The sequence below is a fragment of the Camelus dromedarius genome, chromosome 8 (assembly GCF_036321535.1).
Source record: "Camelus dromedarius isolate mCamDro1 chromosome 8, mCamDro1.pat, whole genome shotgun sequence".
NCBI classification, from domain to species: domain Eukaryota; kingdom Metazoa; phylum Chordata; class Mammalia; order Artiodactyla; family Camelidae; genus Camelus; species Camelus dromedarius.
Window position 1 is genome coordinate 4,815,513 of NC_087443.1, and position 72,089 is coordinate 4,887,601.

Below are 72,089 nucleotides of genomic sequence, written 5' to 3' on the forward strand. Positions count from 1 at the left end.
TCACTGGGTGGTGATTTGTTTCCTGGGGCCCAGCCACCCTGTCCTGTGAGCAAGGCCAGTCCCAGAGCTCAGGGCTAGTTACCATTTCACAATGGAAGGACAGTTTCCAAAGAGCAGTGTGTCTGTGAGATGATTGACGGGGCCAGTGAACAGTCAGTGGGGAGGGAGATGGCATGGCAGAGGGCACCATGAACAGGCTGTTTAGGGGAGCTGGGTGGACATGATGGAGATACTTAGGCCAATCAGGAACCTGCTGTGGTTTGGGCAAGTGGGCAAGGGTGGAGGGGGGATGTGCCCAGAAAGGGGCGTGTCTCATATGCATTGAGCAAAGATGACAGTGAGATTCAAGGAAAAATGTCCCAGACACGAGAGACATGGGAAGTTAGGTGTGCAAAAAATGGACACGTAAGATTTAAAGGATTTTTAAATGTCACACTAAGCTTAAATTTTTTCATGAGTTTAGAAACATTCTCAATATCATTTGCAATTTTTCCATTACTTTGGGTTTTAAAGCAACTTTCACTTTGTAACTCATGAAATGGTGGTGACACCAGTGAAGATACGTGGGCAAGAGAAGGAACCGCGGTGGCTTGACAGGTGCAGACGGCAGCTCGCCAAGGTTGGGGCAGCCCCGGGCCCTGCAGCGCTCGCTCTTCTGGCTCCGGGGCAATGTTCGCTTCTCCCTGGCTTTGTGTCCCTGAATCCCTCCTTCCCTAGGCATCCCCTCTCTGAGAAGCCTCTCTGACATTTTGGGCAAGTGGATGGCCCATCCTCGGTGCCAGAGCTCAGCAGAAGCACCTCCAGAGAAGTGCCCACCTCACGCTATTGCAAGGTCTGCTTGTCCCCAGACACACCCAGGTCTGCACCCAATTTCTCTGCTTACTAGCGGGGTGGTCTTAGTGAGAATTCTTCTGGTTTTCAGCCCTGCACCTGCCGGTTCAGCCTGGTCACTGCGCTAGACTCATTCATTCATTCAACCCTTCCGGCATGAGCTCCTGCTATGGGCTGGGTCCTGGGCTAAGGGCTGAGCTCAGAACTACAAACAAAACAGGCAAAGTGCCTGCTCTCATGGGGTTTATGTCTCCTGCAGAGAGACAGTGAGTATGATGAGCGTATATCTCATCAGCTCCCAGGGGAGGGCCGACCCCGCCCTCCCCCGCCCCCCCCAAACCTTGGCAGTGCCTCCCTGCTGGGTCCTCCAGGAAGGGGCTTTTGGAAGCAAGGGGAGGGTTGTTTTCTAATCAGGGGGAAAATTCTCTAAGGCAACACACGACCATGACACTGATCTTTTTCCTGCTTAAATTCGGTGAATCTAGAAATCTCCTCACCCTCTAGAAGTGAGGAGAAGGTCCCCAGGTGTCTCCTTCTTGACGGGAGCTGAAAGGAAGAGCAGGGGCAGCAGGGGGCTGAGGAAGACTCCTGGACAAAGACGGTGGTGACTATCGTGTTTGTCTGATCCTGCACGTGACCCGCCCAATGTGCTGGAACAGGTCAGAGGGGAAAGGCAGAAACCGAAAAGGCCCCGAGGACAAGAGGCAAGAAATGAAGACGGGGCAGGGCAGGGAGATTTCCTACAGCCCATCTGGCTAAGAGTCCCACCGACGCCATTACGGGGGGATTAAAAGTACTATGTCTCTGTGTGCCATTTGCAGCTTTTGCAAGCATAATTTATGCATAAGGTAACAGTTGAATAAACGAGGTATATTTCAGAGTGTGATTCAGCTATTCCCAATAAGCCTCCCTTGTTTATATATTATACTAAATTAAATGCAAAACACACATCGAACCAAGGACTTGGGTCTGGGAATGTATCAAGAACTCAAAGGTCAATTACAGAAGACAAATGATCCAATTTTTTCTTTTAAGTGGGCAAAAGGTTTACCAAAGAAGGTACGCAGACGCCAAAATAGCACATGAAAAGACGCTCAGCTTCATTCTCATTCGGGAAATGCAAATCAAAGTCACAATGAGAGATTGCTGAACACCAATGAGAGTAGCTAACATTTCAAAAAGGAACCATACCAGAGTGCAGTCTGGTGCAGCCATTATGAAAAGTAGTAGGGAGATCCCTTAAAAAACTGAAAATAGACTTACCCTAGGATCCAGCAAACCCACTCCTGGGCATGTATCTGGAGGGAACTCTAATTTGAAAAGATACATGCATCCCAGTGTTCATAGCAGCATTTACCTTTAGTTCATAGCAGCACTATTTACAATAGCCAAGACATGGAAGCAACCTAAATGTCCATCAACAGATGACTGGATAAAGAAAATGTGATATGTGTGTGTGTGTGTGTGTGTGTGTGTGTGTGTGTGTGTGTAATGAAATACTACTCAGCCATAAAAAAGAATAAAATAACGCCATTGGCAGCAACATGGATGGACCTGGAGATCATCATGCTGAGTGAAGTAAGTCAGAGAGAAAGAAAAATACCGTATGATTCACTTATATGTGGAACCTAAAAAAAAATGACACAAATGGACTTATTTACACAACAGCAACAGACTCACAGACAGAGAAAACCAACTTATGGTTACCAGGGGGGAAAGAGGGTGGGGAGGGATAAATTGGGTTTGGGACTTGTAGATATTAACTGCTATATGTAGCACAGGGAACTATAATACCGTGTAATGACCTATAATGAAAAAGAATATAAAAAGGAATATACATGTATAAATCAATCACTGTGGTGCCCACAGCACGCTCCCCAGTATCCCTGAGTGCTCCTATCTGACATCTCACACTTGGATTTCCGTGAGCGACGCGGCTCCGACTCCCTGCCCACGCACTGAGCGAGCCGGCCTAGAGTCTTCAGCTGTCTCTTATGGATGTGTGTTCTAGTTCCATCATTGCAAAGATTTGCAGCTGACATGCAGGTTTATGAGCAGTGAGAAGTATGGGTTCAGGCAAAAGTGTGGAGGACAAGAGGCAGCAGGAATCGGACCCTTGTGGGACAGCTCCATTAATGTCCTGCGCTCACATGGTGACAAAGTGCAGAGAACAGACACCCAGAATGTTTACACCAGTGGAGGTTACTTCATAAAAGGGAACTGATGGACAGGAGGTCAACACCATCACTCTTCTGAACCTCAGTCCCTCCACCTGAAGACCGGGGCTAATATCTCACAGCATTGTCATAACGATCCAAAAGAAAATGGATATGGATATAAAATTTCTTTCTTTTAAAACATTTTAACCATTCTTTACAGACATGACAGATTTCCGAGTTTGACTGAAGGGGAGCGTGTTAGCTTGCTGGGGCTGCCGTAGCTCAGTACCGCAGACTGGGGCTTAAACAGGCCGTGGTCTCATGGTTCTGGAGGCTGGAAGTCCGAGGTCGAGGTGTCATCAGCAGCGTCAGTTCCCTCTGAGGGTCTGTCTCCTTGGCTTGCGGGCGTGTCTTCACATAGTCTTCCTTCTATGCTTATCTGTGCTCTCATCTCTCACCCGGAAGTTATGAAAGAGCTGCTTAAAACTAATTAACTTTAAAAAATTAATGACAAATTATATATTACTATGTTATCTTCCAGAGCCATAAAGCTCTTAGAACGTTGAATTCTGGGTTTACGTGAGTACAATTTTTGTACCTGCTGTATACTGCACTTCATTTTCTTTCGGCTTTCTTCATAGATCAGCTTAGCCTTAGCAGATTCCTCCAGGGAATCCTCTGGCCCAGCCTGAGCGGCCCCCATCCCCAGCACAGCCTGTGCAGAGTGTTTTCCACAGCGCAACACCTTCTTGTTTATTAATGTGCTCGTTGGATGCATGCTGCCCACCCTGAGCCAGAATGTACGCCTCGTGGGATCTCATTCCCCGTGAGGTTATTCCTAGCCCCGAGGACGGCATCAGGCACTCAGTCACTGTGCAGGGACTGAGAGAATGACAGCTCCCAGAGCTGCCTCCTGTCCCCTTTCCCAGGTCTGCCAACCTGAACGCCCTCCGAGGCAGTTCGCCACCGGACACACGGCCTCCAGCTCCAGCCCTCGGCCCTGCCGGCCTGGCCCCACTGAAGCTTTATGGCCACACTCTTCCTCTCTTTCTTCAAACCACTTAGTCCTGCACTCAGAGCTCGTCTCTGACACCTCGCCCACTAGCAAGCAGCTCCTTTTGTTTTTTGTTATAGAAACATACTCTGCTCGGGGATGGCAATCAGACCTTTGCCTGCCAGAATGTTTGGAACCTTTTGCGCCCTTGGGGGAGGAGCGGCAGCAACTTGCTCCAGCTGGTGCCGCACTTGGCTTTTGTGAAGACCATCGAGTGTGGTGCAGAGAGGCAGGGGGCAGGCAGAGGCCGCGAAAGCTTCAGGTCTGCGTGCCTGTTGGTGCCTTCAGGGCCGCACATGGAGCCTTGGGGGAAGGGAGAGGGGCTCAGGAACACGCTGTTTGGCTGGAAGGCCACGGATGCCTGATGGCGTAGGGTTTGCTGTCAGCTGCACCACTTGCTAGGTGTGCTGTCCTGGAAGAGCCGCCATTGGCCCAGCATGCTGGCCTGTATGTGAAGCTGTTTGGGGAGTGCGATGCTGCCTGCTCACCCCACACCTCCTCTGTCCCAGGCTCTTCCTCTGCACTGGGTTTACTTGCTCCCATTTGATCCTCACAATGACCTGGAAGCAGGCATTATTATTACCACTATACAGAGGAAGAAACAGCACTAGAGAAATGTCTGAGCACCTAAGGATGGAGATCCAGGACCAGAACCCAGATCTGTCCAACCCCAAAGCCCTCCTTCTACCTCCCCATCCTTCCCCCTGAGGGGTGGACATTTGTGACTCCCTTTCCTCTGAAGGGAGCCTCCCTGCAGCGGGTGTTCTCAGGAGCAATGAGGGCTCCAACGGGGCACACCCGCCCCAGGGGCCCCATCTTGGCCTTGGCAGAGAACTGCTGCCCGCAGCCTGGCCTCATTCAGCATGGTTTGTAGTCAAATGCCAAAGACTGAGGTCAAAGCCCCATTCAGGGCAAAGGTGAGTGATGGAGACCGGCCCTTAGCAAGTGTTCTCATCTCCCTGCTGCCCTGAAGGTGGTGCTGGCTGCAGGTTAACGCAATGAGTGACTTCACGGGCAGGACATCGCAGGGCTCAGTGGCCTGTGTTGGAAGAGAAGCTTCCAGTGAGTCAGTGACTCGGTCAATTGCTACTCAAAAATCAGTGCACAGAGCCCGTGTTGGACTAAATGCAACCTGCTAGGAGTCAAGAAAGGAACCTTTTTGGAGGAGGGACTGGCCTCCAGATGGACCAATGCCATTTGTTTTCAACTCCATTTGTCTGGTTGTTAGACTGTTTTAGGATAAAGGTGACAGTGAACTTCCTCCCTGACTAGTTTGGGTAGCGTTCACACCTGTCTGGGCGAGGCTCGCATGAGTCTGGGCGATGCTCGCATGTGTTTGGTGGACACCGATCCCTTACCTACCAGTAAGGACAAGGACATGGAAATTGTGCAGAGAATTCCAACTAACACGGGGAAGCCTAATTAGAATTAATGGCTTCAAATCCTTGGGTATTACTTACTGAGCACCTTCTGCCCGGTGCTAAGTGTTTCCTGAGCATCGCTTCATAGGCTTCTCCCGTAACCCTCGTGCAATCAGAACTCTCACTACCTCATTCTCCAAGAAGAGGAAGCCGAGGCCTGGTGATATGAAGGCATTTGCTGCCAGTGGCTGAGCCAGAATGCCAGCCCAGGGCAGACAGGCTCCAGGCCTCACGCGGTCAGTTGTCCTTTATTGAAGGGCGTGTTATTTCTGGTTGGAGTATTAGAGCTCTGTGTCTGTGGATGGTGTGGTGTGGTGTGGTGTGGCCGGCTGGTCTGTGGATCTGGCTGAGGACGCCTTCCATCCCTCCTCCTACCCGGAGGCGCTGGTGAGATGCTGAAACGAGGTCCAGAGACCCAAAGGATGGAATGGAAGAGCCAAGGTGAACGCTAAGGACTGTCCCATCAAGGTGGTCGTGGCGTAATAAACTCAGGGAAGAAAAAACACTGTGCTCAACACCATCAGGTGGGCTAGGACAATAGGTGCTGTGGGGACAGGGTGCCCGGTGGCTTCGTGTGCCTGGTGGGGAGGCAGAGATGGGAGGGTTGTGATTAGTGAGGTCCCGTGACATCCGCAGCCAGACAGTTGGGACAGAACCCCCAGGGAAGGGCTCAGGTCAGTGGCTGACAGCTTTCAGCTCACAGACAGGGTGTGGGAAGCAGGGTCAGAGCATCTGGACGATTTTCTTCAAAAGTGCTTGCTTTTGTTAATTGCTTCGGAGGCCTGGGCTCATTGGCACTTGTCCAAGAAGGGGAATTTACCGTGTCAGTGGTGCTGTTCCCAAGGACATGGGCACAGCTGCTTTTACGGGGGCCCCACAGCAGGAGCTAGGTTTTCAGAGAAGACCCTCTTGTCCCACTTTAGCAATTCCTGTTTTGGAGTATGGTGACAATCCATCATTTGACAACTTCAGGCTCTGCCCTAAATTCCCTGTGCCTTTCTGCAGTTCAGGTCAAGATGAAGGGAAACAGAACCTCTCTGATTTCCCAGCCGCAGTTCCCAAAGTTTGATTCTGTGCTTTTCAAGAAAGACCCCAGGACCCTGGGGAGGCAGAGCACTTGGAGCCTGTCACTTCGCGGAGCCCAGTGATTGCCCCTAGTGGGGACCCTGCCACCACCTCCCCCAGGACAGGACATCATTTCTAATGCTGGATTAATAAATAATGGTAAGGGGGACTTACCATGTTAATGTGTGGTCCTTAATTATTGCTGAAACTCTGAGGGATTCCAGGCCAAACAAACAGCAAAGCCCACATACTCGGAGTGAACACCTTCAAAACCACCACGATCACAATGATGACACATAGAAACGAGAGGTGCCTGAAATTCCTGGTTGCCAGTGGCTTGTCTAAGGCTCATGCCTGCAGTATGAGAGGGAACTTGAGGGCAGAGGTAGGGGCAACCTAGCTGTGATCTGGGAGAAAACCCTTCTCTTGTATTGTCTGCTCTAGTCCCTGCGTACAGGCCGGTCTCAACATCAGTGAGATTTCAAGCGCTTGTAAGAACAATCATTCCTTCAGGAAACCCAGTGATAGCTCATAGAAAATATTTGACCTTGTGTTGCCGAAGGCGAGCTCATGTGCCTGCCACACCATGAGACCTAACAAACTGAAACATCAGAGTTTGGAGCAGAGAAGAGCAGAGAAGGTTGGTTGCAGGGCCGAGCAAGGAGGACGGAGTGGCTCAGGCCCAAGAAAACGTGGAACACCCCGAATGCTTTCAGCAAAGCTTATTTAAAGGCCGGGGGAAGGGGGAGGGGAGTGCCATCGCAGGTTGCCTGATCAGCTTGTGCACAGCCTCTGATTGGTTGATGTGGAGGGAACAGGGTGTCAACACTATCACCCCCTGGGAGCCAGAAGGCCTGGGGGCCACATGCCCTTGATTTTCAAGTAGTTAATTTCTTCCCTTTGGTGGTGGTTTTTAGCATCTGAAAAACTCAGGAAATATACACAAGATACTATTACTGGGTGCTTAAGCAAGAGGCTGCCCAGAGGACATGGGGAAGGGTCTGACCCTGGAGGCCCCACAGGGTCCTGCTCAGTTATACTTACTCTTGCATTTTGATATTTTTAATTGTAATGGTACCAAGTAGAGTCAGATAGAGGTGATAAAGGTCAATACTGTATGTTAGCAAGTGTTCTGGCTCCCTGTGCCCCAGACTCCCCTCCCTTCTGAAGTTAGACCGTGTGACTTGCTCTGGCCCACAAGTGTATGGTGTGCATTGCTTCCAGATTGAAACTTATGAACAGCCAAGGTTTGCCGTATCCTCCTCCTTCCCTGGCAACTGCAGAAGCATGTGTTAAGGTGGGGCTTCTGTCATCTTTGGTTCCTGAGTTGTGGCAATGAACAAAGCCACTCCCAGCTCATGTTAGAGCAAGAGTTAGATCAAACTTCCCAGGGTTAAGCCACTCAGATTTGAGGGTGGTTTGTTCTAGGAGCTCATCCTGAACAATCCAACTTCTGAAACACCAGCTCTGGGTAAGTCAGATGCATGGGACCTTCCCCAGTCCTTGCTGATTTTGCTAATAGTGGGTTGGTGGCTTAAAAATATGTCCCCAGATTCTTTTACACTCATCCTTTCAAAAAGGAGAGCACAATTTTCCTCCCCAGAGTGTGTGCTGGACACTTAGTGACTTGCTTCTAGCAAATTAGAACAAGGCTAGTGCCAGGGTAAGACCACCGAGACTATGTGATAAAAGGCTTTGGGCTTCCTCCTTGTCCTCTCTCTGGTTCTGTTACCAAGTTCAAACTGGTTCTGCTCACTGCATGACAGGCCAATAAATCAGGAGACGAGGTGTTGGCGCAAGGAATGATAGCTTTATTCAGAAAGCCAGCAAACTGAGAAGATGGCAAACTAATGTCCTGGAGAACCATCTTACTCAAGTCAGAATTCAAGCTCCTTTTTTTTTTTTTTTTTTAAATTTTTAAAATTTATTTAATTTTTCAATGGGGGGACATGGGCAATAAGTTTACATATCTGTTTATTTAATGGAGGTACTGGGGATTGAACCCAGGACCTTGTGCATGCTAGGCATGCACTCTACCACTGAGCTATCCCCTTCAACCCCTCAAGCTCCTTTTATACTAAGGGGGTGGGGGGTGTGGTTGGTTGTTGCAAACTTCTTGGTGTAGGAAATCTTTGTTCTTGGAATCCTTTGTTTTTGCAACTGTCTAGGTGGGTCAGGTCATGCTGTCCCTGTAAAACCTCTGACAAAACAAACATTATTTTTTTATTCTACAACATGTTATCTTTATATGAATGGAAAAGTGTTAATATCCTTAAAGGTTAGAGCCTTAAGAATAGACTATTCTGTCTATTTCAGGCTATAGGTAACATTCTTTCACAAAAGGTGCAGAACCAACAAGGCAAAGCCCAAGAAACAGAGCACAGGTTAAAGCCAAAGGAACAAATCTAACAGGGAGTCTGATTTGTTCTTTTCTGTTACAGTTCATTTGCTCTGGAGAAAGCCACTGGCATATCATGAGGACAGCCAGGCAACCCCTGGAGAGCTCCCCTGCTGAGCCACTGAGGCCTCCTGCCAACATCCGTGTAGGGGAGCCATCTTGGAAATGGACCCCAGTCTGAGTGTCACATGACTGAAGGCCTCACCAACACCTTTACTCCAGCCTCAAGAGAGACTGTGAGCTAAGCCATTTCCCAGTTCCTGGCCCAAAGACACCGTGAGCTAATAAATGCGTGTTATTTAAGAACCAAGTATTGGGATAATTTGTCACATAGCAATGGGTAACTGATACAATGGGGAAGGGATTAGACTTAAAATTTTAAGAATTAAAATATTTACTTCTAGCAATACTTTAGACTTCTCTCCCCTGTAATCTCCAACGTCTGCCAAATAAACTTGAAAAAGAAGTTTAAAGAAGCAATGGACTTGCCATGCAATCCCAGCTTGGACACAAATCCCTTAATGTCCTTTCCCAATCCAACTGGTGCTCCTAAACCCCTCCTCGATAATAATTCCAGAATCGGCCTGACCACTTCAAAAACTAGGGCTGCCAGATAATCAGGAGATGGTCTCGAACCTTTCCCCTTTATCTCGACAGGAAGAAGTTTCTCAGAACAGGAAGAAGATTATCTTTGGGACCAAGAAAATACATGGATGATTGGTTAAGCTCCAGTGAAATGCAAAATAGTGTTTCAAGCTAACGGTGAGTCTCTAGTAAAGACAAACCAGCCCAGGATCAGAAGTGGGGAGGCCTGGATGTGCTACAAGCCCAGTTCTCAACTACAGCTGGAGACACAAGAGATACATGCAGTAAATGAAAAATGCAAGATGAAATTTAAGTGGTGAAGACTGTCACATTGACTCAGCCTATCAGCAGAAGGGCTACATTCTAAGCTTGAGCAAGATCACCCAAGACTGTGGTTTGATTCCCAAAGAGCTGGCTGCTTGGAAAACAGAGGCTGGGGTAGGACACAGAAGGCAGGGGTCCCACCTCCCTCTCAGAGCACTGTGGACTTTGGAGGAGGATGGACTAGTGACCCCTGGGGTTAATTCTCATCTAAGATTCCCCACTTCTGAGGCTCATCCAGGTCTTAGGGGTTTTCTGTGCTGTTACTTCTACCAACAACTGTTATTTACTGAGCCACTTACCATGGCCAGTATACTGACTGCTCCAAATGCATAATCTTATTTAATTTTCATGATAACTGAATAAAGGGAGACATTACTATCTCATCTTTCAAATGAGAAGCCAGAGCTCCAGAAGTTTCAGGAACCCACCTGGGTCGCAGGGCTTAGATGTGGCAGGGCCAGGGCTGAGCCCGCTCTCCAGGGATGAAGTCTGCCCTCCTCCTTGTGCTAACAGATGATCTGTGGTAGATACTCACTCCCCCCACCCAGCCCCCTTCCCTGTGACTCATCCTGTCTCCCTGTTGTGGAAGTAGGGGAATTTTGCAGAACTCCAATTGCTTTCCCATTGGGACCACTTGGAGGGAGGACCTTTGATCTCTAAGCCAGGACCGCTCTTGGGCGCTGGTCTCAGGACCTCTGGGACCTTCCCCCTTTCTGGAAAGCGGAGATCTGCTCAACTCTGTGCTGGTGACCTTTACTGATTCTCCCCAAACACGTGGCACCCGGGGCCGGGGAAGTGCTGCTGAGTCTGGGTTGTTCCCTGGACTCCTGGCCCTGATGGCCTGGGCTGGCTCAGCTGCCCGACTGTGTGCGCCCCGGAGAGCAAAACTGTGCCCCTTGTTGGGGGTGGGGGAGGCTCCGTTTAGGTCCAACTGGGCAGTGGGAACTGAGAAATCACTGCCTTCCAAAACTGGGGAATTCTGAGAGCTGCTGCCGTGTAAGTGACAGGACCCGGCAGAGGATGCATTTCTGGTACACTCCTCTGTGACTTCAGTGGATGTTCTGAAACATGAGGCCAAAGACTGGGCAATGAAGTGATCCCCAAGGAGCGCACGGCCCAGAATGTCTTCCTGTGCCCACAGAAGGACTCTGCGACTGAGGCTGGGAGAAGGCCCGCGACCGGACCCTGGGCTGGGAAGTGCAAAGCCTTATTGTGAGTCGTCAGCAATGAAGGACCCTTTATAGCTGTGTTTACTGGAAGCCGCCTGGTGGTAGCACTGGTGGTCGGCAGGGAAAGGCTGGCTCCTGCTGCCTCGCCCCTCCCACACAGAGGGGTACAATTTCTTTGGCTGTACTGAGGCCCCCTTTGCTCCTGCCCCTTCCATCTGCACACTCTTGCCCCTCTGCCTTTGGTCTAGGAATCCCCTTCATTCTGCTCAGGGAAGGCTTCTCTGGTGGACTTTCACGTAGACTTTTATGTCTTTTAATGCCCTGTGAGGATGCCACTAGGCTGGATAGAGCTTGGGCAGGAAAGCTTAGGGCATCAACCCATTCTCCTGATTTTGAGGACTATGTTCTTTCTGGGACATCAGGGTTTTCCAAATCCCTGGAAGTTCATAGACATATTCTTAGGGAATCTGTTTTAAAATGCATTCAGGGTTTGTTTTACCAGGCGTGGCAAGGCAAGCAGACAGGGAAATGACTGTCATGAAGGAGGACATTTTTACACTCACAGATCCCTAGAAGCAGGAGGTGTGCCGTGCAGGGCCACATGGAGAAGCACCAGCATGGTCAGGAGACAGAAGAGGCAGGGAAAGGTGGGCAAGAGCCTTTGCTGTGACTTCCATGGGAAGGAACAGGCGAGCCAGGCTCAGCACATCCAAGACTGGCTGGTTTGAATAATTCCAGCAGACTCGGGTGTGCGGGACTGTCCCTCATCATCCAGTACCTGGTCCTGGGCAATTAGGGCCAAATGTGTAGGGGTTTTCCCCACATCAAGCAGTTCTCTGTGACATCAGCTGGATGTCCTATAACTTTACTCAATTCTGACACAATCTTCCAGGAGAGAGTGTCAGATCCCCCAGGTTAAGGGCTCAGTCCCACGAGACTGCCCCCTATTTCAGGTTGTAAGTACTAAGACCCAGGCTACCCACAACTTCTGTCCAACCTGGTTACAAACGGAAAGTTTCCATGAACCCTTTCTCCAGTTTGATTAACTTGCCAGGGAGGCTCAAAAAAATCAAGGGAACACTTAACTTAGGTTTGCAAGGACCTGATGAAGGATACAGATGAATAACAGGTGAAGAGATACATAGGGTGAGGTCTGGAAGGGTCCTGAGTGCAGGACCTCCTGTCCCCGAGGAGTTGGAGCGCATCACCCTCTGGGTATGAATGTGTTCACCAGCCTGGAAGCTCTCCAAACCTCTACTGTTGGGATTTATGAAGCTGCCTCCTGTAGGAATGAGCCATTATTAACTCCCTTCGCAGGTCCTGTCCCCTCTCTGGAGGATGGGGTGGGAGTAGGGCTAAAGAGTCCAGGCTTTCAATCATGGCTACAGCTTGCTGGTGGCCAGCTCCCATCCAGGAGCCAGCTAGACACCCACCCAGCGTGGTCTCATTAGAAAAAAAGATACTCCTAGTGCTCTAAAGGATTTTAGGAGCTCTGTGTCAGGAACTGGGGGGCAGAGACAAATACATATATTTTCTGTTATTGTGCAGTATCACCTTTTGTTTATCCGTCCACCGGTCAATAGACACATGCATCGTTTCCACCTTTTGGCTCTTGTGTATGATGCTTCCATGAACACTGGTGTGCAAGTGTCTGAATTCCTGATTTCCATTCTAGTGCATAAATTTCTTAGAGTGGAATTGCTGGGTCTTGCGATTATTCTATGCTGCACCTTTTGAGAGGCCACGAAATTGTTTTCCATAGCATTTGGATTCCCACCAGCAATAAATGAAGGCTCCAGTTCCTTTGCCTCCTCACCAACACTTGCTATTTCCTTCTTTTCCTTTTTTATTATAATTATCCTAATGGGCATAAAGTGGCATCTCATTGTGGTTTGGTTTGTGCTTCTTTGATGACTGGTCACGTGGAGCATTTTTCCTGGGCTTGTTGCCCATTTGCACTTCTTCTTCGGAGAAATCTCTATTCCAGCCCTTCATGTGGTGCACATTGCCTTGCCTTATCCTGAATTTCGTTATCTTCTTTGTTAAACAGAACTCCCACTCTGCTCAGGTCTCTCCCTCTGGGAAGGTGATCCTGTCCTCAGTTCAGGGTAAATCCTAAACTCTAGTCTATAGACCAGCCACAGCAATCCATTCCCCTTGCTGTTTCTGGGTGGGTAAGTTTTGGCCAAGGAGATGTGAAAGGAAGTTTACTGGAGGCTTCTGAGAAATACTCTGCACAACTAAAAAGTGCACAAGGAAAAGGCAGTCTTTTTTCTTCTGGATATTGTTGTTTTCAATGAGATGCCTGGAACTGTGCAGCCATCTTGAGACCAAGAGGGCAGTTGTCTGTAGGGACAAAGCTAACCTGTAGAAGGTAGCAGAGCAGAAAGAGGAAGGTCTCTGGTCCCCAGTGGTGTTGTTGAGTTGCCAGATTAGCCATACTTGGAATTGCCACACCTTGGGACATCTTGTGAGATGAGATCATGCATCCGCAACTGAGGAGGTCATTGGGATCAGAGTTTTTGTTTCTTGCAGCCAAAGATGTCTTATTTGAATTTTAAATTTCTTCTTTCAAATGCATGCATATATATATATGCATGCATTTATATATATATAAAAACATTAATTTAGTCACCAAATAGTTATGGCACTAAGTGTCAATTAACCTTTGTTAAGTACTTTAATAGCTCACAGTCTTCTTTGGAAGATAAGCAGATGCAATAGAAAATCTTACATGATTAAGTATCAGAGGAAATACACAGACAGTAAGGGGTTCAGAGGGAGGGGTGAGACTGGGGGCTGGAGCGGGGGTCCAGGTCGAATTGGAGGTCACATCTGGGCCTGGAGACTTGGGGAAGGGAGGGCTGTCCCCCTCCTCCCTTTAGTGACTTTTCCTCCCATAGGGAAAAAAATGACATCTGCCAGGAATTGAGCTGAGGGATTTCTGAAAGTGACTGAAAGCAGTTCTTCTCTCAAAGCAAGGATCAGTTTTGAAAACCTCGCCCTCCCTGCATTCCTTCAAGTACAAACCGTTTTCAAAATATTCTAGCACATTTTCTGCAAACTGTTTTCATCATTTGGAACTTGCTGTCTCACCTAAAAGGAATGTGGGTTTATTCTGTTCAGAGGTTTCAAATGTGATAGGAGGAGGGTGTGAGCTGCACTCTGAGAGATGAAGGAATCTGCCCGGCGGCCTTGGAAAGATCTTCAAGCTCGAGACTGTGGGTGAGACTGTCAGAGTCTCCTGGACAGTGCTTAAAAACAAAACTGACAGGGAAAACCCAAAGGAGCAGCTTCCTGAAGTGTCAGTCTGCTGGGGTCTGGTGGAGGGGCCAGAGAGAGAAGAGAGCCCATGTCCCCCGGTCAGAGTGACCAGTGTCCCCTCCTCTGTCGTGCTGTACACCAAGCGCTGGCCCCAAAGGCTGCATCTTGTTATCCGCTGTATGTAACGATCATTCCTGGGAAAGGCGGGTCACCTGTAAGCCTCCTGATCTCCAGAGAGGCCGTGGGCCTCCAAGGAAGAGCACTGAGGAGGGGGCTAGTGACCAGGCCTGGGTCTGTGCCAGGACCTGGGGGGATCACTGAACCTCCCACCCCCTCAACATTGAAATGGGGACAATAATGGTCTGCTTGCCAGCTGCTATAAACAGGAAGTAAGACGGTTTCTGCAGGACTGTTGCTGGCGACCTGGTGGCTCTGGGTAGCGGGAGGAGCACCACTGGCCTTGTCATCGACTTGTGTTTTTAATGAGATCATGCACAAAGTGAATGCAGTGTGAGTGTGTGTGTGTGTGTGTGTGTGTGTGTGTTGGGGAGGGAAGGATGTTAAAACCTGAATTCATTAAATGTACACCTTTAAAATACACAACAGATTTTATTCAGAGTGATGGAGACCCCAGCGTTCACCTCTTCCTTTTAAAAAATAACCTTTTGTTGACTTATAACAGATACACCAAAAAATGCACCAGCCATGTGTGTACAGCCCAGTGTGTTTGCACAAGGGGAACACACCCACGTCATTCCACCCAGATGAAGGCAAAGCAGCGTGACCCCGCGCCAGGCAAGATTCCTTTCCAAAAGCCATCACTACCTCACTTCAAATACCTTGACTTACTTTTGCCTGTTTTTAACTTTAATGTGAAAACTTATACAGTGTGTGCTCCCGTTTCTGGCTTCTCTTGTTCAACTTGACTTTTATGTGATTCATTTATATGATTGCACATGACATACTCTTGCTGTAGAAGATTCCAGTGTATGAATATATCACAGTTTGTTCTATTGAGAGACATTTGGGCTGTTTCTTATTTTCACTATTATAAATAATGCTGACATAAATATTTTCTGTTCATGTATTTCAGGGAGGGCACAGACAAACCCAGGAGTAGAACTGCTGGGTGGTAGGGTAACATGACTCAGTGTCTGGCAAACAGCTGTCCAGGTGGGTGAGCCGGCCGACACTCCTGCCAGCCTGTTGCTTCACATCCTCACCAACCTGGGGTGCCATTGTCATAGGGAAAAACAAACCTGACTCCATGTTATATCTGCTCCTTTGTCTCTAACCCTGTGCTCTGTCTCCTGTGCTGAGTCCTGCCGGCTCTGCACCTTTTGTAAAAGAATGTTGCCTAGAGCCTGAAATAGACAGGCCAGCCCATTCTCCAGGCTCTGACGTTAAGGGCACACCACTTTTCCACTCATATAGAGATTAAAAAGTTGCAGAATAGAAAATAACATTTATCTTGTTGGAGGTTTCCCTAACCTGACCCATGGAGAACAAAGGATTCTGACACCAAGGAGTTTGCAACAACCAACCACACCCCTCCCCCTTTTTAGTATAAAAGGAGCCTGAATTCTGACTTGCGGAAGATGGTTCTCCAGGACATTTGTTTGCCATTTTTTTCTGTCTGCTGACTTTCGAATAAAGTTATTATTCCTTCCTTGCCCCAACACCTCATCTCCCGATTTATTGGTTTGTCGTGTGGTGAGCAGACTCGGTAACACCATCGGTCTTTTCATGTGAGCCCTTCTGGTGGTTGTGCGGTGGTGTCTCATTACGGTTTCAATTTGAATTTCCCTTGTGGTTAACAAGATTCAGTACCTTTTCTTATGTTTATCATGATATTTGGATAATCTCATTTGTGAAGTGCTTTTTCAGATCTTTTGCCAATTTTTCTACTGGGTTGTCTGTCCTTTTCACATTGACCCCTAGGAGTTCTTTATACATTTTTTTATATGAGCTTTTTTCTTTTTTACATGTTGCAGATAACCTTCTTTTTTCTCCTCGTAATGCTGTATTTTAATGAACAGAAGTCATGAATGTTAATATAGTCTAATTTATAAATGTTTTCCTTTGTGTCTCTTCTCTACTTCAGAGTCATGGTGACAGTCTCCAATGTTATATTCTACATGCCTCTTTATTTTATCTTTCACATTTTGTTCTGCAGTTCATTCAATACTGTTGTCTATAAAAGCCAAGATTATTATTTTGTGGATGTTCAAATGAATATCCAATTAAGCCAGCATTATGTATTTTTAAAAGATCCTTTCCCCATTGTTTTATGGGCCACCTTTGTCTTTGGTCATGTTTCCTTACCATGTGAGTCTATTTCTGTACTCTGCTCTGGTCCATTGGTCTGTCTGGTATGTTCTTGCTACAGAACCGCACTGTCTTACTGTCACCTTATGCTAATGAAATAAGGAAGAACCTTTGTATTCTATTACAAGTTCATCACTAAAGGGCTGTTGTCTATAAGCTTAAATTATGCATAATGCTCATCTCTGGGGATCCTGCCCCCCAGGTAATGAGCCTTAAGCTGAAATACCTTGGTTTAGCTCACAGGAAACATTCTGACCAAGGCCAGTTGTGAAAGGCTGCAGGAAGGAAGCAATTAACACATCCCCTCTGGAGTTGGCCAGAACCAGGAAATATTTGCAACAATTTATCACCTGTTTTACTTTACCTCCTCACCTGCCCCTCTTTGTTCTATAAAAGAAACTAGCATCCAAACCATGGGCAATGGTTCTTTGGGATGCTAGTCCACCATCTTCTCGCTGGTTCTATTCAGAAAGAATAAAGTGGTTATTCCTTGCCCTAACAAATTGTCTCTCAATTCATTGGTTTGTCATATTGAGCAGTAGGAAAGCACACAGTGTCCTCCTACTTAAGCATCTGCAGTGATTTCCAAGATCTAACCTCAAACATTTCAAAAAGATGGTTCCCTCCACTGCTGCCGCTTCTCGCCCCCACTTCCCACATCCCCTAAAGCTGCCCTCCATCTCTTCGTGGGCTTACTCATAGTTCTCAGAACACAGAGAACTTTCCCCTCTGCTCTCCTGCCTAGGACCCTCCCCCTTCTTTTGGGGGTGGCCTTCCTCCCGTCTCTCCTCTCCTGGACCGATCCAGGTCCCCTCGCCCATGAAGTTGTCTTGACTTCACAGCCTGTGACACTCCCCCTCAGAGGGCATCGAGGGCCTTCCTGTTGCCTTTCAAAGGGTCAAGAAACCTTTATGGGAGGAATGTGAAAATGGAAAATGTTCTCTCTGTTAATTTAATTTCAGTTTAATTGGGAAGAAAACTCCCTCTAGTATTTCATTCCAGCCCGGTGAGCCATCTACTGGGAGAAGCTCTAGGTGGTCCCTCTGCTGTCTGCCCCCAGTCTGACCTCACACCCTCCTGTCTAGCACCAAGGGAGGACAGTTTGGTCACTGGGTGGCAGTCAGCCTTGGGCTTCCTGGAGAATGTCCACATGGATGGGCAGCTTGAATTGAGCCTCTTTTTGTGTGATGTTAAACCCTGGGGACCTATTAACTAGGTCTGGGCCGTTACCTCATTTCACAAATACTGTAATGGTCAAAGAATTTCTAAACTTCTGACCCAAGTGAAGAATTGATGACCTGGCCTCCTTCCTGCCTTGCCCTCTGCTCCCCGAATAATCTGACTTCATGCACCTATCCATTATGCCACACTCTTGTGGCAGTTTTCACCCCAGGTTTTATCAGAAAGGACATCGATACGGTGTCCTGGACAACAGGCAAATGGGCACTCCCCCTCTGGCCCTGGCTCTTACCCGCTGTCTGCCCTTGGGCAGGTGCAGTAAGCCTTTTAAGGGAGTGATAATGACCACACAGGATTATTTTGAATATTGAATGAAATAATACCCAGTACATAATAAACACTCAATGAGTGTTAACCATAATTGGAATATTGTAAACTCTTTCTAAAACTGTAGAGTGACAAGTTTAAAATGTTCACTTTACAATCTAAATGCCCATCAACAGATGATTGGATAAAGAAGTTGTGGTATATGTGTGTGTGTGTGTGTGTGTGTGTATATACATCTGATGGAATACTACTCAACCATAAAAACAGAATAAAATAATGCCATTTGCAGCAACATGAATGGACCTGGAGATGGTCATTCTAAGTGAAGTAAGCCAGAAAGAGACAGAAAAATACTATATGCTGCCACTCATAAGTGGAATCTAAAAGAATGACACAGATGAACTTACAAAACAGAAACAAGCTCACTGACATAGAAAACAAACTTATGGCTACTGCGGGGAAGGGAGTGGTGGAGGGATAAATTAGGAATTCAGGATTTGCAGATGCTGACTACTATATACAAAATAAATAACCAACAAGGTCTTACTACACAGCACAGGGAACTGTATTTGACACCTTATAATAACCTATAATGAAAAAGAATATGAAAAGGAATATATATATGTATAACTGAATCACTATGAACACTAGAACTTAACCCGACATTGTAAACTGGCTATACTTCAAATTTTTAAAAAATGCTCGCGTTATGCTAATTGCGGATGTAACAGGGTGGATTTAAAAACCGCTCCCTCCATTCATTCAACAAGTGCCAGGGAGCGCCGTGGGCAGGTGCTGTGCGGCCCCGGGCCTGCGCGGATGCGCCAAGGGGCCGGAGCCTCCCGGGGTCCTGCTGTGAGACACAGCACCCAAGTGAGGTGAGGACAGTGGGCCGTACACAGCGGCTCCGGCTCTAAACTGCAAAAAGCCTCGGATTTGGGCTGCTTACTGGCTGCTGGCCAAGGGCAACAGTGGGTAATTTTATTCCATTCCCCTGGCGGCATATGTCAGGAGGAGGTTACAGCCAGGGGGAGGGTCCTTCAACACCAGGACCTGCCGGTGTCTCATCCAGGCCTCAGACGGCTGGCTCGTGTCCCCCATTCAGTATTTATCTTGTACAGCTTAATAAATAATTACCAGGATATACAGTCAGTGATGCTGTGAGGATGCAGAGGAAATGTGCAAAGGAGATTTAGTCATGAGGTGGGAGTGGGTCTCCGCCTCCTTGGCCTCGAATGTGCATGTGTGCTTGGCCTGCGACATGTGTGTTCAGTGACGTGTGACCTGAGTGCTGAATTCTTGTGACAGGTGTGCCCCACGAACGGCCTCCCCACGGCCCTTCACCACCCAGTTAGAATCTCATCTACTCCTGTTTCCCTCCATTTCTTCCCACCTGGGAGCCTCATTGGAACCCGATTTTCCTTGGCACATCTCCGGGCACAGCTTGGAGTCGGCCTCCCTGTCCTGAGACAGCCCTCTGGGGCATTTGGGCCACGTCCAGTGTACTCTTCATTGAACCGTATTTCCTCATCAATAGAGCGCATTCACTCTTTAGTGATAAGGCCCAAAGGTGAACCGGGGGAGCCAATCGTGAGCCCCCATTCTCAATATTGTTCTGGACCTGAGTCCAAGCCCCCTGCCCTTCAGCTGATCCAAAGGTTTCACCGTCTCCTCTCCCTGGGAGGCCTGGCAGCAGTGAGGACCCCTCGCTGCCTCGTCCCTGGAGAATGTTCATTAGTCCTTGACTAACAAGGTAGCAGAAGTTCCCGAGCGAACTCTGCCTCCAGCTTGGTCTGAGGTTTTGCTCTGCTTTTCCGTTTCCTCGCTTGGCTCCCATTATCCTCTGGCTGAGGCGGCCTCTGCCTGGTGATGGCCTCCTCGCCTTCCTCTGCCTTTGCTCTGATCCCAGGTCAGTCCCTGCAGAGCCCCCGTGCCCCCGGGGCCGAGGAGCACGGGCCCTGCTGCGGCGTGGGCCAACCCGTGTGTGCTGACCAGCCCTGCGGGCCATCAGCACAGCCCGAGGGACCCCCACTGAACAGAGAAAATCTAAAAGAAGCAAAGGGAAGGCAGAGAAAGGACCTGGTGGAGGATGAAAGGGGTCAGCATGGAGACAGTTCAGAAAACACAGAAGTCACCTCCAGGGCTCTTCTGCCCAGCGAGAGATGCCCAGAGCCTCACCGGGCCCAGCGTTCCCCTGATGTCCTGTTCTGTCCCAGGCCTGGGCTCTCCTCTCCTGCTCCCCCTTTCAGCTTCCAGTGAACGCTGAAAGGCACGGAAGCTCTGGCAAGGGGCTCAGCCTAGGGACCATGAGTTCTCAAGCAAGCCCCGACTTCTGCAGCTGCCGAGGCTCGGACAGGTTCTGGGGTCACGTCCAACTTTGTCCTGAGTTTCCTGCCTACAATTCCATCCTGAGGCCCTGTTCCAGCCAGGGGGGCCAAAATGCTAGTGACCGGAATGGGGGACTTGCGCAGGCTGCCGGCTCTCCAGGGCCTGCACGCTGTCACGCGATCGGGAGAGGCTGCCTGGGTCCTGGCAGGAGCACCTCCTCCCTCGCCTCCTGCACCCCACCACCCCAACTTTCCTCTCTTCTGTCCACTTCACACACAGCCCATCCCAAACCTAATTTTTTTAAATGTATTTTTAGTGACCTATAGTCAGTTTACAATGTTGTGTCAATTTCTGGTGTACAGTATAATGCTTCAGTCATCCATGAACTTACGTATATTCATTTTCATATTTTTTCACCATAAGTTACTATGAGATATTGAATATGGTTCCCTGTGCTGTACAGTATGAACTTGTTGTCTCTCTAGTTTATATGTATTAGTATCTGCAAATCTTGAACTCCCAATTTATTCCTTCCCACACCCTTCTCCCCACCCCAGTAATCATAAGTTTGCTTTCTATGTCTATAAGTCTGTTTCTGTTTTGTAAATAAGTTCATTTGTGTCTTTTTTTAAGATTCCACATTTAAGTGATATCATATGGTATTTTTCTTTCTCTTTCTGGCTTATTTCACTTAGAATGATGATCTCCAAGTCCATCCATGTTTTTCTACAAATGGCATTATTTTTTATGACTAAGTAGTATTCCATTGTATAAATATACCACAGCTTCTTTATCCAGTCATCTGTCCATGGACATTTTTGGTTGTTTCCATGTCTTGGCTATCACGTCTGCAAAACTCCCGGTACGATCGATATTGTTCACAGACTAGGTCGGCTTCCGGGTTTTGTTAGTTCTTTGTCAGCCTCCTAAGGAAAAAGGAGCAACACTGTTAGCGCTCTGGTCGCCTACTGGGCATTCGGGAATTGTTTTCGGAAGTCACCGAGAACACTGTACACCAGGAATGAACACAACGTTGGAAACCGACTATATTTCAATTTAAAAAAACTTAAAAAAAAATTAGTCCATGAATATACATTTGTCTCATGAGATTAAATAAAGAATCATTTCCTCCACAGTTCATGCATCCCCCCCACGCCTCCTCCGTGCCTCACCGTGTCCTGGGTCCTGGGGTCGTGACATGCCCAGGACACTAGGAGATAGTGTAGTTGCTGCCGCACTGAGGAAGCATGCAGTGTCTCAAACAGGATGTGCCTGCTAACAGGGATGATGACCACAGACCTGCACATGGCCTGAGAATCAAGGTCAGGGGTTCTGGCCCAGATCTATGTGGTCCCAGAGACTCATCAGGGTCCCCATCCTATCTCTGTGATTCTTCTGCCTGACAGGAGGCAGAGAGGAGATGCCTCAAGTGGAAGAATCTGAACCCACTTCTGAGTGTCACTGCCAATCTCTCAGCAAGATGTGGTGTTCTCTGCTCGCTGTGGGTGGCGGGGCCCCCCAGGTGGCTCTCACACGTGTCTGCTTGTCCACGCTGAACCTAACGGCCTCTAGAAAGCCCACCCACAAGCTGGCAGTCGAAGGCTGGGGTTTTATCTGCCTTTTTCTGGAAGGCTGCAGCTTTTCTATTTAAAAGTAGGCCCCTTTCCTTTTTAACCCAACTCTCTTTAAGGGTGTGATGACAGGATCTGCTCCTTACCACTTAAGATGACTCCATTGCAATGACCAAGATCTCGGCATAGATTATTCACCTAAGTTTCTGGTTTGCGGGGCTGTCTGTTGACCGAAGGTCATTTGGGTAGGTGAGCAGAGGGGAGGGAAGCAGGGATAAAATTCGGGCCCCTCCCTTCTCCTGCCGGGCATTTCATCATCTGCTTCCTCACTGGCATCTGCACTCCTCTTGGCCCACAGCTAAACAAGCTCTTGAAGAAAGGTTCGGCAAACCCAGTCATCCGTGGTTACTGTCGATGAGAATTTATGTGCAACCCCATGAAGGTTTTGTAAAAGGGGTCAAGGCCTCAACTGAAAAGAAAGTGTCTCTGTTATGGAATTTCAGGCCTGGGAATGTAATGAGAGAGAGGGAGAGAGAGAGTGTTGAGCAGGCAGAAGAGGGGTGGGAGACAGAGGTAAGCAGGAGGCTTTTTTCAGCCCTGGAAACTAAATTGTCTTCATCCGTTCAAAGTTGATTGTGCAGTTATGTGCCAAGCATTGTATAAGCACTGGGGATTTAGAAATAAAGGCCAGAATCCCTAGCCTCATTTTGCAACCAATTAATGAGACCGCTATAGCCCTTGGAACATTTAGGATTTTCATTTGTTTTTGAAAATTTACATCTTAATTGCTTTCTTCAGGAGTCATCATTATCCTGCTCTCTGGAATCCACAGACCACTTAGAAGATCTGCTTCTTAAAGATACTTTAAAAGGTCATTTGTGCAATCAGCAATCATTAATTCCATGCCAGCTGAGTGCCCAGTGCGCACTAGGCTGCACACAGCCTGCGTGCTAAGTGCAGAGGCATAGCCATCCCCGCCTCCAGGAAACCCGGAGGAGAGCCCACTGGCCAGCCCCGCTCTTTGCATCTATGACCAGACAGGCTGTATTCCCCAAGCTTTCTTTCCTTTCTTGCCAAACAGCTGTCAATTTTCTGTGCCTGCTCCCCCTCCTCTGAGTGAGGGGAGCTCTCACGGGCCCCGGGGGAAGCTGGCTTCCTCCAGGCGTTTGGCCCCACTTGGGCTGTGGTCCCTTGACTGCATGAGTTTGCTGACCCAGCTCATCAGGAGTGACTTGGGCCCAGGGCCTCGTCTCAGGCCAAATGTCTGGCACCCGCTCAGGTCCCAAAGGCTCTGGAGTTAAAGCATGTGACAAATGGAACCAGAGTGGAGCATTTTCTCAGGAAGGAAGCTTGCAGAGACTTCAGGAAGGGCAGACACAGAGCTGGTCAAGATGCAGCCACTACTGGGCACCCAGCATTTTCAGCTGAATGACTGGAGTGGTTCCTTTCCCCTCCAAACTCATCACTTTGAAAACCAGCTCCTCAGCTCTGGACTGCCTCCCAGCAAAGCCTTGACCTTCCGTGAGCCCAGCAAGGTCAGACAGCTGGCAAAGGAAGGACAGAAGGGCAGGGCAGTGTGCCTGGGGCTGCACAGCATCATTAGGGCGCTTCTCCTCTCACCTGCGCAGGAGGGGCGCCAGGCGGGGCTGGTCCCAGCATAGGTAGCAGGTACCAGGCCCAGCTCGGACCCACACAATGCACGGCAGGATGTGATGCAGGCCGGTCCCTGGCTCTGCAAGTGCCTAAGCACAAGCTTCAGTCCCTGCAGCATCCTCAAGCCAGCAGTGTCCAAACGCAAACACGGTGGTGGAGGCCCCTCCCTGCATCTTTGGGGACTGGAAGCAGTTGGAGCAAAGGAAGCTGAGAATAAGCAATCTCTCTGCCTGTGTATCAGTTTAACTCCTTCATTGACGTATTCATGTCAACTCCGTGAGCATTTATTGGGGCCGCACATTTTCTAAGCACTGAGGGAAACAAAGGTGGGGAAAAGCCAGCAGCCCTCCCGCTCAGGGCTTGGGCATCCATAGTAGAATGTAAAAAATACACTTCACACTGTGCCCCGGTGTGCGCACGCCCCACCCCACCACAGGACAAACGAGAGTTCTACAAGACAAGTTTTACAAAACAAGCTGCCCCATAACTGTGTGTGATGCATCCTGACCTGATCTGTTCTGTTCTCTTTTTTAGTACTGGGCACACTCACTGCATGGATTTCTTGACTGACTAACGGACCACGAGGAGAAGTTTGCAGAACGCTGCATCCCACGCTTTCATCGGGATGAGAACCAAGTGAACAAACACTCAGCATCTCCTGTTCGACAGCAGAGCCCTCCCGTGCTGGGCGGAGGGGGCACCTGGCTCAGCTGGAGCAGGTGGGCGGGGGCATCCGAGGACATGCGGCTGAGGAGGGGGAACTAACTGGGTCCTGGCAGCAGGTCGGAGGTCACTGGGAAGTGATGCCGTGTGAGGAGCGTCTTGGACTGGGTGCAGGGGAGATGCGGCGGAAAGGCTCCTGCATCTTCACTACTGAATTCAAGGAATGCCTAGTATTTGGTCTCTTGGGGACCATTTGCTATTTGGGCTGTTTAGGCAGAACGAACTACTCACATAAGTATCAGTGCATTATACAATGTAATAGATACTCTGTGTCACACTGCAGTGCGTGCGGCACACTGAGCTGTGTTGTACGGGGTGGTTCACACCGCCCGCTGCGTGGTGTGTGTATTATACTGCACATTGTGTGCTGAGCACATGGATGATTGATTGGTCAAATGCAGTAAGATGATATGAGAATCACATAATGTGGATTCTATTATCACATCTATAGTTATTAGCGAGGATGTTCTGAAGAAGCACCACCCAAGCCATCCTGCCAGCCAAACGATATGACTCAATCCAGGAAGGGTGGATGGGGCCTGAGGGTGGTTCCGTTTCCAAGGTGTGGTCTGTCTGGGATCAGGCGGGATTGGAACTGACCTGTGGCCATCCCTTCATTCCTAGAGAAGGAGGGCTCTGCTTGCTCTGTGGAAAGAGGGAGGGGCAGGCAGGGCAGCCTCCCCAAGCAAGGGGCCAGGGACTCACCGCCTGGGCTGGAGTAAACTCTCAGGAACGGAATCTCAAATGAATGGCAGAGGCTAACCAAACAGACAGTGGGAAGGGCGCCAGGTGTCAGGGGACCCTAGCAAAGGCACGGTGGCAGGTAGATGATCACCTGGGATGCGGCGGCTTGAAACAGTGGACATGTAGGTCCTCACAGCTCTGGAGGCTCCAGGTCCAAGATCAAGGTGCTGGTGGGGTGGTTTCTCCTGGAGCCTCTCTCCTTGGTGTGTAGATGCCGTCTTCTCCCTGTCTTCAAACTGCCCTCCCTCCATGTGAGTCTGTGTCATCTCCTCTTTTATAAAGATGCCAGTCAGATGGGATGGGGGCCCACCCTGGTGGCCTCATTGAACTTCATTACCTTTTTAAAGATCCTGTCTCCAGACAGTCACATTCCAAGGTAAGAGGGGTCAGGGCTTCAACACATGGATTCAGGGGGACACAACTGCTCCTGTAACCCTGGGGAAGGACAGGCAGCCAGTGCCCCCAGCAGGAGCTGAGTCTGGAGACGTGGGTCAAGGCCAGGACTTTGTTCTGGAGACAGCAGGGACTTTGAGGGTCGCAGCAGTTGAAATCCAGCTCTCGCACTTGGCCGCTGTTTGAGCTTGGACCTGCTGCTTGACCTCTGAGCCGCAGTTACCCCATTTGTAAAACTAGGACAAAACTACCTTCCTAATGGGGTTTGTTGTGAAAATGGAATGTTTCTAAAGCAACCTTGCAGAGTCTGGCAAGCGAGGGATGTACCGCACGATAATTCAGTGGAAAGGAGTGGGAATAGGGCTGCAGAGTGCAGGGGAAAGGCTACCGAGGGCCGGCACTCAGGTGGTAGTTTACACCTGGGCCCTGCCCAGGGCGGACGGCACACTGGTGCGTGATGACACCAGGCTTGGGGACGTCAGCAGGTGAAGCAGCACTGCTCAAAGTGTGGCCTGTGGATCACCCGCTTCAGACTCCCAGGCCCAGAGGCAGACCACCTCTGCCTGACTCAGAAGAGGGATCTGCACTTGAATGGGCATCCCAAAAGCTCCCGCCATCGGCCTGGAGCCCCGCAGGTACCAGGAGTGGAGAGAGGAGGGGAGGAACCCACGAAAGAGACAGAAACAATGTCGGCCTGTTGTCCATGTTTCTCACCTGGGTCCCCCAGATGCACCTATGGGGTGCGGGGGGCCCTGTCTCACCACACCTCCCCCTCTGGCATTGCTGGGAACATGGCTGGGAGTCCTGCCTGCCTGGCAGACAATCCAAATATCCACAGTCTTCTCCATTGCTAAGCTGGCCACTGGCCTCCACCAGCAAAGGGGGGACTTTGCCTGGCCGTGGCAGCTCCCCCGAATCAGGTTTCCAGAGAAAAAGCTAAACACAACCTGCTCACTTCTGGGATGAAGGGATTATGGGGGACTGAACTTGTGCCCTCTTCCAGAGATTTAATGAGCGCAGTCATTAAAGCCATTAGTCAGGGTCCTCATGTCCCCAGCTGACCTGGTCTCCCCGTGGTTCTTTAATTAAGCTCAAGTGATGAGACCCCCAGGTGTCTCCACAGAGCGGCCACCAGATGAGCTAGTTTGCCCCTGGCCGTTACCCTGGGAGGACAACTGTTTCTCTGGAAGTGAGTCTACCCCTTGGCTGAGCTAAGGAAGGCTCTCAGCTCCTCCTGATCCGGAGCACAGCGGTCTAGAGTCAGACGGGCGTTGCTAGGAGAGAGAGAAGGGAGATGCCAAGTGAGGGACCGTCACTTCCCAGCCTGAGCAGAGCTCACCCCTCCCCCACCTCCCACCCCCACACAAGGGAACGTGTGCTCGCGCACACACACACTGGGACACACGCAGACACACACGGACACATGTGCACACACAGCTTCCGGAGGCCCGCGTGGCAGGCATCACCTTCTCAGGGGTCCTGAATTATTGTGCTATTGCTGCATTCAAGTCCGTCTAACTGCGTTCTGCTAGAATTGAGGTCATGGGTCTGGCTGCGAGCTATGTTCAGCTGCTATCTGCCTTTGTGTTACTTATGAGGAGAGAGTTAAAAAGCTAATTCACAGGATACATGAGATTAGAGCAATTTCCATTTACTGGGCTCAGACTCCCTGTTTCATGCCATCGGTGTTGGCCGCAAATTACAAGTGAATTGATGTTTCATTTCACGCTCCGCCTGGTGCTTGCTTAGAAACGTTTGCTAAAGCTGAGGCCAGTTACCTTCGTGTGAATGGAACAGAGTGACATTTCTTAAGAAAAGAGCCTGCCTGTCAGACTTGCCTAACACAGCGGACCACCCCCCCATCTCCAGTTTGTCGTGCCTGGACACTTCCCCAGGGTGGAAGCCCCTGTTCCTGGATTCTGCAGACCTGGTTCTGAAGAGGCCACTCTGTGGGGAGAGGTCCTGGGGAGGGCGGCCTGGAGCTGACCTGCACTGAGAGATAGCAGAAGCAGGTGTCCCCATCATCCAGCTGAGAAGGAGGTGGCTGTGGGCTCTCTGCATGGGGCTCAGCTCAGGGAGACCCCCCTGTGCAGCCATCCCTGACCTCAGAGGGACAATAGCTGAGACCTCCTCACTTAAGCAGGACTGAAATAATTATACAATATAGACTAACTTAAAGGCCAGAAATGTGCCAGGCCCTCTAATAATATAGAGATGAATCTAGACTGTGACCAGTGGCGGAGAGACAGACGGACTCACCGCGTGGAAGCAGAGGCCTCAGAAGAAGCACAGGCGGCGTCCCAGCAGCGCGGAGGGCGCCCCCGGAAGCGCGGCGAGCAGGGAGCGTTCCCTCCAGGCGGGCGCCTCTTCCTGGAAAGGGCCAGGCAGTAAGTGTTTTAGGCTGTGTGGGCCACACCGCCTTCGTCTCAGCTCTGACACCGTAGCAGAGGGCGGCACCCATGGGTGTGTGGCCACGGGCCAGAACAGCTTCTTTCACGAGACAGGTGGCGGTGCAGCCAGCCGGCCTGAGCTCGGGCGTGGAGCGTCTGGACCTGGAGCGTCTGGATGTGGCTGCTTCTCTTTCCTGGACATTTTAAAGGTAAATTTTTATTGCTAGCCTTCTCTCTCTCTCTTTTTCTGATGGTATTAATCTACTGAGATGATATAAAATAACAATTATGTTTTTCCTTTCTTAAAAAAGTTATGAAAGAATTATGTGGTCATTAAAAAGTGATAAGAATTTAGAGGTAAGCAAAAAGAAAAAATCAAATCCCTGGGCTGCTCTGCACCTTGCCTCTTGCTTTGCTCTATTCACAAGTGCCCTTTGCCACCCATAGCCACGCACCAGGAGATCTGTTCAGGGGGTGGGAGGGGAGTTAGAACCCGGTGACATTGGGGGCCGCTCACCAGCAGCTGGTCCTTGCGGATGGAGCCTCACCGACGGGACGGGCTGGTGTGTGTCTCTGAGGGGGAGCTCCTATGTCTCCCCTGAAGCCCAGTGTTGCCTGCCCCTGCAGGAGGGACATTTGAGCTGTGATGGCCCTGGGCCCTTCCCTGAATGTCAGGGATCCCTCCTGAGGCGAGGTGACCGGCAGGAGAGCTAGTCCCTCAAGTCACCCCACCTCATTCAGTCAGCAAATGTCTGTTAGGTGACTCTGTGTGCCAGGCATCCTTCTAGGCACCAGGCCAACAAGACAGACCCGGGAGCATTTATTCTCACAGGAACGTTAATTATAAGCAAACAAATACCATAAACGTGATTATTGAAATTTTGGATGGTGCTGGCTGCAAATAATAAACTGGGAAGTATTTGGTGGAGGGGTAAAGGTGGCAGGGAACCGTCTCTGAGGAAGGGATAAAGACATGGGGAGAGAGGGTTCCAGGCAGAGCAAAGAGCAGATGGGAAAGTCCTGGGAGGGGCCGGGACTGTGGGCTCAAGACAGGAAGCACCCTGAGTGCAGGTGGGACAAACGACTCCGCTGAAGAACCATGAGAGCTGGGTGGGCAGACCCTTTGCTCTGTGGAGAGGCACGGGTTTTGTGAGAGCCATGGGAAGCCAGTGGAGGGTTGCAGGCGGGAAAACTGTGTAACCTGACTTGCATTTTCTTGTTCTTTTTTTCCCTTAACGGAAGCACTGGGGATTGCACAGCAAGCATGTGCTCTACCACTGAGCTATAGCCCCACCCCCTGACATTTTCAAAATCAGGCTTCTGCTATTTTGGGGGAAGAGGCTGTAAGGGAAGAGAGGAGCAGGAGGGGCAGCTGCAGGGCAGGTGCTGATGGTGAGGGCTCCCAGCTCTGCAGCCCCTGGAAAGGAGAGCCACAGGACCCGCCAGCAGGTGGAGGGAGTGTGGCCCGCTGGGTGGAGAGCGGGGGACAGGGGGTTTTGGACAGATAAGCTGGAGGTGCCCGTCCGCATCCAAGGCGTTGAGTAAGCAGCTCAGGTGAGTCAGGAGCTCCAGCGAGAGGATTTTCTGACCAGTGTTGACTGGACACCCTTAGTGTTCGAGGCTCAGGCCGGCCCCATTTGCCATCCTTGCCTGCGGTGATTGCCCGTGAGGGCCTGTGCCCTCCCAGCCTCCCTCCTAGGTGCAGCCTGACCCCAGGCCACCTGCTGACCTGAGATCCTCAGGCCAGAAGTGTCACCCTTGTTGCAGCCGAGGCTCCCAGCCTGGTCTGGTCAGTGCAGGCAGGATCTGAGGCATCCTCAGATAAGCAAGGGAAGGGTGGCCCCAGGGATCTCAACCCAGCAATTAGGTCCCCGCATGGTCCTCGTGGGCCTTGTCGTCCCTTTGGAAAGATGCCCTGGGCACTCCTGGGTGATCAGCAGTCACACTGCATGCAGTCTTACCCCAATGCATCTGCTAAGTAAGCTGCTTTTAGTGCTTTCTGTTTTCTCTGCGTGCATGTACATGCTTTTAATCAACTCGTAGCAGTTGCAAGGGCACCTAATGAGAGTTATAAACTGTGGAATGGCCTCTGCAAGAACAGCTCTCAGCTCTGACCCAAGGCTGCCCATGCGACATCCTCAGAGGGCCGCTCGGAGCCCGCCGCTTTGATGTAAGAGCTGGGCTGGGGGCGGGGCAGAGGCCCCGGGAAGGGGGCTGGTTGATGTCCTGTGCACTTTAAACTCCGCCATAAGGGCCCAAGCTTCCCATAAAACAGGGAGGCAAAGGTGACAGTGACATGGGGGGCCTGACTGATCAGGAGCCCCCTCACACGGCACACTGGTGGGGGAGGTGGGCCCGGGGCTTCCTGTGTTTCGGCTCCTCTGCAAGACAGAAGGAAGTCAGAGGTGGCATGCCTGTCTGCCAGCTCCTTCCTTACAGGCAGGCTTGCCTTCTCCCCAAATTGGCTCAGACCCTGGGTTTATGGGCCACATGGCAGGAAGCCCACAATTGCCATGCTGACAGAAACCGGGAGAGAGGCCGTTCTCCAGATGCACTTCCTGGACGGGCCTGACAACGGGTGGGGGGAGGGCCCTCTATGGGACCGTGGCCACACACAGCCCTGGGACTCCCTGCTCTGTGAAGACATTACCTAGCATAGAGCCAAACAACTCCAAAGCTGGAAAGGACTTTAGAAATCGTGTTGTTCAGTGTCTTTGTTTTACTACGAAGAAGACCCAGGAGAGTGAAACAACTTTCCCAGAATATTGACAAAGGAAGGACTAGAACCAAATTCCTGATTCTTCAGTCCCAGGAAAAGGACACAGAGCACTTTACTCCCCTCCTGTGAGGATTCCCAGGCCTCCTGCGCAGGACTTCCCAGACCTACTCAGGCCACAGCACTCAGAGGAAAGAACAGATTTGCATGACCCCTGTGATAATGGAATGAGACTGCTTTGGGGAGCAGGCAGCCTGCTTGGGGATTCCTGCTGCCCCACCCCTGCCAGGCTTCAGCGCATCCCCAGGGAGTTCTGTGCATGCATGCGTGTGCCTGTGCTCGTGTGCGCGTGCGTGTCCCTGTGTGTGTGTGCGTGTCCCCGTGTGTGTGTGTATGTGTGTGTGACTACAGAGCCCTGGTTCTGCAGCTCCCCTGCCTCAGTCTTTGAGTGGTTTTCAAGAACACTTTATTGATTAAGAAGTCTGAGGAGAACAAAACTCTCCATGTGTTCTTATCATAGAAATTAGTCCCTATAGCTTTTCTTAGGTGGAACGGAAGAAAACCATGAATAGATCAAATAATTTCCTTAGGTCTTTCAGGATATTTTTGATGTGCTGGATCCACATCCCCAGACCTAGAACAAAGATAACCAACACTATTAAACATCAGATCAAGTAGAAAGAAAATAGAAATTAAGGTCCAGGGTGTCCCTGTTGTATTTTATGAGCATGTGGCCACTCATCAGACAAACTGCTGAGGCACTAGTTTCAAAATGTCCCAGAACTAGGCCTGGAATTCACCTCGAAGGTTGATTTAGTGTATTCTGAGGAGTACTCACTAAGAAGTGTTCAACAAATGAAAAACAAAGGAGTTGTGCAGGAAAATAAGTTTTAAAACCATTGGTAAACAAAACTAAGCAGAATTCTTAAGACAGGTGCCTCTCAGGACCTTACGAGAGAGTGCAAAAGATAGTTTCTGAATTTATTTGATCACAGAATATTCTTCACCAAAGATCTAGTTGGTCTTATGTTTTTCCAAAATGCCTTTTGGAGAGAAAAATGTCTAGATATGGCTTCCTAGTGCAGCCTAATAATGGTACTCCTGCTTAATGATGGAAGAGGACTTACGCAACAGCATAGTGAGGACCTCCCCAAAACACTGGGAAAATGGTCAAAATAATTTTTTTCAGGCTCTGGAAATTAACCAAAGGCTTGCAATAATCCAAGGAGAATTTATTCCAGATAAACTGCTGAGCCCTGGGAAAAGCAACGGGGTTGTGGTATTTGAAGTCCCATCTTACCCTATCCAGTTTCATGGTAGCCTCGCTAACCAGCAGCTTGACGACCCCAGTAGCTGAGAAAACCACCAAGAGGAAACAGACTGAGTTTGAAGCTCCTCATAATGTTTCATTCCTACAGCATTGTCATTATTTAGTTGTCTGGCAGTTTCCTGGCAAAGCCCTATAAACGTGGCATTGTTGTTATTTGCCCTGACTCAGAGCTCATTCTGAAGGAAACACTCTGTCCCAGGGGATTTAACACGAACTGTCAGCAGCAACTGTTTCTCGCTGAGGCTGCCATACCAGTGGAGATAGTCAAATGTCTGGGCAAAAACGTAAAAGGAATATCTGGGTAATGAGATGCCCACCACACAGCTTTGAAAAGATCTGATATATTCCTGGGGATCAGGCTGTGCACATGTGCAGAGCTGTGCACATGCTCTGTAAAGACCTGAGAAAGTCTCAGTGTCTCAAGCCAGACTGACCATGAGGCTTGGCACAAGCAGAAAGTAAATAATAATCACAGAGGTGTAAGCTGCTTAAATGGTAAAGAGATGCCCCAGCACACACAGAAAGCCCCTTGGCAAAAGGCAGAATTATTGGTTTAAGGCATTTAAGGAAATCTCTGGCCAATTATTAGCTGACCACTAAGCTAACGGAGCAGGAACTTCAGTGGCTGCACATTGTAGGGAATACAGACTTTACAGAATTAGTTTAAGAAAGTCAGTAAACAAACAAACCAGTAACAAAACAAACCAAAACAACAAACTAACAACAGCAAACCCAGGTGTGTGTGTGTGTGTGTGTGTGTGTGTGTCTTATTTTGAAAGTTGCCACATTACATTAACAAAAATGTTTTTTTCAACAACAACAAAAATTGTGATACAGGGAAAGAAACAGAAATTTATGGCCCATACACTGGAAAATAAGCTTTGGGCAGGCCCAAATGTTGGCCTTGTTAGCAAAGAGTTTAATTCAGCTATTATAAATATGTTCAAGGAACTAAAGAAAATTATGACAGTGATGTCTTGCCAAGTGGAGAATATCAATAAAGATATAAAAATTCCTAAAAAGAACCAAATACAAATTCTGGAATTTAAAAGTACAAAAACTGAAATAAAAAATTCATTGAAATTGGAAATTTGAGTTATCAGAAGAAAGAATCAGTGAATTTGAAGATAAATCTAGATTAGCTGGTTTGAGGAACAGAAAGAAAAAAGAATGAAGAAAAAAAGACAGAACCTCAGAGACCTGTGGGACAGATACATACATAGAGGGAGTCACAGAAGGGGAAGAGAAATAGAAAGGGGCAGAAGGAATATTTGAAGAAGTAATGACTAAGAATTATCCAAATTTTATGGCCAACATTAAGCTATACATCCAAGAAGCTCAACAAACTCCGAGTGGGATCAATTCAAGGAAAGTCACACGTAGATACATCATGGCCAAACAGTTGAAAGCCAACAGCAAAGAGCATCTTGACGGAAGCAAGAGAAAATGAGTCGTCACATATGCAAAGGGACCTCAAGGAGATCAACAGCTGATTTCTCACTGAAAACCACGGAGGCCAGGTGGCATTAGGGCACCATATTAAAAATGCTGAAAGTCAACCGAGAATCCCATATCCAGTAAATCTACCTTTCAAAAATAAAGAGAAAAATGAAAACATTCCCAGGTAAACAAAAACTAAAAGAATATACCACTCACAGAACTGCCTTACAAGAAATTCTAATGGGAGTCCTGCAGGTTGGAATGGAAAGGCCCTATGTTTAAATCCATATGGAGAAACAAAGAGCACGGCTGAAGTTAATCATACACTTACAAAGACAGCATAGGTGCATTTGTATACCTCTTTTTTCTCCCATCTGATTTAAAAACAGCTTCTGAAGCAATAGTTATAAAGACCTTGTTGAAGGATTTATAAATATATAAAGATGTAATTCCTATGACAAGAAAAAACAATAAAGGAGAGAGGACTGGTGATACATTGGAGCAAAGTTTCTGTCTACTAAGTAAGTGTCAATCCAAGCTAAATTGTACTAAATTAGGCTGCAATTGTAGTCCCCAGGACAGCCACTAAGAAAATAACTCAAAAACATACAGTAAAAGAATATACAAGGGAATTAAATTGATGCCTAGAAAATATCTATTTAATACAAAGGAAGTTAATGATGTAAGAGAAAAGGTGCAAAGACAGGAAACATACTGAAAACAAATGGCAAAATGGCAGATGTAAATGCTGACTTATTAGCAGTTACAATAATGTAAATGGAATAAAAATTTTAATCAAAGGCTGAGATGAACAGAATGGAATAAAAAATGATTCGACTATATGCCCTATACAACAGACACACTTTAAAACACACAGATAGATTAAAAGTAACATAATGGGAAAGTGTATACCATGCAACAGTAATTAAAAGAGAGCTGAAGTAGAGCTACTAGTTTCAGATAAAATTGACTTTAAATAGTAATTGAGACAGCATGGTACTAGCATAAGGAAAATATATTGATCAATACGAAAAGAATTGAGTGTCCAGAAAGAAACCCTTACATTTATGATTCATTGAATTTCCACAAGGAGTCCAAGACCAGTGAATGACAAGCAGAATAGACTTTTCAACAAACAGTGCTGGACAACCAGTTATCCTCAAATAAAAGAAGAAAGTTGAACCCCTTAACACACATCCTACCTCAAAATTAACCCAAAACGGCCATGGACATAAACGTAAGAGCTAAATCATAAAACTCTTAGAAGAAAACATAAGAGTGAATCTTTGTGACCTAGGATTAGGCAGTGGTTTCTTAGCTATGACACCAAAAGCACAGGAAACGGAAGAATTGGGTAAAGTGGGCCTTACCAATACTAAGATCATTTGTGCTGCAAGTGATACTCTCAAGGAAGGAAAAAATAACCCACAGAATGGGGGAAATGTTAGCAAATTAATCTGATAAGGGAATTGTATTCTAAATACACAAAGAATACTTACAACGCAATAATAAAAGTAACCCAGTTAAAACTGGGCAAAAGATTTGAGTAGATAGTTCTCCAAAGAAGATATACAAATGGCCAACAAGCACATGAAAACATGTTCAACATCATTAACCATCAAGGAAATGCAAATCAAAATCCCAATGAGATACCACTGCCCACCCACTAGAGTGGCTACAGTCAAAAGCAGACAGTAACAAGTGGTGACAATGACGTGGAAAAATTGGAACTCTTATACGACGTTGGTGGCATGTAAAATAAGGCAGCCACTTTGGAAAACACTTTGGCAGATCCTCAAAAAATGAAACCACACAACCCAGCTTTCTACTTCTGGGTATGTACGCAAGAGAAAATAAAAACATTTGTCCGCACAAAACCTGTACATGAACATTCACAGCAGTATTATTCATCCTAGCCAAAAAGGAAAAACAACCCAAATGTCCATCAGCTGATAAACAGATAAAATGTGGTGTATCCATCCAGTAGAATACATTGCTCCTCAATAAAAAGGAATGAAGTACGGAGTGTAAACGAACCTTGAAAACATTATCTACATAAAAAAAAACCAGACACAAAGAACCACTTTATGTCCATTTATGAGAAGAGCCCCAAACAGGCAAAGCTAGAGAGACAGAAGTAGGTTATATTACCTGGGCCAAGGTTGGGGGTGGGGGATGGGTGAGGATGGGGTGGGGGTCTCTTTCCGGGGTGATGAAAGCGTTTTAAAATTAGGTCCTGCTGTTGGTTGCCTTACTTCTGTGACTAAAGCAATGCACCCTGGATTGTACTTTTTTTTTTTAATGGTTAGATTTTACAGTGCATGAATGAGATCTCGATAAATCTATTTTAAAAAGTAATCGGGAGAGTTCAAACTAACCCAGATTTTCCTTCTGCCACGTGCACTGTATCCTCCTGCGGGAGCAGGAGACCTATTTACCCTTTCATCGCACACTCTGAAATCATACTGCACTTGTTGCCAGAGAACTGAGTTGACAGTGGTCCTGGGGTCCCCGGGGAGGATCCGCAGACAAAAGTCACACCTTTTCCCGGGTGGCCCTTACACTGGCATTTTACTGTTTTCTTCCTTTCTAGCAATCCAGAGCGCTCTCTCTTTTTATTTGTATTTCAAGCACATCATAACTCTATTAATTCTCACTAAGTATTTCCAAGTGTGAGTCCCGCTGGGCTTGCTTTAATGAAAAGAATTGATTCAGTTATAATTAGCAGCATTCATTTGAAATGAATATTTTTCTCCCATCCTTTCAAACCTGACTGAAATGAGCCTTCCAGAAAAATGTCTGTTTTAATACCCTCCTGAGTAGGCAATCATAATTGTCATCATTTCATTATTCCTCATACCAGCAATGTTCATATGCACCCCATATTCAGTGTTAACTTGTATTTACAGACAGGGTTCAAATCCTACATGCACACAAACACACACACACACACACACACACACACATAAATCAGTAACAAGAAATTGTTACTGTGTCCTAGTGAATGGATGTCATACTGCCATTTTGTTTATTTTAATGCAGCAAAAATTCTGTGCTCCAAACCTTTGATATAATAAGATTGCTTTGTTTTCCACAGTTACTAATTTTTTTTTTCTTTTTTTCAGTAGAGGTACTGGGGATTGAACCCAAGACCTCACACATGCTAAGCAGGCACTCCACTACTGAGCTATACCCTCCCCCTCTGTTTTCCATACTTATTAACTGTAAAGAAAAAATAAAATCTAACACATTGACACAAATCTTATTTCCCAGTCTTATTAATCCTTTATGTGTGCTAATTTACTGCTTGAGGAACGCAAGGGCGCTGTGGAGTTTCTGAAATATAGCTGTTAAATTTTTGATGTTCTTTCCGTTGACAGGTAGGGGGTCTATGCCCTTCCTGAATGCGGGTGGGCTTGTGACGCTTTGCTTCATTGACTGTGGTGGAGATGCTGTGGCATTTCCAAGGCCAGGTCCTAAAAGGCCAGGTGGCTTCCATCTTGTTCTCTGGGACCCTCCCTTTTGGTGCTCTGAGCTGCATACAAGAATCATGACTTTCTTGAGGCTGTTGTGCCGTGAGGACCCCGAGTCTCACAGAGATACCACATAGACATGCTCTGATCAACAGGCCCAGCCCAGCTTAGCCTCCGAGACATCCCAGGCTGAGTGCGGCCCTGCTGGCTGTCAGAGGGCTCTGGCCCTGGGCTGTCTGAGTCCTCTCGGCTGAGGCCCAGAGAAGAGGAATCAGAGACAAGCCAGCTCTGCTCTGGCCTGTCCAAATTCCCAAACCACAAAATTCATGGGAGATAATAAAAATGATTAGAGCACATTGGGCCACTGGGTTGTAGGGTGTTTTGCTCTGCAGTGAGAGACAACTGAGGGGACTTAGAAAAGATCTGTGCTATTGGCCGACGCTGCTGCCAAGAGGGTAAATGAGTTAGTAATTCTCCTCTAGTCCTAGTAAGGCCCATTTGAAAAGCTACCATCGCTAATGGAATTTGGGTCCATGTGCTGCAAGGAATGAATCTGGGTTCCTCCTAAAATGTTTTGTGATTGGATATGACTTCTAATTTGCTAAGCGCTCTTTAATTATTTACGGACGTCTGTCCAATTTTTCCAACTAGATTATAAGTGCCTGTTTCCTTTGTTCCCTAACCTTCTTGTATCAAATTAAACAGAGCCCAGCATTTCACGGGGGCTTGATAAGTCCCCCACCTGAATGACCTCGCTTCCTTCTGGACCCCCTCAGGGCAACTGGCCCTAAGACTTTGGATGGCTGGGTGGGCGTCAATGCCTGCTGCTTTTAATTTAGGGGATGGGAGGGTATCGGGAAATGGGATTGGAGAAAGCACAGGCTGGCAATCAGGAGACCTAGGGTTAAATCAGGCTTCTGGCTTGAGCTCTTCCGGGATCGCTCATCAAGTACCAACTTCTTGGAACCTCTGAGAAGCAGGGATAATAATTCATCCCAGGGTTGTTCTGAAGTTCAAATGAAGTGATATAGGTAAGAAGGCTTTTCAAACTGAAATCACTTTGCAAATAAAAGTAGAGCAGTATTATTATCTGCTGTATGCATTTGCATAAATTACATCTTCTCTAGGCCTCCGTGAAATGGGGTTAATAATAGTTATTACTCCTTGCCAGGATTACTGCAATACCCTCCTAGCTGGTCTCCCTGTTTCTATTTTTGCATTCTTAAAAGATGTTCTTTACACAGCAGCTGGGCCATCTTTTTAATATGCAAATTAGGCCATATCTCTCTCCTGTTTAAAATCCTCCAATGGCTTCATATTTCACTTAAAATAAAATGCAAACTACATGTCAAAGTCTACAAGGCCCTGGGCCATCTGGCCCCTGCCCTCCACTCTGACCCTCCACCTTGAACTCCCTGTGCTCTTTTCTAGGTTCCTTAAGCTCCCCCAAGGTCTTCACAGCCCCAGGACATTTGCATGTGCTATTCCCTTACACGGTTCATGATCTGGTCCCAATTTGTATAACAGCCTCTTAAAGGGGCATTCCTTGGCCACGCATCCTGAAGTCGCCCTCAGCTCATTCTTACTCACATTACGCTTTTTGATGTAGTCATAGCACTGATCACTCTCTGAGATGTTATTGTTTAATATTTACTTGTTTGTTATCTGTCTTCCACTGCTAGAATGTGAATGCCTTGAGGGCAGGGACCGTGGCTATTTTGTTCAGCATAGTGCCTGGCACATAGTAGGTTCTCAATAAATTGTTGTTGATGAAGGAATGAGTCAGTGAAAATTTCAGAGTCCTTTCCACCTGCCCTCACCTCAGTACAGAAAGTTCGCATCTGCTCAGCATTCCATGGAGGAGGGTGATGGTGATGATGACGACGATGGAACAAGGTATCATTATTTGGACCAGATGTGGGGGCTGTGGGCCTGACAGCCCATCCTCATGCTCTCATTGGCTGAGATGACCTTTATCCGGAAGCACACCCTCAAGCACAAGTTCTTCAGGAACGCTGGAGTCTTTTGTGGTCCTTGGTTGCCATGACTAATTTTACGAGAGCGTACGAGTGAACATGAGCTGACCGAGTGCTCTGGCCTCTGCTCAAGACAGAGCTTCTTGCTATTCTTTGAGCCCAGTGCACTCCTCAGAGTGATTCCCCCCAAGATTTCTCCAGGACACTTTTACAGTGAGGACACGACCCTTCTTCTCAGATTGGACTTAGCTCAGACAAGCAGGAAAGGGGTCATGAAGTGGAGCAAATGCACACGGGGGGACTGGAAGATGGCAGTTTCCTGTAGTACTGGTACCCGCAAGCAACTCCTCACATTAGCATCTGAAGCCAGGCTTTGGGGGAGGGTGTAGCTCCGTGGTAGAGCATGGGCTTAGCATGCATGAGGTCCTGGATCCAATCCCCAGTCCCACCATTAAGATAAATAAATAATTACTCCACCCCCCTCTCCAGAAAAAAAAAAAAAATAAGGGCAAGCTTTTGGTGACAAAGGTGTCAACACAGTTTCAGATTGCCATCCTGAGACTCAGTTGATGCAGGAAAAACGAATGTGGGGCATGAGGAGGACCATGTCCTAGGTCTCGGTCGAGTTCCTGGGACGTGCCCCGCCAAGTGTGGGTCCTTGCCTTCATGCAGGAAAGAATTCAAGAGCGAGCCACAGTTGAGCAAATGTAGATGTATTTAGAGAGATACATACTGCATAGAATGCAGGCTGTTTCAGAAGGAAGAGAAAGGCCAAGAGGGGTGGGGGTTGGATGCTCAGGTTAAAGTAGATGTAGGTGCACACTCCACAGACAGAGTGCGGGCTGTTTCCAAAGATGAGGGAGTGCAAGAGGTGGCCACGAGGCACGGTGTTGCCAGTTTTTATGGGCTCGGTAGCTTCATGCCTACAAGTGGGAGGACTATTCCTGCTACCCTGGGGAAGGGGCTGGGATTCCCAGGAACCGGGCCACTGCCCACTTTGACATTTTGTGGTCAGCCTTGGGACTGTCATGGCATGGCGCCTGTGGGCATGTTATTCACTATGCTAATATATTATAATGAGCGTATAATGAAGCTCAAGTTCTACTAGAAGTCAAATCTCCCACCATCTTGAGCCTCTAGGCCTACTGGGAGTTGAATCTTCTGCTATTCTGGTGTTAATTGCTGCGTCATTCCTTGAATGGCTGTGTCCTGCCCTCTTCTCTCCTGTCTCATCTTTTTGGAGACCCTGGGTGTGGTCCTGAATCCCATGAAGCAGGGGGAGGTGATACACAAGCATGACCTTTTGAAGACGCAGCTCAGCGGCTTCGCTGCTTCACTTCTGCTCACATCTCTTTTGCCCCGACATCATCCAACGGCCGTAGCTCGTCACAAAGGGGGCCGAGAAATGTCATCTCTGAGGGCAGCTGCGAGCCCTGCTCATGCTCAGGAGACTCTGTCTGCTGGTACTCGGGAGAAAGGGGGGGTGACCATTGAAGGATGACAGACAGTTCCCATCACACTCTCAGGATGCAGCTGAGCAGTACTGCAACCCCAAACCCTGAAGTCCCCGGAGCCATCCGTCCCCTCACACACTGAGGAGCCCTCCATCATGGATCAAGGAAGCAAAGGGTGACACCAGGGTCCTGCTGCAGAGCATGGGGAACTATATGCAATACCTTTAACAGCCTATAATGAAAAGAAAATGAAAAGTAATACATATACAACTGAATCGCTAAGCTGTACACCAGAAATTAACACAACATTGTAAATCGACTGTCTTTCAATTTAAAAACAATTAAAAATTGAACAAAAAAGAAAGCAAAGGGAAAGAGAGGGGGTGGCTTTTAAAAAACAGAAAAAGATGATCAAGGTTTCTTTTAGTGAAACTGCTCAAATATACATACTGCTCTTAAATATATTTTTTCCCTACCATGACAACTTCATTTCTTTCTACAATCCAGTACATTCACAGGATCACAACCTTTTAAATTTATTACTTTTGGATTGAATGCTTCAGTTTGGGATTTTAGCCCAGAGGCAATATTTTTTTTTTTCAAGATGGAGAGTTTGGGTAAGTTCCATTTGGCAGTCTCTAGAGCAAAGAAATACAGATTTCTCTTATGGAGCATATTTTGGGATTTCATCATATTTGGTTAACACGGGAGTCCCTGCATTGTTGTGAATGTTTGGGAACAAGGATGGATGTAGAAGTTTGTGGCTTATATTAGCAAATTGTGCCTACTAGGAGTTTCTGGACATAAGCCTCGGCATCAGAAACAACCGGACAGCATTTCAAACAGGATGTCTTGCTCTTTCTTTGAACATGTGGGCGAGCAACATGAAATGCCAGGAGCTGATGCCCGCATGACACGCCAAGTGAAACGCTGCTGTGAGTGTGGGAACTGCAGGCTGCTGCCCCGTAGGGTTTTCGCCTTGGCCTTTGGGAGCCTCAGTTTCCGACTCTGTGCAATGAGGTTAGTAATACCTAGTTGGCATCTCAGGAGCATCAGCTGCTTTTGTGACCCAGCAGAACTGGTGTTTCTCCTGCAGGGAAGTAGGGGGATCGCTACACCAGAGGTTGTCAGACGGCATTTGGGGATCCCCACAGTTCTGCAGTGACCCCTCAGTTCCCTCTGGTTGGTTAGGGGAGGAAGTGAGCCAGTTTCACTGGAAATAGTTCAACTCGGATCTTTAAGATCGTTTGCATTTCTGAAGTTATGAGCATCAAGAGGGTCAGAGAAGGGAGCCTGGAAGACGATGTCTGTTGACAGCTGTGAAGAGCTCAAGGGAGAGCAGGGAAGGACGCACGGTCTGGGGGAAGGTGCCGGTGATGTGGAGATGGGGAAGGCAGTGCCCTGCAAGGAGCGGGTGGACAGGGAACCAGACCTCATGGCCCTGGAGTGCATCTGGAAAGACACAGACCCCGACTAGAAAACAGAAGAGCCCAGCTGGTCTTCCATGAGCCAGGTGATCGCCAAGACTTGATTCCTTCCTCTATGAAAGTCAAAGTCAGGAGGTGGGGCAGGGGTGCCAGACACCCTCTAGCACCCAGTACGTATTTCTGAAACCCCCACAAACCAAACAAATATTTATCCATTTAGCACAAGTTCATTGGGTGACAAAAATCTGACCTGAACTAGCACGAGGTGACATATATTCTTCATTTACCTCTCTTAGTTCAAATACATAGCTATATTGAGATATCAACCTAGAGACACATGTTGTTTCATTTCCAGTGTGCCCATGTCTTGACTGGGGAGCTATCTCAGACCCACTGGGCGTGTTAGGTCACACATAGCACCTGCATGCACAGTCTTTCTGAAATCTGAGGAATTCTGAAGTCTGTTTGAGCATCTGTGCCCCGTGGTTTGGGTAAGAGACCTTGCCGGGACACTTCTTGACCTGCCCTCCAAGTCTGTGGCGAGGATCACGTGAGCCGCCAGCCAGCAGTGCAGGCTGTGAGTGGGGCACGTCCCCAGTAGAAAGGGCAGCCTGGCCCGGCCCACGCTGGTCCCCATATGAGTCCGCTGAGAGGGATCACACAACAGAAGTTTATCTCTCATAGTTCCGGAGGCTGGAAGTCCAGGGTCAAGCTGTTGGCAGGTTTGGTTTCTTCTGAGGCCTCTCTCCTGGGCTCGTCGATGGCCGTCTTCCCTGTGTCCTCACATGGCCCTCCCTCTTCATTTTATTTTCTTATGAGGACCCCGGTCATATCAGATCAGGGCCCACCCTAAGGACCTCTTTTAACATCCATCACATCTTTAAAAGCCCTGTCTCCAAACACTGTCACATTCTGAGGTATCGGGGGTTAGGGCTTCAACGTAGGAATTCGGGGAGAACACAGTTTGGACCATCATGGTCACCATTTAGGCCATTTCAGCAGCCAGGGCACTTCTCCTGGCTCTGTACTTACATCTGTGACTTTCTACATGATACACACAAAAAATTCCCACATCCAGGCCAAGTCTGAATTAGAGAGGAGCCAGGTGGATGTACGTAGCCTCTCCTGCCTCCCCTCACCCTGTGGGCCTGATCACCAGCAAGCCAGCCTAGGGATATTTGGAATGTCTCCTCGCAAGAACAGAGTCACATGGAGAGAAGTTCTAATCAATCATTAGAAGCACATCTGTTAACTCTGAAACATTAGCCCAGGCCCCCACCGGGCCAGTGTGAGCGGGAAGCCAGTCATCCAACCCCACGTGGCATTTTCCTTTGTTCTTACTGCCTTGGGTGGGGGCAGGGAGGGAGTGGGGAGGGGCCCTCGGGTCCCTGGTGCCCGGCTGCCCACTGGCAGCCACTTACCCTGTCCTGCAGCTTCAGTGACAGCACAGCTGGGAGGGGGACAGTCCGATGGAAGATGGTGTCGCACACCCCCCACCCAACCCTGCCAGACCATCCACTGGGCTCACTGTCCCACGTTTTCCAATGGGGCAGGTGGGACCTCGTGGGCAGGGCCGGCCTGGCCTCCGTGGTTTCTGAAATCAGTAAGTTGGGCAGTGAAGTCTGTCAATCACAAGTACGTAAGGACCTCCTGCCGCCGCAGGGCCCCAGGGCGTGCTCTGGAGGAGACCCTCTGTCTGCAGCCGCTGTTAACCAGGACAAAGAACGAGGCGGGGTAGGCCCTCGAGGGCCCGTCTCCCCTCCAACAAGGGCTCCCCAGCAACACCTCATCAGACCCGGGCCTTCCTGGGGCTTCAGCCGCCTCGGGCAGGAACCATGACTGATGGGTCCCTTTACCGTGTGTCCCGGGGTCTGGCACGGAGCCTGCCTTGCCACAGCTACGCAAGAAATGGTCGTGCTTTTTCTACCTCTCAACCCAACCCTCGCGGCCGGGGTGGCAGCAGGTACGTCAAACGATGCACCGTCTCCCTGGGCGCCGTGCTGGAAAATGGCGTGCAAGTGCCATGCTGGAGGGACTATGACCAAAACTCTTCCTGAAACCTCGGGCATCCGCACAAGGGAGGTTTTCCCTGTCAGGGTTTCGCAGGCCCCAAAACAGCGTCATACAAGCATGCAGAGAAGGCTTTGGTGCTGTCATGGTCACATGTGTTTTTTCTTCCAACGTTCTGGACCTAAGTGCTGCACTGAGGGAAGGCCCGGGGTCCCTGTGCCTCGGCCCGGGTTGGAGCAGGGACCCCGATACCCACCGTGTGGAGTTGACAGAAGGCGTGCAGGAGAGGGGCCTGCAGGGGGCGCTCGTCCACACGTGCACCTCTGCTCGATTCTAAAGTCCCGTGAATCGAGACACTGGGAGCAGGTTCCTAAAACTCCAGAGCAGCTGGCAGTGTTTTCACCTTCCCTTTGTCTGTTTCAGTTTCACATGGTCCCTCCAGACCTTCTGATGGGAGTCCAAAAGGCCTCCCCATCCATCCTCTGCACTGGCCGTCAGTCCTGGATTCTACTCTCAGAATTCACCCCAAGCATGGCGCATATGCGGAGGGGAGGGACAGGATCACTCCGAGAGTCTGTGTGTCTGTGTGTGTGTGACCCCATGCCACCGTGTGCCTGACATGTGCCTAGCGCTTTCACACATGTTGCCTCTGGTTCATGCCAGGTGTGTATTATTTATCCTGTTTTACAAATGAGGAAACCGAGAGAATTCCAGGGATGTTTAATCTGCCTGAGATCACACAGCAGGTAAGTAGCCGATAGCACTCGCCCAGCCTGCCAGCGGGAAGCACGGACACCTAAGAACTCACCCCACCCGTGTCGGCAGAAAAGCCTTCTCTGTCTTGATTCCGGGAGCAGCTGTGGGGTTGGGGGTGGGCTTGGGAAGAAAGACGAGCAGCTCTTGCCTTCCAAGAGTTTGGAAGCAGGAATCAGAAAATCATGGCAGGTTCCAAGCCCTCTTTCAAGGGGCTCGTGGGGCAGGAGATGGTGGAGCTGGGCATCCCCAAGGCAGGATGCCAGTGGCACCCTCATGTTGGCATCTCCTCTCATCTCCTTGATGCTGGGGGGCTGGGGGTGCAGTCCCCCTGCCACTGGATCTTGGACAGCACAGCAACTCTCTCCATTTCATGTCACTTTGCCGACTGGAAGATGTCCCATCTCCTCTTTGCTGGGACTTCCTTATCCTGGGGGATGTTACCCACTGTCAGCTTCCCCAAGAGGACACTGGCTGTTCCTCTGGTTTCAAGTGAGTAGGAGTCAGCCCTGTAGATGGAGGCATATGTGGCAGGACCCCCATGGGGAGGGCGGCAGACCCCGCACCAGACAACTGGGATTAAGTCAGGACTCCACAGCATCCTGGCAGCATGACCTTGGGCAGATTACCGAACTCAGAGAGCTTCCATTTCCACATCCGTAGGATGGTGATTTAGAGCCAATTCCCCAGGCCAGTCTCGGGACTAAATGAGAACACACATGTGAAGCACTGGGTAAAGGCTCCAGCCCTTGGGTGCCCAGGGTGTCCCTTGCTATGCAGACCACTGCCTCAGTCCCTCAACCCACCAACATGCCAGCCAGCTGCTTGGGGCCACCTTGCATGGTCTGTTTCCCTTCAGTGGCCCCTACCAGCCTGCCTGGCTTGAGACTTCAATCCTTGAGCTGAAAGGCCAGTGGTAGACACCAAACTAGGAACCACACACTCAGACCCTGATTCCAGAGACCATGTGATCATTACCTGAGCTTTGGCCAAGCTGCTGATCTTACCTGGAGAATTATGACCAGCTCTTCTGAACTCAACTGAGATCACAGATGCAAAAACGCTTTTGACCATAAATCCCTGGTCAATGTAACATCATAAAACTGAACTTAGCTCTTATTCATTTATGCAAACAACTTTATTGTGGCATAATTTCTGTACAGTAAACTACACATATTTCAGATGCACAATTTGTTGAATTTTGATAACATGTATACACCTATGAAACCACCACCACAATCAAGATAGTTAACATTTCCATCACTCCCCAAGAGGTGCAACTTTCAAACTCCCAATTTATCCCTTCCCACCCACTGTCACCCTGGTAACCATAAGTCTGTTCTTTATGTCTGTGAGTCTGTTTCTGTTTTATAAATAAGTTCATTTGTGTCTTTTTTTTAGATTCCACATGTAAGCAATATCGTATGGTATTTTTCTTTCTCTGTCTGACTTAACGTCACTTAGAATGACATTCTCCAGATCTACCCATGTTGCTGCGAATGGCATTATTTTATTCTTTTTTATGGCTGAGTAGTATTCCATTGTGTATATACACTGCAGCTCCTTTATGCAGTTAACCTCAGCTCTTAATGCTGTCTCCATTGTGTAACTCAAAAGTTAGGGAAAATGTGAAAACTCAAATAAATGGTAAATCTCTCAAAGGGCATAACTCAGTTAAGAAACAAAGAGTAGCCATTTCACTTGTCCTCAGGAATTAAAAACCTCAATGAGAAGACTTAAACAGAGGAAGGATTTCTAGGAATGCCTGCAAAGTCCAAGGCCACTACACGCCCAGAGCAGAAGGGGATATTTAGAAACAAGGTGGTCAGTGATCACCTGAAGGAGGTGGCATTTGCAACTGACTAAGAGGAAGGAGACCTCAGAACTTAACTTCCTTTAACTTTTCCTTTAACTCTTCCTTTAACTCTTCCTTCTTATGTTCCTTTAACTGCTTCCTTTAACTCTTCCTTCTTATGTTCTGGTGAGTTTCACATTTTTTTAGGGATAGACTCTAATTTTTAAATAAAATCTCATACCAAAGCCCAAAATATAAAACCATAAGTTGGTGTTCTTTTGGCATACACTTATGCTACTTCAATTTTATAATAGGTATTCATTACAAATACAATCAACAAATACCCCAAGGCTTATTCTATTTCATAAAAAATTTGAAATACTACTAACTGCTCTACCAACTGATTTCTTTCTATATGTTGCTTTTCTTTGCAGAGGGTTGAGAAAGGTCTGGCTTGCTCAGAATGGTTGTTAGATAATTTCCTTTGCAAACTTGGGATGCTCTTCCCTCAAAGTCATCCAGGTCAGGGGTGGACAAAATGCTTCTGTAAAGGGCCAAGGAGTGAATATTTTAGGCTGTGTGAGCCTTGCGGTCCCTGCGACAACCACTTTTCTCTGCCTCCTCTCTCAAAAGCAGCCGCAGACTGTGTATGAGCAAATAAGCCTGGCTGAGCTCCAATACAACGTCATTTATGGACCCAGAAATTGTCACTGCACGTAATTTTCACACATCACAAAAGAGTCTTTCCTGTCTTTTCAATCATTTAAAAATGAAACCAGTCACAGCTAACAGGCTGTACAAAAGCAGGTGGTGAGCTGGGTTTGGCCTTCAGTTTGCTGACCCCTGATGCAGATGCTATAGAGAAGTAAATATTTTGCTCCAATGTTGAATCAGGAACCCAAAAAAATCCCTACATGATTGTTTCAGATCATTAATTAGTAAATATACAATTGGAAGGAAATCAAAGGAAGTTTTTCCATTTCTTGCAAAAATATTTTCCAAATACATCTTTGAACGAGTTTGACTTAAACAGTATCATTTAAAAAACAAAATACCCACCTCTGCAAAATATTTAAGCAAAGTTTTTGAACAGTCAAACTTATTTAATTTTGCAGATTGAGTTCATACTTTTTTCTTCACTGCTAATGATTCTTCTGCAGTTGTAATCATCATAAAGTTGTCACCCTGATGGCCTGAATTAAATTTGTTCCCTTCATTAAAAATATCAGCAAAACGTGGGAGCTACAGTAACTATGTTATATCTGGCAGTATTTAGCTGGGCAGAGTTTCTATATCAGTAAAAAGAGTATATATAGTTGACCCTTGAACAAAACAGGGGTCAGAGGCACCAACCCTCTGCACATTCGGAAATGTGAACATACCTTGTAGTCTGTCCTCCGTATCTGCAGTTCCATATGTGGATTCAGCCAACCGTGGATCATGTTCTATTGTAGTATTTACTACTGAAAAACTTATGTGTATAAGCGGACCAGCACAATTCAGACCTGTGTTGTTTAAGGGTCGGCTGTACACACACAAACACACACACACACACGTATATAACATATGGTGATTTTGTGTCTCAATTAATTATTCCTACCAGAATTAGATCTTCTCTGGAGGTATATTTCTATAGCATTAATCAATACAAGTTGGAAAGATCTTAGGGCTTATCTATGCAAATTATCAGATTTCATCAAATCAAGCTACACCATCACCTTAAGCACCACTAAGAAAGGAAAAACACTGCCAGACCAGATTCAATGCTTTCTTATATTTTATAATTTAATTTTATAATTGCTAGAAGCATTCTTTAAAGCTTATTTAATTTTTTTTAAATCACATAAACTTCTTTCATAAAACAAAAAATATAAGTGGAATAAAATTGGTTAAGATGTTTATGAAACTTCACAAACAGAGCATCTTCTGAGCCACCTGTGCGGATGACGCAGCTCCTAAAAGCACCCTTGTCTTGCCTTGTCCTCAGGGCATCCCTTCATGCCTCTGACATGGGCTTCATTGCACAAGGGTGGCAATGACAATGACCAGCCAGCAGTGACCAGTGTGGCGATCCCAATGTGCCAGCCCACTTCACCTACCTTAACCTTGGAAAACGCACACCACAGAGCCAATGAAATGCAAGATGTGATCTCATTATGGTATTTTTCTTTCTTTTTCTGGCTTGTTTCACTTAGAATGACAACCTTCTCTACAAAACAGAAAGAGACCCACAGACATAGAAAACACACTTATCGTTACTGGAGGGGAAAGAGGGCGAGAAGGGATAAACAGAGTTTGAGATTTGCAGATACTAATTACTATGTATAAAATAGATAAACAACAAGTTTCTATTATATAGCACAGGAAACTATAGTCAGTATCTTGTAGTAACCTATAATGAAAAATAATATGAAAGCAAATATACATATGTACATGTAGGACTGAAACATGATGCTGTACCCCAGACATTGACACAACATTGCAAACTGACTATAAATTTTATTTCAATAAAAAATAAAATAAAATAAAAATAGAAGAAAAAAAAGAAAACACAAGACAGCCATGTGGTTCCTCCTCCCGGGGGCTGCCGAAACGTGGCTACAAAAGTTGCTGCCTGTTTTCTAATTTACTCAATGGTATATTTTGAAACTACCTGAAAGGAACGTTTTCTTTTTAGCAGTTGAGAAGGTGTCAGGTTTTACATAAGACAAATCTTGCTCTATGTCTCAACACATTTCGCAAAAATCAGTAAAATAAACCCAGAGCGTGGGCACTCTTTCCCAGCGGACCCACATGGTGCCCCTGCTCTAGGACTCTGAACTGAGCCACCAAGTCAGGGCAAAGCTCCCCGGGTCCGTCTCTGGGCTCTGTTAGCAGATTGTGGCGATTCCCAAAGCCTGCTCATCTGATACAATTTAAGTCAGTCATCCCCAAAATAAGGCAGGTTTTCCTCTCACAATGTATAACTTGTATTTATGTGTGATAGAGGTCATTTTTATTGCACATCCCTCTACGTGTATTTTTTGTTCTCATTTCATTTATTTTAATATTTAGGGGGTAACATGCAATTTCCACTGAAAACCCTATTTTCATGTTTCCTCTGTTTTATTTTCAAACAGTATCTTAATTTGGCAGGAGGTCACAAGCACGCTGTGCGTGTGAAGGTGTCCGCCACAAGCACTGAGCCCTGACAACAGGTATTTAGGACATTGCAGCCTGGACTTGGAGGAGCTGTTTGCACCCCTTCGCCTTCCTGTCCTGCAGGGTTGTCAGAGGAAGAGGCGGGGACCAGGCAAAAAATTGATCTGCAGATTGGCACGATGTCATTTGACCATCAGCCTAGCTAATCTTTTTACATATACCATAAAGTTCTTTTAAAATTTTTTCATTTTTAACAAGTCGTCAAGTTCTAGTTCCACTCAGCCTGGAAAAAAAGAAAGCATTTATAAATATAAAAGGGAAGCAAAAATCATGCAAATAAAAATCATAGGTGTATACATCTATCAAAATTCATCAAATTGTACATCTGAAATATGTGTGATTTACTGTACAGGATCCATACCACAATAAAGATGTTAATAAATTCATTAATTAGTTAATTTTTTAAAATTGTACAAAAGTTATGACAACCACAAAACCACAGCCATCCCTTGACAAGCTCACCTGAGAAGCAGACACAGTGTTAACAACAGTTAACAGTCATCGTAGCCGGCACTCCTGGTCCCCACGCTGGGCCCGGCACTGCTCTGCGTTCTGTGTGAGTTCGTTCATTCAACCCTCACAGCTATGCTACTGAGGTGGGTACAATTAGCATCCATTTTACAGATGAAGACCCTGAGGCACAGAGTTTGTGAAGTGAGGTTGCACAGTCAGAATAAAAGCCCTGGCTGGGGCTCGTGGGGAGATTTGCCCCGAAGTGTGTGAGAGTTTTTATAATTAAAATGTATGTTGAAGATATGTGTATATAAGTACCTGCTTATGCATATGCACATGTGTATATTTGCTGGATCTGTACATTGAAATCTTTAAAATTCCCTGAAATCAAATCTATAAAATCTGTTTGACAGATACATGAATGTGTGCTATATTATTCTCTATACTTTCTGTCTAGTTGAAATATTTTAACAAATATTTTATAATCTAAAAGAAAGAAAAGAAAGCAAATCAGATGTTTGCAGAACCTCTGAAACTTCACTGGGCCGGGCCACACCCCCAGGAGCCCTGGCTTTGAAGAACAGATCGCACTGTCCAAGTGGCTTGACTCCAAAGGGACGCAGAGGAAGGGGCCAAGGTCGCCTGGGCAAACACCCCATCACCTCCTGGTGAGCCCCTCCAGCTCCCTGCCTCCTGAAGCGCTCTGCCTACTGCCTCAGCACCTCCCCCGCCTTCCCTCCAGGCCCCATCTTGCCTGTGCTATTCATTTCCTCACCCCTCTGCCTCCTGCTGCAGCAGCCCTGGGTAAGTCCATGTCCGGCTTGACAGCAGGCACCCATCACAAGCGCTCAGCGAGCAGATCAGTCCAGGCAAGCAGCCTGCTCAATCTCGGGGGCTCCTTTTGGTTCTGACAAGGCGTCTCTGATTTCTCTTAACTTACTCCTAACCACATAGCTTGGCCAAGCTTGCTTTCTTTCTTTTTTTTTATTGTAGTCAGTTACAATTTGTCGATTTCTGGTGTACAGCATAATGTCCCAGTCATACATACACATATATGGGTTTTTATATCCTTTTCCATTAAAAGTTATCACAAGATACCAAATGTAGTTCCCTGTGCTATACAGAAGAAATTTGTTTTTTTAATCTATTTTTATATATAGTAGTTAATATTTGCAAATCTTGAACTCCCAAATTTATTCCTTCCCACCCTCTTCCCCCCCGGTAACCACAAGATTGTTTACTACATCTGTGAGTCTGTTTCTGTTTTGTAGATGAGTTCACTCGTGTCTTCTTTTTTTTTTTTTTAGACTCCACATATGAGTGATGTCATATGGTATTTTTCTTTCTCTTTCTGGCTTACTTCACTTAGAATGATGATCTCTAGGCCCATCTATGTTACTGCAAATGGCATTATTTTATTTTTTATGGCTGAGTAGTATTCCATTGTATAAATATACCACATCTTCTTTATCCAGTCAACTGTTGATGGACATTTAGGTTGCTTCCAGGTCTTGGCTATTGTAAAATAGTGCTGCTATCAACATTGAAGTGCATGTATCTTTTTGAATTAGAGTTCCCTCTGAATATATGCCCAGGAGTGGGATTGCTGGATCATATGGTAAGTTTGTTTTTAGTTTTTTGAGGACTCTCCATACTGTTTTCCATAATAGTTGCACCAAACTACATTCTCACCAACAGTGTAGGAGGGTTCCCTTTTCTTCACAGCCTCTCCAGCATTTATCATTTGTAGATTTTTTAATGATTGGGGGCCCAAGCAGAGGAGGCTCCCAGAGCACAAGGTGAGGTGGTGGCCTCGCTGTAGTTCACTTCCTTGAGGTTGACTGAGGACCTGCCAGTAGCCTAGCTCAGCACCAAGAACGTGTGAACCGATGGCCGGGAGAAGGTGGGCCCGCAGGAGGGGAGAGCAACATACCTGGACCAAGCCAACAAAGGAGCGAGACCTTGGCCCAGGGCAGAGGTAGGCCCGTGAGGTGCTTAGCAAAAAGCTTTCACTGCAGGGACAGTGGGAGCAGTGGGAGGGAACACATGCACACCAAGAAGAAGGAAGTTACAGAGTAGGGTTAGAGAGGTGAGTGTGGCCAAGTGGTGCTCAAGGCACTGTGAGAGTAAGCCGGGGAGATGGGAGGGATGGGCGGGAGGAGGCTGGGCCCGGGAGAGAGCGGCTCTCTGTGCCAGGCTAGGAATGGTCTGTTCCAGCCGGTCCAGACTATAATACCTCAAGCATAAAGCATGTCCACGTGGCCTTATGTAATCCCTGCAGTGACCCAGTGGGAGACAGTTACTGTCCCCATTTTGCAGGTGGATATGCTGAGGTCCAGAGAAGCTGAGGCACTCAGTCAGATTCACATAGGCAGGAAGTAGGTAGATCAGGAGACTGGGAGACGGAGGTATTTACTCTAAGACCATCACAGAAACTCTCCTTCACCTTGAGGTTTCAAACAACATTTGGTGGGGTTGATGCGTTCAGCCCAACTCTCTTCCCTCTCAAGAAGGAATTTACTTTTCAACTCAGGTCATGCTCAACATTGATTCAACACAGGGACAACACGACTCGGGATTTGAGGATGTCCTCAAATTGAATACTCAGAGTTGGCACTGGCCGTCAGACAGCTGGGGACACCAGCCAGGTCCCCATCTGGTCTGAGGTTGTAATTACAGGACGTGGGGCTGAGTTATGGTCAATGGCCTCTGATGAAAAGCTGCACAAGCCTGGCTGACAAAAGGCAGGAGTGAATGAGGGCAGAAGTGTTGGTGCCCCCACAGGCTCCTCGGCCCCTCCAGCCCACAGCCTCACCCCTCCCTCAGGGAGCCTGGGCCCTGAGCACTAGCCTCAGGGCAGTCAGAGCCTGCGGTCAGTGCGTGGGGGACCATGAGTGCCTCCCACGCTTCCCTTGGCCTCTGGCACATTCACGATGTGGTTCTGCCTCTCTGGGGCTGCCTATGATCGGTAGGGCTGCCGGGGGTCTGTAATCTCTAGTTGGGGGGCAAGGAACCCACTGACTGGCTTCAGCCTATGCTGTAAATAGCTCTGCCTCCAGGTAGAGAAGCTTGGAAGGGATCTAACTCTCATCTCTGATCTGTGTCTGGACGATGTGGGTGCAATCTGGAGGACCTGCCCCACCATCCACTCTGAGCCCACAGAAGCCTGGACATCTGCACTGGGAGAAACTTACAAAGAATCAGGCCGTGTTTAAGGAGAAGTAACTGGACTGGTTCAGGAAAGGGTTGAAGGCAGCCATCTTTTGCTTCTAGACTGGGGGAAACTTGAGGTGGCACCAGAGGCTGGAGGAGAAACTGGGCCAGTTGTACAGGGCATCCAGAAGTGGATCTGTTCCTACAGCTTTTGAAGGGATGGGGTACAAAGACCCCAGAAGGGGAAGAATCTCAGAACAGGGGAGGTCAGTCACACCTTGAAAATTCTGTTGTTTTTCAACCCCACAAGCACTTGAAGAATTCTCTGTGGGACCCTGGTCCTGGTGAGAGCCACGCGGAGCATCGCTTATCTCTAGTCCTTCAGGACTTCCAGGTTCATCCAGACATGGCTGAGTTCCCTTTCGAACAGCCACGCCGCTCCTTTCCTGTCAATTTGTATCTCTGCTCCTCATTCTCACCGCCCACACCCTCCAAAATTTACCTGCCCAGACTTTAAACTTGTGTGGAAACTGTAACATGTTACGACTTTAAAAACTGTCCTTTACATTACGCCGCGTGGTAGGAGGGTCCCCCCAGCTACTCACAAAGGTGCTTCTGGCGATTAATAAGTGTATATGATTTGTTTGCAAATATCACTCAATGTTTAGTTCTTAGAAGTCTCTCTGCACCTTTTTGGGGTTTCCTGCCCACATCCTTTCTGTTTTCATACCCGGAGTTGAACGTTTCAAGGACTTTTCCACTCTGAACTCTGAAATCCCTTTTCCTGTTTATCTGAAGTGGGATTTAGATCCTGTGTGGCTCTGGTATCCTCTCAGAAAAGAGAGAGGGAGGGGAGGAAGAGGGAGAAAGCGGCAGAGGAGGTCAGGGGTGAATCTGCTAGAATAGAAAACACCAAGAGCGTGAGCGGCCAGGACACGCGTGTGCCCACGGACCTCCCTGCTGAGGGCGAGAGTCAGTGACAGTCTCAGCCAAGCCAGGCTTCCTCCCACAGGAAGCTGGGCGGGGAGGGGCTTCGACCCTGGCATTCTATAGGGCCTCTCTTTGCAGCAGGTTACCTGCTAGCTTTATCTCTATGCACTGTCAAGAAACCTTTTTTTAAAATAAATTTAAGCTTTTAAACCCATGGTGAGTGAGTGATTAGGATCTCACAAACTAACGTCTTTTTCTTATAAACACTTAATAAAGCCAAAAGAAATAAACCTTCCTTTCCCAAAGTTGTCATGCTCTGCCCTGGCTGTCCCCAGTCAGGCCATCTTTCCACGTGCAGGACTCCTGGCTGGGTCTCTGGGAACTCGCCCAGGATAAGAAGGATCTGAGGAAGCAGTGGTTCCCAAGGGTTTGCCTGATTCCTGCTTGGGATTGGATGGGACTTTGTTCCATTACTATGCAGGTTCTGGGGTGAGCTGAAAGGCCCCCTCTTCCAGGAAGCCTTCCTTCCTCGGCTCTCCACATCAGAATGCATTGCTCCCTTTGAAGGATTCCCATAGACCTTATTATCTACCTTTTTGGTTGCATCTTCTTTCTGACTGCTTGTCTTTCTTTCCCAACTCCTTGAGGGCCTGGCTCAGAATTTTTCACAGAGCAGACCTAGCACATGTTCATTGTATCAATAGATCTACTTTTTTGGGGGGTGGGGGATGGTAATTAGGTTTATTTTTTTATTTTGGAGGAAGTACCGGGGATTTAGCCCAGATCCTGATCCTGAGCATGCGGTCTACCAGTTGAGCTATACCCCCACCTCAATAGATGTACTTCTAATGTCTTCAATATTATAAGGATCTGAGCTGAGCATTAGCAGTGGGTGAATCCTTCTGGCTACTGGGGAGAGCTCAGCCCAGGGGTCACCTTCCCTCATCCCTGCTCTCAGCCTATGACCTTCCTGCAACTACCATGTCACCAGGGCCCTGGGCTTCCAAGGTCCCTACTCTTGGTTTGATGTTCTGCCATCACCATCTTGAAATTCTTAATATTTTGTGAACAGGGGCCGACTTTTTCCTTTTGCATTTCTGTCTACAAATTATGTAGCCCATTGTGATTCCTCTGTTCACAACTGAGCACGTACTGACTTCCTTAATCGCACTAACAGCAGGAGGGGACACATTCAGCATAGGACACTTTGTTTTAATTGCAGTACCATCAGTTACAATGTGTCAGTTTCTGGTGTGCAGCACAGTGTCCCAGTCTTGCATATGCATACATCTATTCATTTTCATATTTTTTCAGCATAGGAGACTTTTTAGAAAATATGTAGCTATGTTCACAAAATAGAACTCTGTACTATTAAGGAAGTGATTCCAAAGAGAAATCATTAGGAAGCTGGCAAGAATAGATGAAAAAGAAGGGGTTGGTAATCACAAGAAGATAGAAGGCTTATTGAAATATTATGTTAAATATTTTATTTCTCCCAATCCTGTTTGTGCTCCTAATACACACTACTTATAAACAATGGCCATTCTTGTTTGCACAACTTTGCAGTTTACAAAAGTCGTTCGCCCTCAGTGTCCCACTGAACCCTCCCACCCCGGTGAAGGATGTACTTCCACTATTATTGCCACTTTACAGATGAGCAAATGACAGTTAAAAAAACCAGTGGCCTTGCTGGGAAAATTTGATATAACTTGGAGCTGAACCCACCCGCTCTGGATCCTAAATTTGGCCACATCACTCTTCCAAGGGGAGTCACCAACATATGTGTTTGTCAAGGAACAGAAATGTTAATCCAGGCCTTGTATGAATGACAAAATTTCAATTATTTAAGTAAAAGTCGATAATATTTGGCTACGGTTAACTCACAAGCTAAACAACAAATTGTCTTGGAGCACAAAGCAGCAATTTCTACCTAGTCCTCCTGCCTTGTGAAAGAAAGTGGAGAAAAAAAAATAAAGCTCAAATATTCTCAGTTGCTTGACTTAAGTGCCTTGTTCAGTAACTTTAGAAAACCTGAAAGAGAAAGCAAAGCCCTGCACCCTCCTTTCACATGATCTCAGGCTCCCTTCCTTGCGCGGTGACTCCCTGCATAAGCCAGCGCCTTCTTCAGCGATAACCCCGGGGACGGATGAAAGAAGGCTTCAGAGTCCGCCTGGAGAGAGCCAGGGAAAGTGCGCGGTGTGGCCTTCCCAGGGGCGCAGGCGGAACCTTCACACCCCCTGCACGCCCTGCTCTGGGCGGGGGCTGACGGGCAGTCATCGCGCTGACCCAGTTCGGGGACAGTGTAAGGTGACACCGTGTCAGGCTGAAAAGCCCTGCATGCAGGCCAAGTCTGGCCGGGAGGCTCTCAGCAGTGGCCATGGGCACCTGTGAGAATTCGTGGGCATCTAAGGACAAAGCTGGGATCCTGGCCGTGGAAACATAGGGTGCTAGTCTGAGCTGCTGATGACGAAAACAGCCTGGGCGCCGATAGGGCACGATTCTGTTTTAGTTTATTTTATTGAACAAACACTTGCACGGTGCTTTCTACATACCAGGGGCTAATCTAAGTACCGTATGAATTTCACTTCGTTTAATCTCACCGTAGCCCATTCAGGTGTGGCCATTATCCCTGATCTAGTTTACATTATTTACATTCATTATTTACTTTCTTTTTCTTCTGCATTATCTATTTTACAGATGAAAAATCAAGGCCAAAGAGGTAAGTACCCGGACCCAGTGGCCAAGCTGCGGCAGTTTGGTGTCACAGCCTCCACACCCTGTGCCCAAGGGGGCTTCCTGGGGGGCATCCCGCCCCCATGTGAAGACAGCCATGATTCTCCCTTGGGGCCAGTTCTCCCTCGGAAGTGGGAGCTGAGAAATAGCCAGGCTCCTCGGCTGGAAAATTCTTCTTACTTTTGCCTCTTCCTGATTTTACACATAAAGCAGCAGCAGAAGAGAACCAGAAAGATCATTTTAAGAATATCCTTCTTCAGGAGGAGGGTAGAGCTCAGTGGTAGAGCCTGTGCTCAGCATGCACGAGGTCCTGGGTTCGATCCCCCATGCCTCCATATAAAATAAATAAATACTTAACTACTGCCCCCCAAAAACCCCACAAACTAACACAAAAGGAATAGCCTCCTCTGGCCTGTTGGGCCATCTCTTCAATTCCACCAACAGAGATTAAGTTTTTAAGTCAGCATTTCCCAAGCCGTTGCCCTGCAGAACCCTCATTCAGTGGTGGGTTGACAAGCACAAGAAAGTGAAAAAGGCTTCAGTGGGCAGTGTGCAAAAAAGATGAATGATCTGAAGTTCTGAATCATTCTTATCCATGATTTTTATACTGTAAATTTAGACTTTATCCATATGCAGTCATCAATACTCTTATTCTGCAAGGCTTTCAACTTTAAACGAACAATCTCACACATCATTCATCATTTGATAACTTGCTTTTCTCTGCAAATTTATGTTTTGCAATTTACCCTTGTTCATGTGGCTCATCTGAGTTCATTTTAACCCTGCAACGTAACTAAAATTTCCCTAGTATCCACATTAAATAAAAGAAAAAGGTAACATTATTTTTAGTGACATTTAACCCAATACAGCTCAAATGTGATCATTTCAACATTTAATCAAAATAAAAATTCTCAATGAGATCCTTCACATTCTTCTCTCTGCACCAGTCTTTGTAGCTCAGTGTGTATGTTATCCTTACTGCCTGCATGAGTTCAGACGAGCCCCGGGGTGTTGTGGCCCCACCCTGGACCACACAGCTACAAAGCATTCTATTGCATAAATCCACCAAAATTTGTATCCCAGGAAAAAAGGTGATGAGCTAGAGTTGAAGAGGTTGTTTATTTTTACTGCGGTACTTCTCAGAGCTTATAGCTCAAAGGGCAAAGTGAAACTCCCGAACCACGGCGAGGGGCACAAAGATTCAGCATCTCCCAAACTGACTTCACCAGGGACCACTTCTTCCTGGAGCTCTTTGTAAAATACACTTTGGGAGCAGGAAGAGCCCAGGTACTAGCTCTGGCTCAACCTAGGTGGAAGCCTGTTCTGACACTTACTAAACACTTCCCCTCGGGGGCCTTCCTTTCCACATCTGTAAACGGACAACTGATGCTGCCTTTCCAGCATCTTGTAAAGAATAATGCAATAACGTGTTTTAAGCACCCAGGGCATAGTAGGGGCTTAACAAATGTTAGGCTCCCCTCAGTTCTTCCCTCTTCCCTTGCCCCCTCTCTCCTAATGAAAGGAAACCACCTCTTAATAGGGAAAGATATGTGATTGGCCAATTCACATAACAATGAGCTGTTACCAAATGAATATATAGGATATTGTATGACAACTCTATGAGGTGTTTTTTTGTTTTGTTTTGTTTTGTTTTTTTAATGCAGATAACAAAAAATGAGGCACAGATGAAATGCCTTCTCCTTGCAGTAGGCGACTCGGAGCCCCTCTGTCATCGGCACCATGGTAGCACCAGTTCCAGGTTCTGGCTGTCCACTCTGTTCTGTTCTCCTGTGTCTTACCCTTTCGGCCCTGGACACACCCTCCGCAGCAGCGCTGTCTGCGGTGCTGCCACTCTGGCTCCATGGGTGGGACATCACCCTGCCCTGTGGGTGGGACATCGTCCTGTGCATCGTAGGCACCCAATGAGTACTGTTGATGGAGGATGATTAAATGAACCATGTTTGTGCAAATGGATGAGCTTTGGAAAAACACGTGACAAACTAAAAATGGCTGGATGAGCGATTTGCTCTGAAAAAAATGTTATGCCAGGTATTTGTGCAAAAAACAAAAACTATTTTTTAATTCATGCACCTCTGAGAAGGGCAACAAATTAATTAGTCATTAGTAATTGGTAGGAGTTACTCAGCAGGAATTTCCCAGTCTCAGGTGGAGAGCCAGCTCAGGTAGGGGGCAGGGTGGAGCCTGTGGGTGCTGGTGCAGGGGAGTAGGGGTGCTCGCCCACAGCACCACCTCCAGCATCGCGTTGACTACAGTGATCAACTGAGGGCCAGACCTAGAGGTAATCACACGTGATCCCTGGAAGGAGGAAGGAGGCTCTAGGGGGAGTTGCTTTGGGGGGGGGCAGGCATTTATTACATTTATTTTTAATGGAGGGACTGGGGATTAAACTCAGAGTGCATGTTAGGCATGCGCTCTACCACTGAGCTCTACCCTCCTCCTCCCAAATGTAACTTCTTATTTCTGCTTTCAAAAACCTGTAATGCTATGGTTGAAACTAACACTTCAGGTCAGGGAGCAATTAATTTGTTTCTCTTAACTTGCTTTCTTTGAAAGAAATTTCCAATCCATTGACTGCTTTCCAAGAACTTCCACATGTAGTATCTCATTAAACTTTCTATCCGCTCTTCCAAGTGGGCATTACTGTCTTTACAACATTAATGGTGATGAAGGGCCCACCCAAGACCTGGAGACCACAGAGGGAGGAACAGGGGTCTCTGCCGGCTCGGGGCCTGGCCCGGGAGCCCACATTCTCTCCCATACACCTCCCTGCCTCCTGCTCATTCCACCTCCCCAATCTCTGCCTACAGAACTCAGCAATGCTGAGGGGGCGCCAGGAAAGGTGGAAATTTACAGAGTCCCTGAACTTCCTTTAAGTGAACTTCCCTAGTGACGCCAGTACCCACTGCTTGCTGCTTGTTTTACAGACAGTGTCTCATCCAGTCTTCACATACACAGAAACAAAGCTTTGCCATAGGCATTACCTTCTCCCATTCTACAAATGAGGATTTTCATTTTGAATGATTTGCCCAAGGCCTCAAGCCAGTAAGAAGCAGCTGGATGCAAATCTGGGCCCTGAGCGTTTGACCCAGCCCAGCGGGACCCAGGATGGTCTAGTCAATCGCCCTTGTCCCAGCTCCATGGTTGGCAGTCTTACCCCTCCCTGCCCTCTGGTCAGGGGAGTCTGAGGACCCTGGAGGTAGCTCGGGGGTAAGGGCCAGAGGCAGCAAAAGGACAAGGATGGGCAAGGCCTCCTGGACACTTCACACCCAGCACACACACTGCCTGCGCTCTCCCTGGGACAGTGCAGTGCTCCCAGCTGCCGCCAGCTTTTCTAGTTTTCTTGGCAATTGGGTCTTGCCAGGTGGCCCCACTTTTCTGAGACTCCTGGACAATCTCCATTCTTGATCCTGTTTCATGAAGACCTGGCCTTGCCAGGAGGCTAGCCGGGCAGACAGGGGTGGCCCCACACTGCACCCCGACCTCAGACCAGCTTGTGGGTTGGGGGCCATGCAGGGCCTGGGATCTGAGTCCAGGCACGTTCGGGGTCCATGTCCTACCCATGATCCATTCTCTCTCTCTTGCATTGTCACATCTTTTTTTACCCTTGTGTTTCTGCATCAGCTTCTCATTATTTTGCCCAAATTCCTCCCGAAGAATGTTCGTGTCTACCCTACTTCTAAAAATACATGAATTGTAGCTAATAAGTATCGATGCTCAATTTGTGAAAATCGCCATTGTGCTGCAGATTCTTTTCTATTACTCTCCTCTTTGCCCTCAAAATATACTAGTTCTTTCTTCCCCAGCTGCTCCATCCAGTACAGCTCCTGGCCGGGCACTGCTGGGCAAGCCCGCCCTCTCCCCAGCCTCACTCCCATGGCCAGCCTGGATCCAGACTCCAAGTTCTCCGCCCTCTCCTCAGGCCACCTCTCAGGAACGGAGGACAGACACACCTGTCCTTGTTTTGTTTTATTTTTTTAACTTGATATTAAACAAACATATACAAAAGTACAGACAATGACCCAATGTAACCATTACCTGGCTTCAGCAATCATCAGCGTGTTTCATCTATTTATGAGGCAAATACAGCCGACACTCACATCATTTTGAAGCAAATACCAGGGGTATCCTGTCATTGCATGTGCACATCTAACAGATAAAGCCTGTTTTAAAAAGTGTATCACCATACCATTCTCATCACATCCTTGAAAAAATTAATATAAATCCTTAATCTCATCAGATATCCCACCATTGTTTCCTCTTCCCCAATCATCTTACCAATTTTAAAATTTCATTCAGTTGACTTGGGATTCCAAAAAAGAGCCATATGTTGAGGTTGGCCGGTGTGTCTCCAAAGTCTCTTTTAATCTGTACCTCCTCCCCTCCCTCCTTTCCTTTTCCTTTCTTTGCACATTGCTCTTGTTGGAGAAGAAGCTGGGTCATTGTCCTGGAGAGTTTCCCACAGTCTGGATGTGCTGCTGGTTCTCATGGTGTCATTCAACACGGTCCCCTGACCCCCGGCTTGTTAAAGAGCAGTGAATAGATCCAGAGCATCCAGATTATACTTGGGGTTGATTGCCTTTTTGTGGGTGTGTATTTGCATCAGCACTGACCTTGACTCTTAAGACCCTTGGGTAAAAATAATCATAATAACTGGGGACTCCACTTGGAGGTGGGGCGCTGGACAGGAACTTCCCTTCTGACGTCTTAGAGTGGAAGTCCTGGAAGTTGGCGAGTACTGAAAGTTTCCCACTCTATTTCTGATGCTGGGCACGCTGATCATCCCAATGCCTGAGTCAGGCTGGGGCCAGTTCTGTGATGTGCTTCAGCTCAAGGACCAGAGCAGTTTCAGGATGGAAAGTCATCGTGTGTCACAGTAACAGGAGGCCAGCTCCATTCATATGACTGCCTTGCCACAGAGCTGGCCCTGTGCCAGTTGAGCAGAAGGAATACAAAACAACCTGGCTTTTCTGAGGCCTGTTTCATGTGCCAGAGTGACGTGTATAGATGCCACCTCCACGAAGGTTGTCCGTGCATGGTTGTAAACGTGCCGCTGTGGACAACTGTCCCTTAGAGGGACTCCCTGGAGCCTTCCCCGCTTTGCCATCAGGTGGCTGTGGGTTCAAATCCAGCTTCTGCCACATTCTAGCTGAGTACCTTTGCACAAAACCTTCATCTCCTCATCAGAAGAATGGAGCTCCTGTTATTTACCTTTTGGGTTGCTGTGAATATTAGGGAAATTAATATGAAATGCCCAGGGCAGTGCGTGGCCCAGGGTCGGCTCTCAGTAAGTGAAGATGTGTTACGACTGTCTGCTGGGGCAGCAGGCCACGTTCTAGGAAAACAAAATGTGAATTATCTACTGGGCATTGGGGAGGGGATTATTTATAAAAACGTTGGAGCCATCTAGACACAGTGAGTGGGAAATGTAATTTGAGCTTGGGAGAGGAGAACTGTCAAGTCTGTTTAAAGGACTACAATTTTATTAATTCAAAATCCTGCTTGAGTCGGGGAAAGTAGGGTCCTGGGAGAGATGCCAGGTGTCAAGGTCAGGCCCGGGGAGTGGAGGAAAGTTTTCTGTAGCCAACTGCCTCCCAGGGCCCCTGGAACAAAGTGTGCATTGTAGCCGCTGCCTGGGACTCTGGGCCAGGAGGAGCGCCTGGGAGTCGGTGGACCTGTGTACTGGAAAGAGGCTGGCGGGGGCTAAGGGGAGGCTTGGATCCTTGGGAAATAGGACTTGATCCATTCGTCTTGATGAAATCTTCCCTCCTGATATGATTTCCTTGAGCAGAACAAAAGGGAAATTGAAGGCATCTTTGCCAAAGCAGCTGGAGAAAGGAAAGCTGGAGCAAAGTTAATCATTATTTTCCTCCTGGCTTTCCAGACCAGAGATACCAGTGATGGGAACAAGCACACTTGTGGCCGCCCGCTCGGTCTCCGCAGAGATAGGAGCCCTTTCCTTGCAAATAAGTAACACAGAAACTGTCGGCCGCCTTGCGGAAGTGTGGGGGTGTGGGGATGTGGGGGTGTGGGGGTGCGGGGAGGGTGTAGCCAGAGTCCATAATGTGCTATTCTCTGCAGATCAAGAGAGGCACCTAATCTTACCCCAAGTCACTGACTCATCCAGGCAGCAGCTCTCCCCTGCAAAGCCCCTCCTTGCAGGAAGGCAATGTCGGGATGGGAGAATTCATGGCAAGTACAGTGGCTTAGTCCAGAGAGTCCCAGAGCTCCCTGGGGAAAGGCCCATCACTCTGGTCCTGAAGGAAAGACCACACTCCATTATGACTCACAGATGGCCAGTCTGTTCCGCCAACGTGAAAGTACCCCGAGATACAAGATGACTCATACACCTTGCATAGCACCGGCTTCAGCATTCAGCTTTGAGTTCAGAATCTGCCACTTTCAAGCTATTGGACCTTGATCAATTCCTGGACCCTCAGGGAGCCTGTTTTCTTGTCTGTGAGGTGGGAAGAATCACAGGATGGTGGTGGGCAGGGAGCAAGGGGAAGGATCTCCTGCCGCCTTCAGGGAAATTGCAGGTGGCCGTAAGTCCATGTCTCAGGCGGTCGTCCACTCTGTAGATCATCCCGGTGAGCACAGCTGTCCAGCAGCCACGGCCTCCCTGGCACGGCCTTCGGTGGAGGCAGGGACCCAGCAACCTGGCAGTGCTAAGCTGGCCGTGGACATAGACGCGTGCTCAGCCTGGGCCGCGCAGGTGCACTGATGCCGCATCCCGGCAGCCAGGTCCTCCTGGAGCACGGACAACAGGGAACTCCAGGATCCACTTCTCTAAAGCTCAGGATGTGCACACTGGGCACACAGCCACCACACACACCCTGGTCATGCCATGGGCAGCCCATGGGAGGGCAGTGTCTGCCATGTGGGGCCTGAGCTGCAGCCAGATCTCGTAATTAGGCCAAGTTCCAGAGCAGCCAGACACAGAATGGAGGGAACTGCTTCATTCTGTAAAGAAATAGAAAATTGAGTAGTGCTCCTTTGGGTCCCAGCCCTGTAGATTCCTGTAGATGAGCAAGGTTAAGAAATTCAGGATCACAGGTTTATTCAGAGGTTTAAAAGTCCCTAAATGTGTAAGTAAAGTGACCAATCAGAGGACATTATCATCAAGGACAGCATCCTCGAACTAGACCTGACTCAACTTTTAGGTCTGTTTGGGCCCATAGCAACCCAGCCACAGTGAGGTCCATCACTGTATCTCCAAGGTCTGGTCACTGCAGGCCCTGGGAAGTGAGTAGGGAACAGGGGAAGCCCGCCTTCCAGCTTGCTGCGTGTCCCAGGGCTCCGTCTCCTCACCTGTAAAGTGCAAACAGGACTAGTTGCTGCCTCACTGGTTGCTGTGAGCGTTGAGCGAGCCGGTGTAGGTGATGCAGTCAGAAATCTCTGGAAGGCCCGGCCCCTCAGTGTATGGGGCACAGGGTACCAGCCTGCAATGCTGGAGGCCTCGGCCTCTGCCGGGTGGCTCAACCTGACCTCAGAGATCTCTGACCAGGCCCTGCCCCACCTGTGCCACGGGGCTGACACCGTCCTGACGCCGCTCCCCCCCCCACTCCCTGATCCTGCAGAGCAGAGGGCTGTCTGTCAGGTCCTGGGCCAGCGGCTCTGCAGGCAGCCCTGGTGACCGCCAGCAGCAGCACCTGCAGCTCCCAGGCGGAGGACTGGGGCCCTCTGGCTTCTCCTGCCCCGCCCCTGGCCCCTGGCCCTTCTCAGCGATGAGCCTCGCCCCACCCTGGGGCCCCTCTTCCAGCCTGCTCCGGGCACACTCCCCTCGGGTGCCTGGTACTCACACTCACCTGCAGGCCACTCAGCGCCTCTTTTTAGTTCCCTGGTGCTCTGCCCTCCCCACCGGGCCCTGGGGGAGGAACAACGGTGCGGAGGTGGAGCTGCACTTGGCGCCATGGCCACAGGATGCTGCCCCCGACCCCGGCCCGCTCCCAGGCCCTCCAGGATGACCCGCCCCTGAGCGGCTGGAGGGAGCTGGGGTGCTTGCAAGGTGGGGCTCAGTGCTGCTGGTCCTCCCAGCAGGAAACCCTAGGTTTCTAGGCCTCATAAGACATCTCTGCATCACCTTCCCCATCAGTCCTCCCTGCCCCCTCGCCTTTCTCTTTGTAACTAGCCAGCTGGGCAGAGGCTCGGCTTCCCTGGGCCTCTCCCATCTTCTCCTAAGGGAGAGGCCAAGACAGGCCGCAGGGCGTCGGCCTGGGCTGCGAGGGAAATGTCCTCTGGACTCCCTGCCTCCAGCTGGGCCACCCTGAGGTCACAAGGAGAAACCCCAAGACTGATCCAAAGGAAGCAAGTGAAGCCGGCAGGAGCCGCAGCTGCTCCAAGTCCCTGGGGCTCTGGGGAAGGAGGAGTGGGGATTGTCCCCACAGAGAGAGATGGCAGGCATATCGTTTCTCAACCGCTGTCCATTTCCCCACTGTGTTCTAAAACGAGAGCCTCACTGAGGGTCGTCAGGACGTCCCATCACCCCTCTACCTGAACATCATGGGTTTTCCCCTTTTCCCTAAGAAAGAGGCTTTTGAAAATTTCTCCTTTGATGTGAGTGTGTTAGCCTGAATTAAACGACCCTCCCCCTGGGCTGGCCTTGGAGGCAGAGGTTACAGCTGCGGAAACAGCCATTAGCTCGCTGGCCTATTAGACGTGGGTTTCTTTGGACAGAAATAGCCTGTTCTGTGCAGTTTCCACATGGCTCTGGAAGCGCAGGGCCTGCTTTTATTTTTAAGTAAATAAAACATAAAAAATAATAATCATAAAAACATTATTTTTGTATAAAATAAATAATATTTTTGTATAAAGTTGATACAATTTTTATATAAAAATAAATAAAAAATTTTAAATAATAATAAATAGAATAATAAAAAAATGTCAGAGTTCATCTTGGAGCTAAAGTTCTACTTCCCTATGAGGCTCTGTGGGTCCTGCCCTGTGTGAAGGGCCGTGCGGGCCCCAGACCACGGTTCACATCCTTAGGGGCACTGGGAGCCCTTGCATGGCCACCGGGCTGGACCCCGAGCACAGATCCAGACTTTGTTCTCTGAGAGGCTGAACTGCTCCCTCCATGGACCTGCATTTCATCTGGGATTTATTTCATCGTTCTGTTTGTTTTTTCTAGATGTACCCCCACTATCTGATCTGATCTGTTAAGTCTAATGGGGGATAATATAGACTGGGAATGAAAAGAAAAGTTTCAGTGAAAAAACTGTTTTAGAAATAGAATACGTAGGTTGATGTGAATTCCCGATGCTTGTCATTTGACTAACAGGTCCTTTGGTTAATGTGACCTGTAAAGGATGAAAGGCAAGTGGGTAAGATGCATTCCTTAAAAATCAAGACAGGAAAGTCATCTGCCAGGCTTGCTGGATGGAGGGCAGCTGCCTGCGGAGGTCTGCTGAGTGTGGTCTGAAGTTGCCCTGGACCCCCCTGCCCGCTGACGCCCCTTAGCACACGAGTGTGCGGAGACAGAGACCCTCACTCTACAGGATGGGAGCTGAGGCCACCGGGCTCCACTGCGCTCAGGCGGGGTTAGAACTGGAGGCTCACTGCTCCGCCTGCCTCCCTCCCCCTGCTGCCTGTCCTGTCCCACAGCCCCTCACTCCCGTGTCCAAGTCCCCTGGCCCGGCCCCTCTGGTGTCCTTCCCTGGTCCTGTCACAGAGCAAGGCTTGCCTGATGATTACTCCACTCTGGAAATTACCCTGTCTCCAGACCCAGCTACCCAAGACCTCAACTTTGAGAAGCATCTGATACATCAGAGAGCAGCTTTCAAACTTTTGTGCTCATGACCCACAGCTCAGTACACCAGCACACACACGCACACATCTGAATCAAGATTCAGAAGCAATACTTCCCTTTACTACGCGCAACGCCTTCTGTGAGTCTTTTCTATTCTCTCCGCCCCACCCCCACATCTCAAACAGACTGGCTGAAATCCACTAAAGTGATTTCCAATCCCCTAAGGCCTATGGTCAGCAGTTTGAAAGCGCTGGCTGGAGCGCTAATGAAAGGGCAGGAAGGCGTCCACAGAGCCCTCCTCTCTGCCCTTCACCCTCATCCCACCTGTCACTTGTGATTAAGCCACATTTTAACATCTTTAAACCCCACTTTCACTCAAGGACTAACTCAATTAGGGCTGAGCTGGTGGGAGCCGGAGCCAGATTCAGGGAAGACAAAGGAAGCTGTAGGGTTTGTCTTCAGCTTTTATGTTTCTAGGAGCTCTGCTCTCTTCCTGGGCTTAGTCCCAGGCATCAAAGGGAAGGAAGGAAGGAAAGGGCGGAAGGAGGGATGGACAGATGGAAGAAGGATGGAAGGGAGGGGAGGGAGGGGAGAGGAACCCCTCACTGTGCACCCTCACCTGCTAAGGGCAACCAGTGCAGGAGTGGTCACTCCGCCTGGCTCCAGCTCCATCTGTCCAAATGAGCTAGGGCTGACCTCGGGAGTCACGCGGTATTCAGTGGAGGAGGTCATAGGTCATGCTGCTCTCAGGACTTGTGGTCAGAGCTGACCCCCCACTGTCTCAGCCCATGTGCTTCTGTGGGATGACCATGACTGTGCTAGACATCTGGGGGTTGTGACATGTTTAGGACCCACTCCCAGGCTGGACATTCTTAGGGAGATATCAATGGTATGACTCAGGGTACCCATGGGTGCTGCTCCCCAAGCCCCACAATGGGGCCATTCCCTCCCTGGCCCTTGGAGCATGTAACCTCGCTTCCCATCTCCAGCAGCTCAGTGCAGGCAGCTGCGGGTGTGATGAGGAAACGACCCCCGCCGGTGCCTAACACAGGCACACAGAAGGTGCTCAGTGAGTATCTGCCCAGTCAGCCGAGATGGTCCATTCAGGCCTCTTTACAAGTCTGATTCTTTCTAGGCCAGTGCCAACCGACAGAATCTCAACGTGAGCCACGCGTGTGATCTTACATTTTGCAGTAGCCACACGAAAGGAGAAAGAAACAAGTGAAGTTAATTTTAGTGATGTTTTCTTTAACTCAGCATATCAAAACCGCTATTTCAATGCATAATCAGGATAAAAGTAATGACTTTTTTTACCTTCTTTTTTCTTTTGGACTGAATCTTTGAAATACAGGCTATGATTTACACCTCAGCACATCTCCATTTGGAATCGCCACATTTAAAGTGCTCAACACATTATTTTCTATAAACAAGACATGGAAGCAACCAAAGTGTCCATCGACAGATGAATAGATAAAGATGTGGTGTGTATATATATATACAATTGAATATTACTCAGCCATAATAGAATGAAATAATGCCATTTGCAGCAACATGGATGGACCTAGAGATGATCAGACTAAGTGAAGTCAGACAGAGAAAGACAAATACCATATGATTATCACTTATATGTGGAATCAAAAAAAAAAAAGGGCACAAATGAACCTACTTACAAAACAGAAACACTCACAGGCATAGAAAACAAACTTTTGGTTACCAAAGAGAAAAGGGTGGAGGAAGGATAAATTAGGACTTTGGGATTAGCAGACAGAAACTACTATATATAAATCAGATAAACAAGATCCTACTGTATAGCACAGGGAACTATATTCAATATCTTAAACTATGATGCAAAAGAATCTGAAAAAGAATATATATATAGATGTAAGACAGGATCACCTTGCTGTACACCTGAAACTAACACAAGATTGCAAATCAACTATACTTCATTGAAAGAATAAAATAAAACAACAAAGCACTCAGTAGCCACATGTGGCTTGTAGCCACTGCCCCGGGCTAGGCTTAGAAGGAAGGCAACAAGCAGGGCCATCCTGTCCCAAGTCACAAAGCAGGCTGCTCCCCGGAGCTTTTCTTCACAGCCCCCTCCTCACTTTCCCTCCCCACCCGGCACTATACCTCATGAGAGGAGAGGGGAGGGGAGGGGAGGGAATGAAAGGAACCCGGAGAGGACTTGGAGATGTGTGAGCAGCTGGCACAGGCCAGCTGGCCACCCCCGGTGAGAAGCTGACCCCACGCTGGCCTAACCCCATCACCTGTAGAGAGCAGCCCGGCAGCACAGCTCTGCGGGCTGCATTCGGCTCCAGGTTGGCGACAGCTGAGTTCAATTTCTGTATCCATGGTGTGGTTTCCAAAGACTCACAGCCCTCAGTCAACCTCAGCTGTCTTTTCTGGGACAGATTGGCAATTCAGTGTGATCTCATTTTATTAGAAGCAATCAACCATATGGCACTTTGCAATAAGTCAACACGCCTTTTTTACAATCAGTGTCGTTCGGCCTGCTTGGTTATGAGCTGATCCCGGCGCTGCTCTCCCGCAGAAGAACTCGCATCGCCAGGAGGGTGAGCTGGCCTTTGTCGGGGGGATGACTTGGGGTGCAGCCCGGAGCTTGCCACATGTGAGGCCACAGTGCCTCAGTTCCAGAATGTCAGAGCTGCCCCAGTTTTCTCCTTGTCCTGAGGTTTTAACTTTTCCTTGTAAGTACAAAGCCTTCTGCCAAGTGAAGGCAACGGGGACCCTGATAGAGACAGGTGACCCTCTGTCCCTCCCTCCTCCCCGAATATCTCTGTGTCATCCAGGCCAGCAGCTCACTGTCCCCATCAGCAAAGCACAGCCCAGAGCGGTTGTGGGTGACGTGGTCACATCGTTCTGTGACAGAGGCCAGAGCCACACACTCAGCTTCCAAGGCCTCTGTTTTAGTACCGTGTTTTCCCAGAAAGTCCTGGATCACTTTGCAAACAGGCAAGTGATCTCTTACTTGGAAACGAGATATGGAGGGGATGGTTAGCGTTTACGGAGAGCTGCACGTGGGGCCTCAGGAGGGGGAGTTCACATACATTGGCTTCCGTTCTCACAGCGATTTGATAATTTGGCTGTTGTCTTCACTTCACAGCAGAGGGGACTGAGGGTCAGCTATCCAACCCACACAAGGCCGTGCGGCCAGTCGGTGATAACGGTGGGGTTGGAACTCGGCCTGACCCAGACCCAAGCCTTGCTCCCATGCTGCCTCCCACAGGCCCTGGGCTCAGGCTGTGGGTCAGGTGGGCAGACTGCCAGGCACATTCTCACAGAAGAAGCATCATTAGCTGCAGTCAGGGTCCCTGCCAGCTCACAAAGTCCAAAATGCAGTCAAAATGGTGCCAGAGCCCCAGTCAAAATGTGGCCATTCCCACCCGCCCTGAGGACTGGGAGCCACTCGAAGCCCAGCCCCACACCCCCAGAGGACCAGGCACCTGGGGCTCCTGGTTCCTGAGCCCCGATCCCCTGGGAGGCCCTGAGTCTGTGGAGCCTGGTCCTCTGAGAAGATCAGCTGGAGAGGAGACTGGGCCCCTGCTGAGGAGAGGCTAGGGGAGTTTCCAGGCAAAAAGGCAAGGAGGGGCCTCAGGGGGCCCTGGGAGCTCCTGGGCACAGCAGAGGAGGGTTCTAGATGGGGTGTGGGACGTCAGGGAAGATGCTGCAGGGGTGGGAAGGCAGAATACAACAGATGGGGACAGGGCAGCTCTCATCAGTCAGGTTTACGGGTCCAGGAGGGCTTTTGGGGTCTGGTTACAGCTTGGGGACTGTGTGTGGCAGGAGAGTAATGGTCCATGGGCAGAAGCCTGGAGCCAGACTATGGACGCCGTCGTGACCTCTGCTCAGAGGGACTCCTGGGGACTCATCCACTCCCCATCTACCTCTCGATCTGCTCAGACTGTCTCTAACCAGTGTCCACCACTGTCCTCAAAGAGCAGAGGCGCACAGGCCAATGTCAGAGACCACAGGGGCACAGAGGGGCCCACAGGGAACAGCAGGAGGGACTCAGTCCCAGGGGTGAGGGGCGGGCCCCCGGGAGGCTGGCTGGCCTTGTCTGTAGCCAGGGCTCAGGACTGGGCTGCCGCCTACCCTGAGCACCCGTCGGGCAGGACACGGAGCCAAGACAAACAGCGTGCGTGAGCTCCCCGGCCCACGCCCTCAGATGTGCTGTCGGAAATGTGGACTGTGGACCAAGGTCTCAACCGGAAAAAAAATAAGCCTGAACTCTTGAAACAAAAGAAAATGTTAGCTCGAACCGTTTCACTGTATCTCCCAGCTCTTCAGATCTAAACATCACTAAGGGCAAAGCCCAGATTTAAATGGGCCTCCTGGGAAAGAAGTGAAAGGGGGGCATTTCCAGAAAAGGATAAGGAGGTTAGAACCTGCTGTACGTTAAGATTTAAAAAACAAAAGATAACAAACCAGCCCCAGGGGGTCAACGTGGATTCTGATGTGAGGGTTGGAGCCCACAGCCCCTCCCCGTCTGCTTCTTTGTCTCTCTTGCACAAGGCAGTTTGGAAAGTGGGGAGGACGCACTAGAGGAGACAAGGGAGCGAGGAGGAGGCAGTGCGGTAAGGAGGGGAGCACGTACCTGATCCAAAGACTCAGACTCTGGGAGGGCAGCTCCTGGGAGCCACAGGCGAGGCCTGGACATCAGGGTCCTCACACCTGGTCGGGGCAATGGCTCACAGCCCACCTGCCCCTGCGTGTCTTTCCCTTTCTTGGGGAAGATGTTAGGTGCCTGGAGATGAGATGTTAGGTGCAGAGAGATGAGACCTGGATGGTGAGTGGAGGCCAGACCTCAGGAAGGCCCAGACACTGTGAGAGGGGAGGGCCTGGCTGTGTCAGTGAAGGTGTGCAATCCCTACAGAGCCGCCTTCTCACAAGGGAGGCAAGCACCCAGCCAGTGGATTCCGTGGCGGGTGATCGTGATGCGCTCTGACCGCACAGAACAGGGACCAACAGGAGGAGGCCCAGTTTTGGGGAAAGAAGTGTGTTCAGTCGAGGAAATGTTGAGCTTGAAGGGTCTGTCGATTGCAGGTGGCAAAGTGAAGTCAGCAGCTGAAATCTGTTCAGCCACACAGCGAGCGCTGGGAACGGAACAGAGAGCCTCGGACGCAGGTGGAAGTAAGCAGTGGACAGAGACCAGATGACCCAGGAACAGAATAGGGAAATGAGAGGGTCTGGAGTGGGGCCTTCCTGTTAGCACTTAACAGCTGGATAGGGAAGGCCGAGTCAGCAGACAAAACTGAGGAAGCCTGTGGGGTCGGACGCGTGAACTACTGTCTCCCCAGAACCAAGCCCAGGGCTTCGCACAGAGCACATAATCCATCAGTGTTCATTGAATTAATGAATCGATCATCTTGGCTGTCTTTACCAGGGAGGAAACAAGGCTTGTGCTAGGCAGCTACTGCTGCAGTGGTGCTGGGTGACCAATGGCCCCAAAGCACAGTGACTTCGGGCTCCAGTCTGTTCCACGTGGCCCATCTTGGGACTGAGCCTGAGGGACAGTGGTCACCTCAGGCAGGTTCTGTCATGGCAAGCAC